General features: G+C 38.8%; 1 protein-coding gene across 1 annotated transcript in view; it reads right to left on the bottom strand.

The window, feature by feature from the left end:
* Positions 1-70,826: 70,826 nt before the first annotated feature.
* The window catches only part of PARVA (parvin alpha), a 152,600-nt gene continuing 151,337 nt past the window's right edge, over positions 70,827-72,089 (bottom strand). Inside the window, exon 13 of the mRNA XM_011374158.1 lies at positions 70,827-72,089. This exon is cut by the window's right edge and continues 714 nt beyond it. The gene's annotated coding sequence lies outside the window, so the exon portion shown is untranslated.

Below are 72,089 nucleotides of genomic sequence, written 5' to 3'. Positions count from 1 at the left end.
TTCCCTTTTATTATTGTTGAATTGTCTATTTCTTTTAAATCTGTCACTTTTTAGCTCATATATTTTGGGGATCTGTTAATTATGTTTATAATTGTTTTATATTCTTGATGGAGTGACTTTTTTCTCATTATAAAATGTCCTTCTTTATCTTTAGTAACAGTTTTTGCCTTAAAGTGAATTTTATCTGCTGGTATAGCTACTCCAGCTGACTTTTGTTTACTGTTTGATATATGTCTTTCCCATCCTTATACTTTAAACCTATTTGTGATTTTTAATTCTAAAGTGTGTCTGTTGTGTACTGCATATATTTGGATCATGCTTTTTAAACTATAATTCTAATTTCTAATTGGAGTGTTTAATCCATTTATATCTAATGTAATTACTGATAAGGTAAGATTTGCACTGGCATTTTGTTACTTATTTTCTACATGCCCTATATCTTTTTTGTTACTTTATTCCTCCACTACTGCCTTCTTTTGTGTTAAATAGATATTATCTAGTATACCATTTTAATTCCCTTATTGTTTCTTTTACTCTATTTCAGTGGTTGCCCCTGGTATTATAATTAACATCTTAACTTATAACTTATTGCAATTAATTAATGCAAATTAATCTAGTTTGCATTAATATCACCTTAATTACAACAGCATACAAAAACTTTACTCTTATGTGGTTTCATTACTTACTCTCTTATTTGTGCTTTTATTTTCATATAAATTACATCTTTATATATTGCATGGTCATTAACACAAATTCATAATTATAGCTATCTCTTAGAAAGGAGGAAAGGAGTTCCAAACAAAACACACACACACACACACCACACACACACACACACACATTTATACTGTCTTTGATACTTAACTGTGTAATTATCTTTATCAGAAATCTGTATTTCATCATGTAGATTCAAGTTACTCTTTAGTATCCTTTCACTTCAGCTTGAAGGCCTCTCATTCTTTTTTTGTACAGCAGGTCTGATAATAACAAATTCTCTCAGTCTTGTTTATATTCGAATATCTTAATTTTGCCTTCATTTTAAAAGCATAGTTTTGCTACATATAGAATCCTTGGATGCGAGTCTTTTTTTTTTCAGCACTTTGAATATGCCATACCACTGCTGGCTGGCTTCCATGGTTTCTGATGAGAAATAAGCTGTTAATCTTATTGAAGGGGTCTTATAAGTGATACATTATTTCTGTCTTTCTGTTTTCAAGATTCTCTGTTTTCGTCTTTTAATAGTTTGTGATGTAACTAGGTATGAATCTCTGACTTTATTGGAATTTGTCGAACTTCTTAGAGGTATAGATAATATTTTTTCATAAAATTTGAGAAGTTTTTGGCCATATTTCAAATATTCTTTCTACCCCTTTCTCTCTTGTCCTTCTGGGACTCCCATTATTAACATATTGGCACCCTTGATGCTGTCTCATAGGCTCTGAGGCTCTTTTCATTTTTCTTCATTTTTTTTTTTCTCCATCCCTAAACAGTGTGAGACAGACTAGAAGAGGATGCATATTATGGAAAATCCTGCTCAGTAAAGGTGTTTACATGCTGACAGGGCCTTCACCTTGTCTGCTTGAACATGATGGGTCCAAAGCAAATAGATACAGAAAGAGTTTCCATTTTCCCTTCACTCTCCTTGAAAAATATCCTTAAATTCCATGGCTCCCTACAACCTCTGAGATTCAAATTCTCTATTTTTAGCTCAGTCCTTTCTTTTGAAGCCTGGGCTTTTTTGTCCAATATTCGAGGTTCAGGTTCAGATCAGTCTGACTCCAAATTCTATGGAGTTAATTTGATTCCAAAGTCTCTTTTCAACTGTTTTTTTCAAATCCTCAACAGAACCTCTTTCACAGTGACTTAGCTCCTTGATGAAGAAGGTTGTGATGGGATAAGATGAAAAATGAGGCAGGTGAGGAGAGCTGCCTGGCTGGGACTGGATAAGAAGCCAACTCAACTGAATTTATAATTTCGTCCAAGTCTGTCCTGGCTGTGCCTGTTCACGCCTTTTGGAAGGTCCCCTTTGCTTTATGTGCTCCTGATTACCAAACCAAGCTTGGCACAGTGGTCTGGAATACTGACTCTGATGAAGGTATAGGTTGAAGCAATTTCACAGAATAACATGAGGAGGGAGTGCTCTCCTTCCCTGCTGCCCACTCAGGTGGCTCTGTGGATAGGCAATGTGGGAAAATGGAAGAGTCATCTAAAAATCCTAGGATACACCCAGTTTAATAGTCTGAGAGCTTAGAGTCATCTTCAACCCCTCTTTTCCTCTTTTCTTCCTTTTTTTTCTTTCTTCCTCTTTCAATACTTTTATTTTTCCTTCTCTCGCTCCTTCTCCATATCTTCTAAATCCAATAGGCATTAATATCTTTCTTTTCTGTTCTCTCCTTTCCAAGCCTCTGCCTTAGTCAAAATCTCATTGTCTGTCCCGCCTGGAGAAAACCTCAACTGGTTCTTAACTGGTCTTTACCTCCAAACTCTAACTCTCTATCCTCTGCACCAAATGTGAGAGGTAATTCTAAAACTCGAATACATCCAAATATCAGATATTTTAATATATACATTTTTCAAATTTTTTTAGGTCAAACTCATTTTGATTGATCACAAATGGTCCTTCCTAATGTATATGGTTGTTCTCATTAAATTAGTAATGTACCTTCTGACATCTGGTATATTAAAAACAACTTTATTTTGGGCTACAATGGGCCTATACATTAGATATAACTGACACCCATGGATTTATGCTGGTTATCAGATCTCAAAGTACCAAAGAAGATGCCATCATAATGTAGAGTAGGTAAACTGAGTACACAGCCAATCCCATGCAGTCAATAATACATTTCCAGCCTAGCTGAAACAGAAAAACTCATCTTGTAGCAACTGCTTAAAAGGATATCAGCACACAACCTCTTCCTGTTTGCAGACTATCTTTGGAACTGCATCTCACGCTTCATTTGATCTTCATGGATTCTCTTGGCTAAGAACCACAAAACTCGTTCTCCCATTTCTTCTCCTAGGAGTTAACGACATCTTCCTTGTCTGTGACTGTTTCCAGTCTGATTTTGTTTCTGTTCAAGCGCCGCATGTCAAAATATCTCAAAGAACTCACCTTCTAGTTATCTTTTGCCCTACAAATATCCTCATTCAAGAGACTTTTCAGGGGAATTCAAGCCTAAAATGTCGGTGGAGGGCCCAGACGGTTTATTGAGTGTTGACTAAGAGAGAAGTAAGGTGTGTGCTGGATCATACTGTGGGGTCTTCATGGACCAGACACAGAATTGACTTGAACCTTGAAGTATATGAAAGACTTGCCATGCAGAGAAGAAATGGGTCATTCCAGCTTCAGGAAACAAAGTAAGAGCTTCTCAGCCATAAGTTGAGATTTTGCTGCATTTGTGTAGCAATGAAGAGGTAACCTGATTGGAACCGTGTGTGGGAAATTTGGTAAAGTAGACAAACATGCAGAGTAGTTTTAGGACTAGTGTTAGGATTCTAGTTCACCATTCCCCAAACTACATTTTTTAGTACACTTGTATCCCTGTAAGTATTTTTTATTGAGATATGATTGACATATAACATTATATTAGTTTCCGGTGTACAACATAATGATTTGGTATTTGTACATACTGTGAAATGATCACGACAATATGTTTAGTTAACATGTATCACCACATATAGTTATAAAATATTTTTGTCTTTTGGTGAAACCTTTTAAGATTTACTCTCTTAGCAATGTTCAAATATACAACAGTATTATTAACTATAGTCACCCTCCAAATATTAATAAATGTCTCCCAATTTTAAAAAACTTAAGAGGTTTTGTGGCCAAATCCATCTGGTGAATAATGTTAAAGTCATTATGGAATGATGTCTGAAAACCTTCAAGTGAATACAATTATGAATCTACAAAAGGGGTTGCAGTGTCTAAAATTTTCCTGTGTTATTTGGTCATGAAGTGTTGTTTTCAGGAAGATTCAAGAAATATAGCTGAGATAGGATGTTCCAAGAAATACAAGTTATAAAATGTTGATCTAATCCAAATGTTTGATCTTTCAAATGTGGCCTTGAGAGAAGAAGTGCTTCCTTAAGGTCATACATTAAGTCAGAGACTGTACTGGAACTAAAATCTAGGTCTCTTGACCCCGACTAAGATAAATTGTGGTGAGTCTTGGTTGTCATATATGTCAGTTGGGAAAAATACTAGATGCTGTAACAAACAAGGCCAAAATTTCAGTCTTGGCTCAACAGAAGTTTATTTTTTATTCATGTGGTAGTCAAATGTGGGAGTCTGTGGCCAGTGGGTGACTTGCTTCCGTGTTGCTAATCAGAAACCCAGGATACTATAATTGTGTGGCTTTGCCATCCCCTGGGGCCACAGAGTAGATAGAGAAGCCCCATTTGCTTTTTAAAGGCCCTAGCACAAGAGGAAGCATATGGCAGTGTTTAAGAGTATGGGCTCCGGAATTAGACTTCTTGGGTTAGAATCCCATCTTTGTGTCTTATTAGCTGTGTTCCTCTATATTGCTCAACTACTCTGACCCTCAGTTTTTTCATTTGTAAAATGGGGACAGTAATAGAACTTACCTTACAGGATTGTTATTTTCAGTAAATGAGTCAATGTATGTCAAATACTTATCTATACCTGTTACATAGGTGCTTTGTAAGTGTTTTCTATATAATAATAACATAAAAAATAACTTCTGCTCATATTTTATTAGCTATACTTGGCTGCCGGGAGAGCTAAGCAGCTATTTCCCAGTGACAACTTCACACTCTGGAAAGGGAAAGGGGAATTTTTGAATTTTTGGTAGGGAGCTAGCCATCTTTGCCAAACTAAATATTAAAATTTGGATCTGAACAGATAGGGAATGGAAAAGATTTCGAGCAGAAAGCTGATATAATAATAATAAACCACTCCAGATATTTTTTTCTATCTCAAATATCTTTTCTATAAAATTTGAGTCATTAAAGATAAAACTATATATAGTATTCTAGACTGAATATGTGAATTTATCTCATTGAGAATATGTGAATTTTCAATTGTTATGAGTAGTTAAAAATAAAACAAAACAGGATCCTGGCTAGAATGAAATAATAGAAAAATGCCTTTTCATATACATTATATTTATATAAATTGTATGTGTATATATATTTCATATGCACTATATATACAAAGCAAAATTAACATATAGCTAACACTGAAACTACTGAGGAAAAAAATTTAAATTTTCCAGAGAGAAAACCATGATGATAGGAAATGGATTGTATAGAATCTTTAATTATAGTTTAACATGTATAAAAACTAATGCTATTTGGTGTGCTGAAATAATTGCATTTTTATTAAAAGTTTAAAAATATTTACAAGATATTTCAATAGTCCTCGCTCTGCTTCCCATGAGGTCGTACATTTCTCTCATTTAAATCCTGCTATTACAGAAGTAGAAGTTAGTTGGGGCGTCCACGGTATTCTATTTCTCTCTGCAGGCACATGGTAGGATAGCATTTCCCTGCCCACTTTTGAAGTCAGGCATAGCCATGTGATTTGCCTTGGCCAAAGAAACATGAGTGGCCATCATGGATGCCACTTTCAGGCAGAAGATTTAAGTGTGTGATTTGTGATGTTCCCTTCCTTCAGCTGTGGGGATCATGACCAATTATAACCTTTCTCCACCTGCCTCCAAAGAACACAATCCCGCTGTCAATCAGTACTTAACATACAGCATATGTAAGAAATAAACTTTTGTTATGTTAAGCACCTAAGACCTGGAGATGTTTATTGCCTCACCATAACCCTAACCGAGCCAAACTGATGCAAGATCTATCAAATTGGAAAGGCTGACTCTTTAGTTTCTTTTCTTCTCTTTAAGATGATTTGATTGTGATGTGCAGCATATGGGTTGAGGCACTGGCTGGAGATAGGAACATATTGCCATAGACGGAATATGTTTCTCCCAAAATTCATATGTTGAAATGCAATGCCTAATGTGTTGGTATCGAGAGGTGGGGGCTTTGGGAGGTGCCCTCATGAATGGGATTAATGCTTTTATAAAAGAGACCTCACAGAGCTCCAGAGTCCCCTCTCTTATGTGAGGACACGGTGAGAAGATGGTTGTTTATGAACCAGGAAGTGGACCCTCACCAGACAAAGAAACTGACCATGCAAGCACTCTGATCTCAAACATCCAACCTCCAGAACTGTGCGAAGTAAATTGTTGTTTATAAGCCACCCAGCCTGTGGTATTTGGTTATAGCGGCTTGAATGGACCAAGACACATGTGTTAGGTGACAAGGGCCTGAACTAGGCTTACTATAGTGGGAAAAAAATGACCGTAAAATGTAAAAGCATTACCCATACCATGTTCTTAAATGCTCTCCATTAGGCTTTAGCCAGCTTTAGATACAGAAGTGACTTATGGATGCACTTGACAATCATAACATCTTCTCAGGGAATGACTTGACTTTGCTTCTGAATACATTTTTAAAATCTAAGGCTAATTATGTTTAATTCACTGATATAGTTTGGTTATCGGTTTATTGGATATTATCTAATTGACGGGATTTCTTCCTATCTTGCAGACTGAAATCTCTTTAACACAATAATTATTACTGAACAATACAATATTCAATTTATTCTGAAAGTAATCATGCTATAATATCAGGCTTTGCTTTTTGTAATCAATGCAGATAATTTTTTCATTATAACAGAAAGAAATACTAATTTCAGGAGCCACAAAAGAAAGATAAGGTCCAATGGAGCCATTATTGGTATAAGCAGCTGATTTCAGATTACTAGCTAGTACTGTTTGCTGAATCACAATAGAGTCAGGTTCCAGGGACATTTGTGTAGATAAAAGTACTGATGTAAAATACACACCTACCCTGAGGGAATTACCGAATGAGCTATGTGCTTCTTAGATATCAGCTGAAGTACAGAATTGGTTCCACTGTCATCTTGGTCTATAGATCATTAGATTGGGGAAAAGCCTTCATAGAAAACTGACTCATCCAATATTCAATATCTAACATCCAAGTTTAGTATATGATCACTTATCATTTCCCCAAATCACCATTGAACATGTTTGGGGAGGTATTAGTCCTTTTGTTGCTGTGATATTTAAAAAATTGCCAAGAGAACCGGATTATGAAAGTCAATTCAGCAAATATTTTCTGAGTACATACTTTTTCCATTTATTATAAACAGAAGCCCTCACTGTGATAAATGTGCTTACTCTGGAAAATGAGGGATAGTAAGTGGGAAAGATATAATCTAAGTGATATGCCTATCTGGTCTCCCTGTACACATTAAAGTTTTAAAATGCTGCTTTAGAATTCAATTGCCATGTCACTTTATTTATAGTTTTAACTTTTTATTGATATCTAGTTGTTTAATTCCTCCAACTTTGCTCTTTTTTCAAGTTTGTCTTGGCTCTTCTCAGCTTTTACATTTTCATATAATTTTTTTAAGTGTGTCAATTTCCCCCAATAAAACATTGCTGACATTTTGATCAAGATCGAATGCAATTTATAGATTGATTTGGAGAGTATTGATGTCTTTAACGTATTAAGTCCTCCATTCGTGAAAATGGTATATCCTTCTGTTTACTTATATTTATTTTCATATCTTTCAATAATGTTTTGTGGTTTTCAGTGTAGAGGTCTTGCACATCTTTCATTATATTTATTACTAGATACTCGATGTTTTTTGATACTAAAAAGTGGCCCCCCAATGATGTTGGGTCCTAATTCCTGAAACCTGTAAATGTGTCCCTTTTTGGAAAAGAGTCTTTGCAAATGTGATTAGATTAAGGGTCTGTGGGTTAGGAGATTGTCCTAGATTATCTGGATGGTCCCGAAATGCCATCACAGGTATCCTTATAAGAGAGGCAGAGGGAGATTTGACATAGGCACACAGGGGGAAAAGTCATATGAAGATGGAGCAGAAAGAGATTTGAAGATGCTGGCCTTGAAGATTGGAGTGATGTTAACATTAGCCCGAGAATGCCAACAGCTTCTAGAATATGAAAAAGGCAAGAACAGATTCTCTCCTAGAGCATTCAAAAGAGATGTGGCACTGCTGACATTTTGATTTTTGTCCTAGTGAAATTGATTTTGGACTTATGGCCTCTAGAACTGTAAGAGAATAAACTTTTCATTGTTTTAAGATACTTCTTCTGGAGTTGGCTAGTGTTCCTAGGTTAAAGTGTTTCTAGGTTGATACCTTCATATTTCTATCTTCTCCTGCATCTTGGTCTAGCAAGTCTTCACTGTCTTTTGAGTTCTCCAGTGACTCTAAACAGGTTTAAATATTTTTTTTTGAATATAGCTTTTATAGATGTTCTCAGCAGAAGAGTGGTTTTATTATCTAGTCCCACATTGGTCAATAATCTCACCTGTCTTTTTCTCATCTGTATTATAATTTTTAAAAGTTTATTCATTTCCCGAATTATTCTAATATCTCTCTCTCTCTCCCGCCCCCACCCCCAACTGGAGATTGGTGTGTGTGTGAAGTGGGGAGGTTGTTTGTAGAGTTCACAGATTAGGGGTAGCCTGGCCATTTCCTTGAGGGTAAATCAAAATGCCCATATATGTAGGTCCTTTCTCTTGAGCATTGGTACACTCCTGGCTTCCAATGTCCCGAGAAATCTCACCTTTTACTTTGATGATGATTCACATTCCTTTAGTATTCAGGCCATTGCTTCCCCCACTTCCTTGAGATATTCCTCGAGTTGATATTATCTCAGCCAGGGGGGTCAGTCTGACCAGCTCAACTTCTGGCCCAATGTGACTGGGGGACCTGGTCACATAGTTTATAGAGTTACCACTTTTGCACTGAGGCTAAAGTATTTTTACAAGAATATATTGAATGACAGGACATTCTAAACATATTCTTCATAAGGTACCTATTTTAGCATCCTGATTTACATTCCTTGAAGTAATTTTGAAAGTGTATTTCCAGAGAAACCACTCCTCTTGACTTGGGTGGGTAGGTAAAACATCATGCTACCTTGGATAATCAGCTTCTTCTTGTCACACTTAAAAGGTTTCATAAGGCCAACCAAAGACACATTCCAGGCGACGGAATATCTGTCTGCTCATGATGGTTAGTACCTGGGCTCTCTCAAAGCAACATCATCTGTGGGAGATGCAGGGGCAATAAGATTAGAGCAGAGACTTCCTTCAGTCTTTAGGTGAATTCCGTCAGTTTCTAATTTACCTGGGGAGACTTAGGGATCAGCAGAGTCCTGCTATCTGTGCATAATTCCCGGTATCAATTTGGTATAGTCGAATAAGAGAGAATAAAATTTAGTCAGAGAGACTTTAATTTGAATCAGAGCCCCTTACTAGTTGTGTGACCTAGGGCATGTTATTCAAACTTGGAGGTTCAATTTTCCCCTATCCTTAAAATGGGAGAATAAAGAAACCTTGTTCTGCTCAATTCTGTGAAACAGTAACCATGTTAAACACACAGTAGTTTTTTCTTACACTCTTATGGCTTACGTAATTTCAGTGACTTGAAGGCACCTTGTAAAGTTTTCACCCTAGAAGTACAGCTAGGACATTCCTGGATCCAGCTATAGTGTCCATGGAACCTGGGTCATTGACAGGTTGGAGCATCCTACATACAAAAGCTGAAATGGATGGTCTGAGGGAATGACTAGAGAGGAAGCATCTTGTAGAAAAGGTAAATTAAAAGCTGGACAGTCAATTTGTCGATTCAAAGGAGCTGGGTCAAAAGTGAGAAGCTCAGTTGTGTACAATTGGTCTAAAACTTGAAAATCAATCATGGATATAACTTTGAAGTGGGCTTGGAAGGCAGAGTCTGGAGTAATTCCCAGAATCACTAGATATGGCTCCTCTGCTCCAGGCAGGTCATGGCCTGATGGCTTAAAGGCCAGGCCCTGAAATAAGATAGTGTTATAATTTGTATTTTTCTTTCTTCTTAGTGAAAGTAAAAGCCCTCCTCTCTCTTCTCAAATGCAATGCAAACATAATATATGCATTTACATAGATACAAAATACTTTTTTTACATAAATGAGATAAAAATATTTTATATAATAATATATTGGAGATTCATTCACTCAATGAATAGTGATCGTGCACTGTTTTAGGTGATAGAGATATAGTAGTAAATAAAACAGACAGAAATTCTTCTCTCCAAAGATCTTTTCATGTTGATAAATGTCATTTATTTTTAACTATGGCAAGATTATTTTATAGTTTATGAGACTTCTATTGTTTACTCTGTCTGAGTCTTGCCTTTGCATTTGAAATGGTGTTTTTCAAGCAATAGTTTTTAACTCTGTTTAAGTCCAATTTATGATTTTTTCCCTTTTATGATTAGTGTTTTTTAGTATTTTATTGGAGAAAAACTTTGCCTATTCCAAGGCTGTAAAGATTTTATCATATTTTCCTTTAGAAATTTAATGATCTAGGCTTTGTATTATATCTGTCCCTTGATTAAGACTTGGCCTGGTCTGAATCACAGGGATTTGTTCAAAACTAGGCAGCCATAACTCCAACTAATGTCTGAGAGGCTCTTTACCTTTTTGGGGTGGTGAATTCTGTTAGATAAAAGTCTGAGCTACTACTGTTGGCTATCTTTGCTGCCTGAGAATGAAGCCTATGCAGAAGAAACCAGAGACAAGAAACAGAAAGAAGCAGGTTCCTGACATTGTTTGAATACCTGGACCCCATTGGACCTAAAGCCATATATCCTTGAGCCTTTCAGTTTCATGAGCTAATAAACCCTTATTGGGCCTCAGGCAGTTTGAGTTATACTTATTTCAACTACAATTGAATTTTATGTGACTAATTAACAAAGTAAGGATGTAGCATAACTTATTTAATTAGTCCTCTATGGGTAGACATTAAAGTTACTCCAAGTTTTAGCTATTATAAGCCCCTTGAAGAGGGCTGAGGAGAGGAGAAGAATGGAAGAAGATTTGGGATAAATGGAAGGGCTAGGTTTTGAGGAAGATGCAGTGGATTTTAGTGTAACTGAGCCAGAGAGAGGGGGCTATTTCATCAGGCTCTCTTAGAGGACTGGAGACCTCTGCCCAAGGGCAAAGGAGTGGCCAGGGACAGATATGTTGTTCCACAAGCCTCAGTGCCAAATGAGGGGAGAAGGCAGGGGGAAAAGCCACTGCCATTGTGTGTGTATTCCTGAGCCGGGCTCTGATCAGGCCCTTGCCATGCTCATAATCACTGTCGTGGTTCTAGCCCTCTCCACAGATCTCTTCCATCATACATAGCCCTCTGTGGAATTAACTCTTAGACCCTGAAACAAAAGGTCTTTCTGTGACCTTGAATATAAGAATCTTGACAATAAATCTTGAATGTAAGTAATCATTAGATTAACTTTAAAGTTTGTGATTCAAAATATGTGCCAATGGCATTATTATTATTATTATTATTATTATTATTATTAATTACTACTATTAAGGCTCATTTGAAAAGTGAGAGAGTTTTCTGGAAATAGAAGGGTGCTTCTGCATAAACTTGAGTCAGAAAGATCTCAATGACTCTACTGGGCTAAAACCTTGGACAAGTTACTTCTTATGCCTTACTTTCCTAATTTATAAAATTGGGATAACAAACACTTCCTTCATATAATTGTTGTGAGGATTAAATGAGATAATTTTTGGTAACATGACACATGGAACAGAGCCAATGAATGGCAATAGACATTATTAGTAAACAAAGTCTCAGAAAAGTAAAGACATGTCGAAGTTTTCATAAGTAGGTTGAGCCCAGAACAGTCTTGAATCCATGACTTTTGACCCTTGTTCTTTCCACTGAACTACATAGCTTCCGAAATGACTTTTAAAAGACCCATCTGGAAGGCACAGACTAGCTTCTCGGCCAGTGAAGGAAGAGTGTGGAGCTAATAGGAGGTTTTTTAATTCTTTTACATCCAGCGCTTGACAATTTTCCTTTCTCAAACATTCTCTGAACACTTGTCTGTTTAGAATGAGATCCTCACAGTCACTGCCCTGAGGCCAACGCAAGACTTCCTACTGCAACGCAGACCTCAACAGTTGTCCAACTTCTCAGAGCTCCGGCCCAGGCTCCCCCTAGCGGCCGCCGCGGGACGTGCCCAGTGCCAACTGGGCCAGAAAGCCCTGGTGCCCACGGAGGAGAGGGGTCATTTACTAAGCCCAGGCAGGACAAACACTTCACAGAACGTATCCAGCTGTGATGCAATGCTTCCCCGGGCACGGGGGAAGGGGTGCAGGGGATGAGGAGGACATTCAGTCTGCTTTGGGATTCCGGGGCTAAAAGAATAAACAGTAGTTGGGGGACCGAGCTGAGACCCTCCAGGAAGAACGTGGCTGAGGTCGGGGGTGCCGGAAGACAAAGCCTTTCATGACCCAGTGAAGTCCTCAGCAGCTCCCTCATGTCCCTCAGGGCCGCGATGCCTTGCCAACTGACTGACGGAACGTTCTCGTCCAATCTGGACCTGCCCTTGAGGGACCGGCTACGAGTTCTGTGCCGCCTGTGCCTGTTCTTGATCATACATTCACACAAACTCCTGTGTGTGACAGCCACGTCTCTAATAGATTTTGGTTGAAGCCTGTGCCGTTTAATCCCCAAGACACTCTATGAGCTTGATTCTATTATCCTAGCCTTAGAGATGAGGATCACACACCCATGGAATGGAAAAATTGGCATTTAAGCCCAAGGCTGAGAACTTCAAAGGCTGTTCTCTTTCCACCAGGCTACCCTGCACTGAACACTGTAATTACTTGTTACCTAAAGACACCATCGATCATAGAACTGAAGAAAAAATCTTGGAATCGCAGCAGAAAGGAAAAGCCTTATTACTCACAGTTCTACTTGTATCTTCTTTCCCTGCTTCTTACCCATCTTCCTCCCTCCCTCTCTTTGGTCTATGGTTTGTTCTACATGTCTTCCTTTCATCTAAGAACCACTGCCAAGCCACAATTTCCTGTGTTTTGTCTTATTATTTAGGGAAGAAAGTAGTGTCTGCTGGCCTGATCTGTGACTCGGAGCCATAATTACTTCTGGACTGTTTGGGTCCAAAGGGCTGGCTAAAGAGCTCACAGAAATGCCACAGCCTTCCTGTTCTTTCATCTCCTTGGTAGAAGTTAAATAGAAGGGGAATAACATTACTGGAGCACTATTAAGTATCATATTTTGAAAAACTATATATGTATCAATTTATATACATATATATATATATATATATATATATAAATTTATTCCTCACCACCACTGTTTGATGTAGGTATCAGTACTCTCACTATATACATGAAGAAACTGAGGATCTGAGAGGTAAAGTGACTGTCCAAGGCCACATATCTGGGATACAAGAGCTGAGATTTGAACGCAGTCACTCTGACTACTGGTCTATGATCTATCTCTTACATTATATTTCCTTCTTGTTAAAAACATTTTTCTTTATAAATCAACTCTAATTAGATATAATTAACTTATATTTTTAAATGTTCTCATTTTAAGTGTACAGTTTGATGAGTTTTAACAAATGTATATTCCCTTCTAACTGCCACCACAATGAAAATATAAAATATTTACATTATCTTAAAAATCCCTTTAAGCCCCTTTGTGGTCAATTCCAGCCCCAGCCCAGGTAACCACTAACCTGATTTCTGTTACTATAGATTAGTTTTGCCTTTCCTAGAACTTCATATAAACAAATCATAAAATATATTCACTTTTTGGTCTGGATTCTTTTGCTCAGCATAGTGCTTTTGAGATTTATCTATGTTATTGCATATGTCAGTAGTGTTTTTTTAAATTCCTGAGTAGTATTCCATTGTGTCAATATACAACACTTTGCTGCTTTATTCACCATTCCTTTTGATGGACATTTGTGTGGCTTCCGGTTTTGAACTGTTTTGAAAAATGCTGCTATGAACATTCGTGTACTTCTTTTTTTGACATGTTTTTTTTGTCTAGGGTAAATACTTGTGAATAGAATTTCTGAGCTACATGGAAAGTATTTAACTTTTTAAGAAACTGGCAAACTGTTTTTCAAAGTGTACCATTTTACACTCCCACCAGCATTGTTGGCATTTCAGTTAGTCTCATCCTTGTCAACACTTAGTGTTGTCAGTTTTTTACATTTTAGCCATTCTAGTTCATGCATAATTGCTTCTCATGATTTTTATTAGTCATGTTGAACATACTTTTCATGTGTTTGTTGGATATATATATATATATATATATATATATATATATATATATAATCTCTTTTGTAAAGTGACTGTTCAAATCTTTTGTCCATTTTATAAAAATTGGGTTATCGGTCTTTTTCTGAATGAGTTATAGGAGGAGTTTTTAAAATATATTCTGGATACAAATTCTTGTCAGGTGTGTATGTGTGTGTCTGTATATATAGTCTCACACATATACATATATAGGAATAATGAAACTTGACTTTTAATTTTAAAAAATGGTGTCTGTCAAAGAGGAGTTTTAGTTTTAAGTCCATTTTATTAATTTTGTTCTTTTGTGCTTAGTCCTTCTTTGTGCCTTTTTTATCAAAGAAATCTTTTATATAAATGTTGAATAACTATGATATTCATTGTTCACTTGAAATTAATATAAAATTGTATGTTAGCTGTCTTTTAATAAAAATATATTTAAAAGGAAAAAGAAGAAATCTTTGATGACTTCAAGTTTGCAAAGATTTTCTTATATGTTTAAAAGTTTCACAGTTTTAACTTTCTTGTTATATCCATGATAATTTTTTAGTTAATTTTTATGTATGTTTGAGGTAAGGGTCAAGGTCATGTTTTTCCAAAAGGATATTCATTTGTTCCAACACCATTTGTTAAAAAGATTCTTCATTCTCCATAGAATTGTCTTGGCAACTTTGTTAAAAACAAACAAACAAACAAACAAAACGATCATGTATATGTGGACTTAGTTCTGTACTATCAATTCTGTTTCTTTGATTTATAGATTTGTACTTATAAAATCACATTGTCTTGACTATTGTAGCTTTATAGTAAATCTTGAAATCAGGTAGTGTTAAGTCCTCTAACGTAGTTCTTTTTCAAAATTGTTTTGGCTATTCTATATCCCTTATAAATTTTGGAATAAGTTTATCAATATCAAAAATAGTCTGCTCAGATTTTGATAGGGATTGAGTTAAAGCTATAAATTAATTTAAGGAGAATTGATATATTAACAATATTGAGTTTTCCAGTCCATGAATATGATATATCTCTCCATTTAGATTTTCTTTACTTTTCTCAGCAATAGTTTAGTTTCCATTTTACAGGTCTTTCACAATTTTATTAGATTTAACCCTTAGTAGTTCATCTTTTCAAATGTTGTTATAAACGCTGTTTTAGTTCTTTTTCCAATTTTTCGTTGCTAACATATAGAGATGCAGTTGATTTTTGTATATTAATTTTGTGTCCTGCAACCATGTTCAACTCATTTATTAGTTCTAGTAGGAAGACTTTCAGATTTTCTAGGTCTATAATCATGTCATTTGGGATAAACATAGTTTTACTTCTTTCATTCCAAACTGTATGCCCTTACTCCTCCTCCTTTTTTTGCATTGTTTAGGACTTCTAGTATAATGTTTTCTTGTTCTGAATTTTACAGGGGAAAATATTCAGTCTTTCTCCATTAAATATGTTGTTTGATACTATATGGGTTTGTTCTTTTTTGGTAGATACTGTTAATCAGGTTGAAGAAGTTCTCTTGCTATTCCTAGTCTGCTGAGAGTTTTTTTATATATTGAATGGAGATTGAATTTTGTCAAATACTTTCCCTACATCTATCAAATGCACTATATTCTGTTAATATGATAAAGTACATCAATGTATTTACAAATATAAAGCCAAGCTTGAATTCCAGGAATAAATTCCATTTGATTGTGATTTGCTATCCTTTAAAAATATTCCAGGACATAATTTGCTAATTGTTTTATCGAATTTAGTGTCCATATTCATAAAGGATAGCAGTCTGTAGTTTTCTTGTAATATCTTTGTCAGGTTTCGGTAATGGAATGCTGGCTCATTTTCTATTTTCTGAAGAATTTGTGTAGAATTTGTATTATTCTTTCTTGAAATGTTTGAAAATTGAATGTAGAATTCACAAAAGAGTCATTTGGCCAGAGATTTCTTTGGGTGAAGGTGTTTATTTTAGACTATTTGGGCTGCTATAGTAAAAATACTATGAATAGGTAGCTTAAACAACAAATATTTATTTCTCACAGTTCTGGAGAAGGGAAGTCCACGATCAATGTGCTGACAGATTCAGTGTCTGGTGAGGGCCTGCTTCCCGGTTCACAGATAACCATCTATTTACTTTGTTCTTACATGGCAGAAAGGGAGAACTCTGGTTTCTTCAGCCCCACATAAGGGCACTAATCCTTTTCGTGAGGGCTTCGCCCACATTAACCAGTCACCTTTCAAAGGCCTCAATTTCAAGTACCATCACATTAAGATTAAGCTTCAATATATGAATTTGGGGGGACAGAAACATTCAGTCCGTAGCAGTGTTTAATTACAAATTTAATTTATTTGATAGGATATAGGTCTATTCAGATTTTCTATTTCTTCTTGAGTCAGTTTTGGTAAATTATATTCTTTTAGCAAATTTATCTATTTCACCTAAGTTGTCATATTTGTTGACATGATGTTGTTCATATTTTCTTATCATCCTTTTGGTATCTGCACTACTATGGTTATGCACCATCTGTAGTGATGTTTCCTCTTTCATTCCTGAACTGGTAACTTGTGACTACTCTCTTTTATTCTTGAAAAGTCTAGCTAGAGGTTTTCAATTCTATCGATCATTTCAGAGAGCCAGTTTTTACTTTCATATTTTTTTGTCTATTGTTTACCTGTTTTTTATTTTATTGCTTTCTGCTCTTGGTTTTACTATTTCTTTACTTCTACATATCTTGGGTTTAATATGTTCTTCTTTTTCTAGCTTCTCATAGTGGAAGCTTATATCATTGACCCCATTTTTTGCCTATTGATTCCGAGTTTACATTTTGTCTGCTTTATCTTTCATAGTCAGTGCTTTATAAATACTTTCTCTTTTATTGTTCATTATTTTATTATTTTGGAATGTGTCTTGTTTTCTCTACTCTAATTAATCTGTTTTGATAGATTTGATAGATAGAACCATACCTTTTTTCTCTTTGCATCCTACATAAATATTAACATCATGTTCTGCATGTAGTAGGCACTTAATAAATAATTATTAAAAGAGCAAATAATATTTTTGTGTATTTCCAAGCATCAGAAATATATGGAGAGTGGAGAACAGTGGCTTAATATTCCTGTTTGATCATCAGAAGTCAGCTCAGACATCATCTCTACTTGGAAGGAGTCTCCACTGGTGAGAGCCCTGCTCTCTCATTCAGTTTTATTTATCTTGCATGTACTCCTATTGTTGTATTTATGGTGTATAATAATATTTAAAATTTAATTTACAAGTTTGTCTCTCCTACTCTAATCTTAGGGTTTTTGTTTTTTTTTTTGACAACAGGGACCCTGTCTTGTTCTTCAGTGCCCGGCACAATGCCTGACATAGAAATCATTCAATAAATGTTTGTTGGGTGAATGAGAGAACAAAAAGCCTTTCTCTGCCTCTGAAGTCTGGTGAAACATTCAGAACATATGTAACAATCTGTGCGTTCTGTTGTGCTATATTTCAGAGAATAAACATGCAGGCCTATTGTATTGTTAAAATACATTTTAAATGGAAAAATGTTCAGCATGTGTTGTAAGTTACTGCTCTCACTCCGAGTAGGGTCCGGAATCAATCAATGTCTAGAACCCAACAGCAAATGGACAACACTGCCACTCCTCCCCCACCATTTCCTTTGTCTTCAAAGAAAATAACTGGTTTAAACCAAACTAACCTCCCCTGTCTTTGTTCTCAGAGATGAGGACTGTTTCACAAAGAAAGGAGGGTCTGCATCTTCACCATTTCAGAAATACTGAGTTCAGAGTAATTACATGACAGGAAATGTCCCTAAACTCCAGCCAGATCAATTTGTTCCCCCTCCCCAGGGCTATTATCACAGTGCCCTTGCCAAAGCTCTCAACAAGTCTTCATAATCTCTTGCATGCTTAGTTCTCTGTGGAGTTTTCCAAGCACTTTCCCACCCATTATCTTTTCTAATCGTCACAACAGCTGCTGTTATGTTCCAGAGGGCACCAAATAAAGGGAAAAGATCCAGCTCTGGAGCCAGCAGCAATGATTCCATTTCTGTTCTGCCACTTACCGGTGTGTGTGTGTGTGTGTCAGTTAGCAAATATCGTCATCTCACCTAACCTTTGTTTTCTCATTTGTAAAATGGGGATAATAATACTTACCTCACAAGCTTCTTAGGATTGTTAGTGCTAATATGTATAAACCACGTGGCATGATATTAAGCACATGATAGGTGCTTGCTATTATTATTGGTAGTTATCATTATTTTCATGTTCTGTAAATGTTGTAATTATTTTGGATTCTTGTAGCAATTCAGAGTGAGATTAAACCAGGTGCTAATGGACATCATATATACCACCAATTTACTGCCTCTCAGCACAGCACAAGACTGAAAGGAACTTAAGCAAATACCACTCTCCCGCTCCCACACACACACACTAAAATGGAACAAAAGGAGGCCCCATAGCTTAAGCAATACTGGGGTGAAATTAAATCTATTCTGGAATCTGCGTAGACCTTATCCTTAAAGTGGTTGCTTTGGAGAATTTGGTACTACTTAATCTGTTTCTATGAGTATAATTTAATAAAAATTGAACTGGCACTTACCCTGTGCTAGATGCTAAGTTTAGAGAGATAAACAAATGGATATATAAGTAACTGAACAGATCTTTGCTCTCCAATAGAAAGCTGTACAAAGTGCATAGAAGATGGAATCACTAACTTTGTCCAGAGAAAGGCTCCACAGAAGAAGCTTAAAGAATTGGTTGTGTTTTCCTCAGATGGTGCCATCACTGAGTCTTACAGGTGTGATGAGATTTTGCGAAGGTCAGCTGTGGTGAGCAGTGGAGTTACAGGGCTTAGCTTGGCATCATGGTCAAGTGTTTGCTTTAGAGCAAACAGAACTAAGTGAGAATCCAAACTCTGTTGTCAATAAGCTGGGAAACCTTAGATAACTTGGCTCAGCACTTTTGTTTACTCAGCTTAAACTGGAGATACCAATAATATCTACTGTGGGGATTTTTAAGGGCTCAGCAAACAATTTCCCATCTCTTCCATATAAGTTTAAATTAATCAAAAGGGCAGAAATTAGATGGATACCAAAATCTCATTCTATTCTAATAAAACTGTATTCAAAAACTTGGTTGCTTAGAAATGATGGGCTTCCTATTCTTGTACCCCAACTTTAAACATACACACTAGACACAGGCAGAAATAGAAACTGCAGGCCTCTGTCCTGGGGCAGATCTGCTCCACTAAACTTACTGTGAGACACAGCAGGCAGACCAAAATGCATTCTTTCTCTAGATAGGCAGATCAAAGAGTGGTCCTAGGTGTGGCTAAGCATGTCTAATTCATTTTTCCCAACCAACCAATGAAATGAGTGACCCTCCCCAGAGAGAATGAGGGGGTGAGCAAGAGGCCAAGAGTTTTAATCTAATAGATATCCTTCCACATGAAAACGCAAAACCAGAGGGAGGTTGCCTCTAACACTTACAGTAAAGTATGGTTATGAGGATGAAATATGATGTAATATATACAAAATACTAAGCACAGTGCCCGACACAAATACTCAACAAATGTCAGCCTTTATTGTTGTTGTTATGGTAGTAGATTGGCAGGCCTCAATATATTGTCTGATATCCTCCCATTAAAATATTCATGAAAATATGCAAAAAGATAAAAACTGGAAGTGAAAGAGAAAACCATATGCCAAAGTCTAAAAAGTAATTTCTTGCAGCTGTACTGTTGATAAAGATACACATCCTGCACTATACTCTCCTTTAGAAGGCATGGAACCCCCTTTTGGGCAAGAGTCTCAACTGATCCCAGAAATCAACAAACCCTGTGCAGCTACATCCCTTCTACATTTGAGAATTCTCTACTGAGCTTGACAGAAGTAGTCCTATCTTCTCATTTCCATAAATTCCTCTCCACACATACCCAGAAGCTGTAAGTCTCAGGATATGTGCTATATTACATCTTGAAATGAATAAATAGCCAAGGGAAAACATTCTAATAGAAATGGTAGAGTTCTGGGAATAGTGCGGTGGGAAGAGATGGGGTATTGGTGACGAAAGAAGCAGGGAAAAGGAGGTGGTCTTTTGTGCTCTATCTGACAAAACAACTAATAAATCGCATCTGACCCAAAAGCAGAGGTAGGGGAGATCTCACCTCAGTCTTGCTCAGTAAGTTGAGATGATTGCCTGTCTGATCCAGGAATAGGGGCCATGTATATCCACCCCTATTCTAAGTCTACATCTTAAAGAATACTCCAGCACCCAAGTGCACTGGAAGAGAAACCAAGGAGTTACCATGGCCTCTACCTGTTAGGAAAGATTGGGCCTTGTTTAAGGATAAGTCAACAGTGAAAAAGAGCCCTATAAGAATTATAATAGCATAAAAGAAATGGAAAACTATTCTCTAGGCTCAGAGGAAAATTATAGCTCTAAAAATTACTACAGGAGTCAGAAGAGTTTTTGGAAGACATTTGCTTGTTATTTTCGATAAGATGGAAGAAGTCATGATCTCTCTGAAAAGGAATAAGTGAGCTTTATCAGCAATAGTCTGAGATAAAAAGGGAGCTTGCAAGTCAACTCCAAAAGCAAGCCTAATAATAATATCAGGGTAGGCATGCTTTTACAAAATTAAATTTTTCTTGAAGAAAAGATTAGAACAAATAAAACAAACATAAAAAGATCTAAGTCTTAATAAAAGAAATGATTCTCTAGCGGAAGAAAAGGGCAGTGTTTGGCAATCGATATGGTTTGGTTTGTTCCAGTTAACATTATATATATTTCTGATTACTTTTTTGAATTTTAAGGAAAACAAAAAGTTCTATAAGAATCCATGCAAACAAATAACCCCCACCACACACACACAAAACTCCAGATTATCTACAAAAGGGCAAAAATTAGACATCTCTTTGGCAACATTAAATAACTTAAGAAAATAGAGCAATATCTGCATAATTTTGAAGGAAAACATGTGAACCAAATATTGGTCACAGAAACAAGTGAGAGATGAATCTGAAAGAATTCAAGAATGTAAAATTGTAGTACAATAGGATAGGTGATAAGCGTTAAAAAACGGTGAACATTTGAATATAAAAACAACTTTAGTGCCATTTAAGGTTCTGTGAGGAAACAGAAACCATATAGGGATTTCAAATAGAAGGAATTTAATACAGGCTATTTATTATTTAAGGAATAGTCTTTCTGAAGACACAAATAGGGCATTACTTCTCGAACTTTAATATGTATTCAAATCACCTAGGATTTTTGGAAAAATGCAGATTCAAATTCAGTAGGTTTGGGTTGGAGTCTAAAGTTCTGCATTTTTAAGACGTTTCCAAGTAAAGCCAATGCGACTGGTCCATGAACTAGTTTTTGAATAGCATGGAAATAGGGAAAGTCGAGGCAACCAGAAATTAGCAATATCAGGAAGCCACAATTTTCCTTAGAGTTGAAGGAGCACTGAAAGGAGAAGTTGTTATGAAAGCCATAAAGCTGTAGCTGGAAACATGGCCAGGCCTTCCTGATGGGAGCTGCAACCAAGAGGGGGCTGGCTATCTGGCAAGATCTAAAATTCCAGTGGAGATGTAACTGCTGCTGGAGACCTACCTAAAGGCAGAGATAGAAAGTAAGTACCTTGGTTTCTCCCTTCCTTCTAATCTCTGATCTTCTGCAAACTTTTCCTACTAGCTGAAACTACCTTCCCCAGCACCATACATGGCCTCTCTGATTCTCAGCTTCTCCCTCTGAGTCATTCTTAAACTTCTCATTCATTTAATATCAACCAATTAAGCTTGATCTCAACTTGGTTCCAATTTCTACCTCTAAACTAGTACAGTCAAACATATCACAAAGAGCTTTCTAGGTGTAAGATCTACCATTTTAGAAAGCACTGGAGAGGTGTCATAGGGGGTAAGGAGGAAATAGCAAATATAGTTTATATTAATAATAACCATAGTTTTTCTTGTATGTTTATTACACTTTGTAACTCCCACCATTCAGAGTCTTGAACACACCAAGCTCTCTTCTATGTCAAGGCTTCAGCAAAGGCTAATCTCTTACCATCAAATGCTTTTCCCCATAATCTGTGGTTGATTAACTCCTGCTCATCATTTAGATCTTAGTTTAAATGTCTCTTACTAACAAATAGCTCCTCTAACACTCCAGACTAGATAAGATCTGCCTGAAATAATTTCTCATAATAACTTTTCCTTGCTCTTCAATTTCAATGTGAAATTATACATTTGTGTGATTATAGTCTTTGTTCTCTACTATGCCATAAATTCCACGAGGTCAAAAATTGTGTCAGCTTTGTTAAAAGTTATATTTTTCATGCCTGGAAAACTAGTCTAATAGATGGGTGTATCGCTCTATCACATTAGTAAGAAAAAGCAGGTTAGATATTTTGATGGCTGAAGAACATATTTCTGATTTTAATATTTGAGTGCTACTATTGAAATAATCTGATTTTTGGAAGGCATTTTGCTTTGGTAATGAGCTAGTTAATCAGGAGTTTATACTATTTTAAACTTTCATAAGTTTCATCATATGTGTATCCAGATAAAGCTGGCCTTTAAAAATAGATAATAACAATAGTTACCATTTGTTGAACATCAACTCAACGCCAGATACTGTGCTGTTTTGTAGACATTCTTGCATTTAATATTCACAACCACCCATGAGGTTGCTATTATTCCCATTTTTCCCCCCTCTTTAATTCTCACCCTTCTACTTTCACCCCTGACTTATGGATGTTGCCGTATCCCTTTAAGAACTGGATCTCTGAAGGCGGGGCATCTCTTCCCACTCACTCTAGGTGTGCACCCAGAGCCTGGCAACCCTGGGGCATGGCGACCTCCCCCACGCCCGGGGACATGGTGGGTGGCTCCACCTGAGGCACAACCTGGGATCTTCTGCATGTAAAGCAGATGTGCTAACTACTACACTATGGAGCCACCCTCTTATTCTCATTTTTTTTTTTTCTGTTGAGGATATTGAAACTCAGAGAGGTTGAATGATATCCTACGGCTCATAAGTAGCAGAATGAGGATTAACATTCATGTCCTCCTGTCTTTATCAACCAATGTAACTAACTGTTATAACTTCTAAATAACTAGTTTTAAGTTTAATTTAGTAGGCACTCCTTCCACCCTTTTCTATCTGACTTGAAGGAAAAGTAGGGAAATGACCTAAGCTGTGAATAGCATAGTCGTCAGGGAATGTTCTTACCTGTTGGTGCAGAGGTGTGGCAGCTGCCAAGGAATCCACTGTGAGTATACACACATCTTCCAGCTGCAAAGAGCCAATAAAGGTCTTTGTGGGAAGTTAAGTTCAAATTGGAACCATGAGAAAGTTTAGCAAGTCAAATCCAGCGATGTGCCAACTCGCAAAAGCTGATTGTTAAGCTTTCGATAATTTTGCAAGCTGGTTATTAGATGCCGCCGTGCTTAAAAATTAAATTTTATAAACTTACAATTAAAAATCTTATTAAAACAAAGATAATACAAACTCAAAACTCATCACTTACTAATTATTTTACTACATTTTACTATGTGCTCTTGAGTTGTTTGTATCTATTGCAACAGAATGGTGGAGATACTGCCTAGTGGTGTGCTGCTGTGCTGCTTTTCCTAATTCCGTGTGCAGAGATACACGCAGGCGGCCTGAAATGGTCCATTGTGTAGTATTTACACCATGGAAATCAGCAAATGCTACAAATCAGCCTCCACCCTCCTGAAAGCTGGTTGCTAATCATTTATCAGCACGCCCTTGGTTTAATGCCTGGGTAAAGGGCAAGGTTCAGAGCCAACGTCGAAAGTGTGAGCATCGTCATGATTAAAACTGCCTGCGATTGGGCCCCTCTGTTATTTGGGAGAGCCAGCAGTCAGGGAGTTGAGGATGGGGTTTTGGTAATTACAAATAGAAATGTTTGGTATAGGTATTCTTCACTTAAAAAAGAAAAGAAAAAGAAAATGCTGACAAGAATGTAGTTATGGAGTAGAAATCAGGCGCATAAACTCGATTGGTAAAAACTTTAGGGTATAGAAATCTCATTGTATTAAATAGCTATAGACAGGATAATGGGATTTGTTTTTATTTTAGAGCTGATTAAACTTGACGGTGATGTGCGAGGTTTAATCTATGTTTGCAACTTTTACATTTGCCACATCCTGCTGCTGTCATGCCCTGCCTCATTTTCCATGACTCTGGCAAGCTGTAAGATGTTCATGTAAATTTTGGAATGTCTTTGGTTCTTGATATATTTACAAAAGGCCCTAGGATGTGTCTAAAGAAGCTGAGAATTCTTTATAACAGACGTAGTTAACTGTGATATAATGTGATGGTGGGACTGCAGTTCGGGCTCTTGTCAGCACCAGAATTTTGGCTGTGCTTGTATAATAGGTTTTTTATAAGGGCTACAATTTACCTTTGGAATCTGATTCTTAGCAACTGGGCAATATGGTAAAGAATTTGAAAGCTTATGAAAATGTTCAATTTGAATTATTTGAGTGAAAGTTGGCTAGCTTCAATGCCTGGTACAGTTTTCCTGAAATGATGTTCTTGATTGTTTAAAAATCTTACTTATAATCAATTACTAAGTAATATGTGCTTATCATAAAAATTCAGATAACATAGACTATGAATATCTTACAAACTCACAACTCAAAACCCCACAGGTCATATCCCATTAATTAAGAAGTTTATGTAATGTTCCAGAATTTTCTATTCATTAGCACTTACCATATGTATAAGTATGAAAATTAAATGCAAACATTTTGCTTTGCAATCTGATTTTTTGTTCTTTTCTTTTTAAGAAGTTGTGATATGTTGTCATACTTCCAGATGATTATGTAAATGGATGTGTACATCTCAATGAATGATAATTAAATGTATACCAGTGCAACCGCTACTCAAGTTAAGAAATAGAAAATTGCCTACACCTTAAAAGCTCTCTGTGCCCCTTCATGACCACAAACACTTCTCAGTCTTCCATAGGAAACCATGACCTTGATTTCTATGACAATTGTCCTGTTTTTCTTCACATTTGCACCCTACACATATATATTGCTAAATTAATTTAGTTTTGACTATTTGAATGTTATATAAAAGGAATTACGTTGAATGCATTTTTCTGTAACTTTCTTTCATTCAGTATTGTTAATGAGATTCATTCATATTGCTACATATAGCTGTAGTTTATTTTCAGTAATGTATAATATTCCATTGCATGGATATAAATCAGTTTGTTTAGTCATTGGACTGTTGATAGATATTTGTGTTGTTCCTAGTGTTTTGATATTATAAATATTGCTACTATAAGTATTTTATATACATCTCCTGGTGTAAATGTATAAAAGTTTTTCTATGACATGTACCTAGGAGAGGGCTTGTTGAATCATACGGTTTGTATATATTTATCTTTATTAGGTAATCCAAATTATATTCCAAAGTGGTTTTACCAATTTACTCTTTGACCAGCAGTGGATGAAAGGTTCTATTTCTTCACATCTGTGTCAACACTTGGTATTGTCAGATTTGAAACTTTTTGCCTATCTGTAGAATCTTATTGTGGTATTAGTTACATTTACCTAATTCCTAATGAGGTTGTTTCTTTTCACATGATTATTGACTATTTTGGTTTTCTCTTTATAAAGTGTCTATTCAAGTCATTTGTCCATTTTTCTCTTGAGTTGTTTGTATTTTATTTAATGATTCTTAAGTATTACTTACATTTTTCATCAAATCTAAGATGGCATTGACTAGAAAATGTGCTACTATTTTATATTACATTAAGAAAAAGAACACTGTCAGTTAAATTATAACTTGCCATTGATGACGATATGCACTCAATTTTCATGATGGTAAATGTGGAAAAATGTGTGCCTTAGAAACAAAAAATATACTAAGTACTATAACTTTGCCAGTTATACATGTTGCAAATACTTTCTCCTGATCCATGGCTTGATATTTCCCTTTGTATATAGTTCCTACAATTAACTGAATTTCTAAGTTTTGATGAAGTCAAACTTTATCTTTTCCTCTACGTATTTTTCCTATAATTTTTTCTTCTTTTTTTTCTTTTTTTTATCTTTCTCATCCCATCTTTAATTTACCTAGAATTAATTTTAGGTATGATCTGAAGTAAGGATCCAATAATGTATTTAGCATCATGGCCTATTTGCTTATGAATGAGTTTGATTCTGTGTTCTATTCTCTTCCATTATTTGTCATCCTTTGTGTCAGTATGGTATTGAATTTCCTGTAGCTTCACATCTGTTAGAGCAAGTCCTTCTCCATTTGTTCTTCTTCAAGGTCATTTTGGTTATTCTTGACCCTTTACACACATTTATCACACACACAAAAAATACCTACCAAACAAAAAATTGCTAAAACTTTTAGACTGTGTTAAATTTATAGATAAATTTGAGAAGAAATGACATCATCATAATATTTAGTTTTATGTCATTGGTATGAGATGTATCTCCAATTTGTAGTAGTCCTTATTAATTTCTTTTGATAATGTTTTATGGTTTTCTGAGTATCTTGCACATTGTCTATATGATTTATTCCTGGGTATTATTTATTCCTGGGTATTAAATATGGCTGTTAAAGCCATATTTATGTTGTTGTGGGTTGTTGCTATATATAAAAATATATAAATATATGACATTATATACATTTACATATAATTTATATATACTTATATATAAAAATATAATTCAGGTTTGTATATTATCTCTGTATTTAGTAATATTTTATTAATTCAAGTCCTGCTGTAGATTCCCTAACAAGCAGAGACTGGAGCAAAGATTAAGTGCTAATGCTTTATATGAGAGGTGTTAGACCAGGGTAGCAAGAATGAGTGAAGGGGAAAGTGAGGCAGGGAAGTAAGGGAAGCAATGCAAGGTAACGTCTTACTACCCCAGCCATTGTCTCAGCTACAAAGACAAAACCAGTTGCTCAGTGGGTGAGCCTCTCTGCCAGGCAAGATGCCTCCAGGCTGAATGACAACCTGGGTCTCAAAGCGATCAGTGGGGAGGAGGGAGAGAGGGATTTTATCTTCCAGCTTCCTGTCTTTTCTTGGGTGTCAATATTTGCCCCACCGGAAGTTAACTTTCCTTCACTTCTGGGTTGTATATTTAGGCATTTTGGCAGCTGTGGGCAACCAGATCCCATACCCTGTGGAGTGGTACTTCATCTGACTTGACAGGTTGTGGGAGGAGCCATTAGACTCTAGGTAAGTGGCTACCCAGCCTCAGGCAGCAGAACCACAGAGGTCCTGCATGAAGTCCTTTGGCTGAGGTGGTGAGTGAAGCAGAGCAAATGGCTGAGTCAAGGAAGGGCTGAGAGACTCTGAGGATGGACGTGCATAAAATAGGTCAGTTTATGGGGCTGCTACTTTGTTGTGTGGGTTAAATACGTTACTAGTTGTAAAATGCTTAGAAAACTACCTGGTACCGAGTGAACTCTCAAATACTATTAGCTAAAATGCAATCCAATTTATCATCTTTTCCTCTATAGACACCGATCTTTGTGAAATGCTTAGAAAAGTCTTCTGTACTCAGCTATTATAAAAATAGCATCCATCTGGATTTTATTTTGGCATTTGAAGTGAGGTCAGAATCACGCTTTATGTTTTTCCAAATGACTTGACACCAGTCCAAATACCATGAATTGACTATTCCATATTTTTTCCTTTGCTTTGAAATTTGATTTATAATATATTAAATTTGCATATTTATTTGCTTATTTGCTAATTTACTAATTTTTATTCTATTCCATTGATATATCTATCTATAAATTCTTTTGTACTGTTTTAAGAATTGTAGTTTTGATAATAATATATTATATGACATATTCCATCTCTTGCTCTTTTTTTAAAAAAAGAGTTTTGCTGGCTATTTTCACATGTTTATAATTTTAAATGAGGTCAAGAATAATTTTTTCAGTTCCTTCTAAAAAAATTATGCTGAGATTTTGATGTGAACACATTGAATCTATTGTTTACATTAGGAAAAAAATGTGATGTTGAAATTCACTTTTAAAAAAACAAGATACATCTCTCTATTCAAGATTTAATGTTCATAGTAAAATTTTATAGTTTCTGACACTTCTCAAACATTTCTTGTTACTTATTCCTGAGTAATTTATAATTTTCTATGGTTGTGAATGGAATGTTTTTTTTCTATATTTTACTTGATTAATGTTTGTATATCTATTAGCTTTATTTTCCATTTTTTAAGCAGATTTATTGAGGTAAATTTTACGGTATCATTGAATTCACCCATTCAAGTGTGCATTTCAATAATTTTTATTAACATTACTAAGTAGTGCAACTATCACCATAAATTAATTTTAGATTATTTTCTTTCCTCCAATAAGATCTCTCACTCTATTTACAGTTAACCCCAGTTCCCTTTCCCAGCCCCAGGTGAATACTAATTCACTTTCTGTCTATGCATTTTCTGGATAATTCATATAAATGAATCATACATTATGTAGTCTCTTGTGTCCGGGTTTTTTTTTTTTTCATTAAGCATAATGTTTTTCAAGTTTCATCTATGACATAGTATGTGTTAGTAACTTGTCGTTAATGCTGAATATTTCACTGTATGTTTATACTACATTTTCTCTATCCATTCACGATGGACACTTAGGTTGTTTTCAGTTTTGGACTGTTACAAATAATGCTACCATGAACATTCACATAAAGTCTTTGTGTGGACATATGGTTTTATTTCTCTTGGGTAGATATGTAGGAGTGGAATTGTTGGGTTTATGTTTAGCTTTCTGAGAAACTGCCAAACTTTGTTTTCCAAAGAGGCTACACTATTTTGCATCCCCACCAGCAATGTAAGACAGTTCTCTATTGATTTTAAAGTATTTACTTTGTATATGATTATCTTTTTATTGAATAATTTTTTATTTTTTAATAGTTTTTCTGTTGATGCTTAGATTAGTATATAAGTATTGTAACGATGTGCTAGCATTCCAACTCAAAATATCTGAAGGAAAAAGAGAAATGTATTTGTTTATATAATTAAGGACAAATGAAGTGCCGATTATATAAAACTAGAATTCAGGGCCTTAAAAGGTAATCAGGAGGTCCCTCTCTCAGCTATGCTTCTGAATATTTATTAGTTTTGAACATCTTGACAGATGATGATAGAAGACGAATGATGATAATTTTTCTCCTTTGATTTCATTATGTAATGGATTATGTCGATCAATCTTTTGCTATCATACCATCTTTGAATCTCTAAAATAAATCCCAATCGATCACATTATATTATAATTGTGTATATTGCTGCATTTTATTTGCTAATATTTTGTTTAGAATTTTTCTTTCTAAATAAATGGGTGAGCTTGATCTTCTTTCTTTTGTACTATATTTAACCAATTTGGTTCTTGAAATGTTTGCTAGTAAAATGAGTCAGAGAGTTTTCTATATTTCCATATGACTTGGAATAATTTAAATAGATTTATAATAATTTGTCCTATAGCTTAGATGAAACTCAGTTCTAAACCTATTTGGACTTAGTACTACTTTTAATGGTAGATTTCTTGTCATTTTCAACTGCTTTTAAATTGGTCTATTCAACCTTTCTACTTCTTCAGTTAATGCTGGCAATTTTTATTTTGTTAGGAAATTGACTATTTCCTGTAGATTTTCAAATTTGTGGCTATAGAGTTTCCCTATGATATTCTCTCTTAATTCTTTTAATTTCTATTATGTCTTTAGTTAGAAATCGGTTTTACCAATTTACAATTCCATCTAAAATATAAAGGATTCCTCTTTCCTTATATCTTCCTCCACTCTTGATGTTATCAGATGATTTAAAAATTGCTAAATTACTGTGTATAAATTTTATCATTTTAACTTCCATTTCCCTGATTATAAATGAATGTCAACATTTTTTCAACGAATTTATCAGTTTATGGTTCTCTCCTACTGCCTGATATGTTTATATCCTTTGCCTGCCTTAAAAACTTATTTGTGACTTTCGGTGCTGGTCAAGATGAAGTAAATCCACTATGGCTTATATTTCTCACAGATTACAACCAATAACTCTGAATGGAATTTTAAAAAGAACTTACTTGAAGGCTGTGAAAAATGAACAATGATATTCAAACTGGAGAGGAAAGTCAGATCAAGATTGTTCCTGAAGAACAATCAATGTGGGAATGAGTTTCCTGGTTTGGTTTCCTCCTTTGTCTCCCTTTAACCCAAGGGTGGCCCCAGTGATAAAACTGTAACAGGTATGAACAACTAAAACTCAGAGAAAACCTTTTCCTTCTCAAAGGGAACAAGGGGATCTGTGCTTTTTTATTTGAAACGAGTTTCTTCTAGGCAGCATGTAATTGAGCTTCACATTTTTAAATCCAATCTGACAATTTTTGCCTTTTATTTAGGGCAGTTAGACCATTTATATATGATTATTGATATGGCTAGGTTTAAATCTACCATCTTCCTTTTTTTTTCCTATTTGTCCTATCTAGTCCATTCTCCTATCCATTCTCTCTGTAACTTCTTTTGGATTAATTGAATATATTTTGTGACTTCATTTTATGTCCTATTTTAGACTATTAGCTATAACTTTTTATTAGTTTAGAAGTTGCTTTAGGGTTTATAATACACATTTTTATCTTATTACATTCTACCTTCAACTGATATTATATTACTTTATATAGTATAAGAACTTTTCAATAGTATGCTTCCATTACTTTCTTCCTCAACTTTGTGCTATTGTCATGTGTTTTACATCTGTTATAAAACCCACATTAACAAGTTATTGCTTTTGTTTAAAGAGTCAGTTACCTTTACAGGCATTTATATAACAAGATAAAAATCTTATATATTTACCTATGTAGTTACTATTTGCAGTGCTCTTTCTTCCTTTGTGTAGATCCATATTTTTATCCAATATCTTTTTGCTTTTGCCTGAAGGACGTCTTTTAATATTTCTTGTAGTGTGGGTCGACTGGTGGTGGATTCTTTCATGTTTTGAATATATGATAAGAGGCGTATTTCACCTTCATTTTTAAATGACATTTTTGCTGCCTATAGAAGAATTCTAGGCTGACGATTTATTTTTTTTAAGTATTTAATAAATGTTGTCTGCTATCTTCTCATTTGGATTGTTTCTTGCAAATTATCTTTGTTCCCCCACATGCTACATCTTAGTCTTTTCTCAGTTTAATTGAAGAATAATTGATAAATAAAATTGTAGGATTTTATTTATTGTAATATATTATAAATCAAAATCGTAGTGATTTGATATATGTATCTACATGGTGAAGGGATTCCCGCCATGTAGTTAATTAACACATCCATCACCTCACATTTTGTGTGTGTATGTGTGAGAGAACATTTAAATTCTACTCTCTTAGCAAATTTCAATTATATAATACAGTGTGACTAATTGTAGTCATCATATTTTACATTAGATCCTCAGACTTTATTCATTTTATAGCTGAATGTTTGTACTCTTTCAACAACCTATATTCCCAGCCCCAGCCCCTGGCAACCACTTTTCTACTCTATGAGCTTCTATGAGCTTCACTTTTTTTTGTTTGTTTGTTTGAGATACACTTATAAGTGATACCATGAAGTATTTGTCTTTTTCTGCTTGTTTCACTTAGCATGATTTCCTTTAGGTCTATTTGTGTTGTTGCAAATGGTAGGATTTCCTTCTTTCTCGTGGCTGAATAATGTTCCATTGTGTATATACTTACCACATCTTCTTTATTCATTCATCCATTGATGGATACTTAAGTTGTTTCCATATCTAGGCTATTGTGAATAATGCGGTGATAAACATGGGAGTGGAAATATTTCTTTGAAATCCTGTTTTTATTTATTTTTATTTTTTGGATATATACCCAGAAGTGAGATTGCTAAATCATATCTTAGTTCTATTTTTAACTTTTTGTGGCACCTCCATACTCTTTTCCATAGTGACTACATCAATTTACATTCCCACCAACAGTGTGCAAGGGCTCCATTTTCTCCATATCTTTGCCAGCTCTTGTCACCTCTTGTTTTTTTATGACAACTCTTCTAACAGGTGTGAGGTTATATCTCATTGTGGTTTTGAATTGCATTTTCCTTTCCTGATGGTTAGTGATGTTGAGTACCTTTTCATGTGCCTGTTGGCTCTTTTTGTATGTCTTCTTAGGAAAAATGTTCAGTTCCTCTGCCCATTTTTGAATTGAATTGTTTCTTTTTTTCTATTGTGTTTTATAGGTTCTCTAAATATTTTAGATATTAACTCCTTATCAGATATGTGATTTGCAAATATTTTTCCCATTCTTCAGGTTCTATTTTCATTTTGTTGATGTGCAGAAGCTTTTTTAGTTTAATACAGCCCCCATTTGTTTATTGCTGCTTTTGTTGTTTTTGTTTTTGGTGTCAAATCCAAAAAATCATTGTCAGGACCTATATCAAGAAGATTTCTTCTAGGATTCTTATGGTTCCAGGTCTTACCTTTAATCTTTTAATCCATTTTTAGTTGATTTTTGTATATGGTGTAACATAGTGGACCAGTTTCATTCTTTTGCATATGGTTGTTCAGTTTTCCCACACCACTGATTAAAGAGACTGCCCTTTCATAATTGTATATTATTGGCTCCTTTGGCATAAATTAATTGATTGCATAGGCGTGGTTTTATTTCTGTGCTCTCTATTCTGTTCCATTAATCTATGTGTCTATTTTCATGCCAATACCATGCTTTGTTGATGACTATAGCAATATAACTTGAACTCAGAAAGTGTGATGTAACATAACGTGTTGTTTCAGTTTATTTTTAATATGGCTGTTTTTAAGTTGTTTTTTTTTTTAATTTTATTTTATTATTAGTTTCAAGTATACAGTACATTGGTTAGACATTTATATAGTTTATGAAGCAATCCCCCTGACTGCTCTTTCTTTCCTCTGGCTCTCCACCTAGCCATTACATTAATGCTGACTGCATTCCCTATCCTGTGCTTTCCGTCCCTATGACCGTCTATCAACTACTAATTTGTACTTCTTTAACCCTTCACCCCTTTCTCCCAACCCCCTAAACCCTCTCTCCTCTGGCCATCACCATATTGTCCTCTATATTTGTGTGTCCCTTAGATTCTGCATATAAGTGAAATCATATGGTATTTATCTTTCTCTGTCTGACTTATTTCACTCAGCATAATAACCTTTGGATCCATTGAAGTCATTGCAAATGGTAAGATTTCATTTTTTAATGGCCGAGTAATAGTCCATTGTATATATGAACCATAACTTCTTTATCCAATTGTCTGTTGATGGGCATTTAGGTTACTTCCATATCTTGGCTATTGTAAATTGTGCTGCCATGAACAAAGGGGTGCGTAGATATTTATACATTATTGTCTTGGTTTTCTTTGTATAAGTACCCAGAAGTGCAATTGCTGGGTCAAAAGGCATATCCATTTTTAAGTTTTTGAGAAACCTCCAGACTGTTTTCCATAGCGGCTGTACCAATTTGCAATCCCACCAACAGTATATGAGGGTTCCCTTTTCTCCACATCTTCGCCAGTACTAGCCATTCTGACAGATGTGAGATGATATCTCATTGTGGCTTTAATTTGTATTTCTCTGATGATTAGTGACCTCGAGCATCTTTTCATATGTCTATTGGCCATCTGTATTTTCTCTTTGGAGAAATATCTATTCAGGTCTTCTGCCCATTTTTAAAAATTTGTTTGTTTTTTGTTGTTGACTCATATGAGTTCTTTATATATTTTAGATATTAATTTCTTATCAGATGTATCATAGGCAAATATCTTCTATTCATTCTGTTGTCTTTTCATTTTGTTGATGGTTTTCTTTGCTGTGCAAAAACTTTTTAGTTGATGTAGTCCCATTTGTTTATTTTTCTTTTGTTTCTCTTGCCCGAGGAGGTACATCTGAAAATAAATTACTAATGGCAATATTAGAGAGATTACTGCCTATGTCTTCTTCTAGAAGTTATATGATTTCAGGTCTCACATTTAAGTCTTTAATCCACTTTGAGTCTATTCTTGTGTACAGTGTAAGAAGGTAGTCCAGTTTCTCTTTTCTTTTTTTGCTTATATCTGTCCAATTTTCTCAACACTATTTATTGAAGAGACTGTTTTAACTCCATTGTATATTCTTGCCTCCTTTGTCATATATTAAGTGAGCATATAGGCATGGGCTTATTTCTGGGCTCTCTATTCTGTTCCATTGATCAATGTATATTTTTATGCCAGTACCATGCTGATTTGATTACTGTAGCCTTATAGTATAGTTTGATATCAGGTAGTGTGATACTTCCTTCGTTCTTCTTTCTTGAGATTGCTGTGGCTATTCGGGGTCTTTTATAGTTCCATATAAATTTTAGGATTATTTGTTCTAGCTCTCTGAAAAATGCCATGGGTATTTTGGGATTGCATTGAATCTGTAGATTACTTTGGGTAGTATGGTCATTTTAACGATGTTGATTCTTCTTACCTATAACCACGGTATATGCTTCCATTTATTTGTATCTTCTTCAATTTCTGTTTTCAATGACATAATTTTTTGAGAACAGGTTCTTTACCTCCTTGGTTAATTTGATTCCCAGGTATTTTATTGTTTTTGATGTAATTGTAAATGGGCTTGTTTTCTTAATTTCTCTTTCTAAAAGTTCATCATTGGTGTATAAAAATGCCACTGACTTCCGAATATTAATTTTGTATCCTGCTACTTTACTGAATTCATTGATCAGTTCTAACGGTTTTGGGTGGAATCTTTAGGGTTCTCTATATAGAATTATGTCATTTGCAAATAACAAGAATCTTACTTCTTCCATTCCAAATCTAGATGCCTTTTATTTCTCTCTCTTGTCTTATTGCTGTGGCTAAGATTTCCAATACAATGTTGAAGAGGAGTGGTGAAAGTGGGCATCCTTGTCTTGTTCCTGATCTTAAGGAAAATGCTTTCAGCCTTTCCCCATTGAGTATGACGTTAGCTGTAGGTTTGTCATATACGGCCTTTATTAAATTGAGGTATGTTTTCTCTGTCTCCACTTTGCCGAGAGTTTTTATCATAAATAGATGCTAGATTTTGTCGAACGCTTTTTCTGCATTGGTCTATTGACATGATCATATGATTTTAATCTTTTGATTTGTTAATATGGTATATCACATGAAATGAATGCACATATTGTACCAGCCTTGCGTCCCAGGAATGTTGTTCTTTTTCTTTTTTTAAATATGACTGCTTTTTAGTTTTTTGTTTTTTTTTTAATCACTTGTTCTGAACAATTTTATTATGATGAGTCTTGGTAGAGTTTTCTTAATATTTCTTCTGCTTGGATTTGCTGAGATTCTTGGATCCTTGGGCTCATAGTTTTCATCAAATTTTGAAAAATTATGGTCATTACTTCTTGAAATATTTTTTCTGCTCTCATATTTCCTCTTTTTCAAGGACTCCAATTACAAATATATTAGGCCACTTGAAGTTTTCCCATAGCTCACTGATACCATGCTCATTAAAAAAATTCCCTTTTCTTTCTGAGTTTCTTCTTTTAGATGTTTTCTATTGTTTCATATTCAGATTTATTAACCTTTTTCTCTATAAAATCTAATTTTCCATTAATCCTATCCAGCACATTTTTTCATATTACACATTGTAGTGTTCTTCTGTAGAAGTTTCATTTTGTTCCTTTTTTATATCTTCCATATCTCCACTTAACTTTTTTTTTTAACATGTAGAATATAGTTATACTAACTGTTTTAACGACTATGTTTGCTAATTCTAATATTTGTGTCAGTTCTGGTTTGGTATCAATTTTCTCATTATGGGTCATATTTGTCTCCCCTTTCGTATCTGGGAATTTTTTTTTATTGGATCCCAGTCAGTGTGAATTTTTCCTTGATGGGTGCTGGATATTTTTGTTTTTTGCCCTTTGTCCTGAGACAGTTAAGTTGCTTGAAACAGTTTGATGCATTCAAGTTTTGCTTTTAAGGTTTATTAGGCAAAGCTGGAGCAGTGCTCAGCAGAGAACTAATTATTCCCCACTACTGATACAAGAGTCTTCTGTGTATTCTCCCTCACACTCTGAGAATCATAAGGTTTCCCTGGCTGGTAGAAGCAGGCACCATTCCTAGCTATGTGTGAGCACTGGGCACTGTTACTTCCAAATTTTTTGGATGGTTCTTTCCCCAGCCTTGGTGAATTTCCTCACACACATATGCTTATCACACTCAGCTGAATACTGAATACTCAAGGGAACCCTCTGCAGCTCCCTGGAGTTCTCTTTCTGTGTCTGTATCTTGCAAATACTAGCCTCCTTGGTTTCCCCAGGCTCTCAGCTACATCTCTTCAAGTCAAATATTATTTATTTTTGATGAATTGACCCCTTCATTATTATTAAATGTCCCTCTTTATCAATCACAACACTTTTTTCTTCTTAATCCTGTTATTAATGAGGTAACATCCTTCTAAGTGTTCTACTCAATGCCCTTGAATTATGGGGTTTTCATGCTGGCTAGTGGGCCATGAACTATTTCTGTCCTTGTGTGAGCTTTGGGAATTGTCCCCTCTACTCTTTTGGGTTGATTCTTTCCCCATTCTTGGGTAATTTTCTCAAAAGCGTGTTCTGGTCTGTATTCAGCTGAAGACTCAAGAGTCTCTGATGAACACTGGAACTCTCTCTTGTGTCGTTTCACCTCTCTGGTTCTCTGTCTTGTGAGCTCCAGCCATGTCAGCCTCTCTGTCTTCCAGCTCTCTCTTCTTGACTCATGGTGACTTCAAGCCTCTGCCGCCATTCTCCCTTCCCGTGTTGCGGCCTGGAAATTCCCTCCAAGCAGTAAGCTGAGGCAGTCGTTGGGCTCACTTTCCATAATTCCTTTTTCTCAAGTGTCACTGTCCAGAACTGCCAGATGTCCAATATCTGAGAACCGTTGTTTAATATATTTTGTCCTCCTTTTTGGTTGTTTCAAAAGGAAGGGCAAATCCAATCTCTGTTACTTCATATTGGCCCCAAGTGGAAGTTCTCATCTTTAATAACTTTAAAAGTATCTATTTTATGCATGCAGACTATATCTAAGATTCTCGGTGATTGTATGTGTTTTTGTGGTCCATACTGTTGTTTACTCATGGTGAATTATGTTTTAAAATGTTTAACATTGTTATTTTTTATTATGAGCTTCTCTTCAGGTTTTGTTTTTTATTTTTTTATTTTTTTCTGTCAGAATCCTTTACAGCCTTTGCTGAAGGCATATCTGTCCAGAGTACTTTTGTGTGTCCTCCTACCAGATTATGTTAATTCAGCTGCACAGTATTCTCGCAAATAAAAAACACTGAAGATGAGCTTACAAAAATATATTAAATCATTGGACATTGTATATAATTATATATACAAAATATATAAAATAAAAAGACATTGGACATCTTTGGTATCCTTAGATCACATAGAGAGTGTAAATTCAAAGTCCAAACCCATGTATGGTAGGGGACTACATTTCTATCTCAACTAAGTAAAAAGTGAGCTGAGCTTAGCAACATCTTTTGCATTCTTGGGCATTGTCTATTATGTGATATACAAAATATATAAAATAAAAAGACATTGGACATCTTTGGTATCCTTAGATCACATAGAGAGTGTAAATTCAAAGTCCAAACCCATGTATGGTAGGGGACTACATTTTTGAATTGTCAAGACAAAAACTTCTTTTTTTTTTTTAATCCAGAGCCTAAGAAGAGATTGACAAATTTCTTATGATCCTTACATACTGATGGATAGTTTTTTTCCCACACTATAAGGTGTCGATCTTTATATAGATATCTCATTTCCAACTCCTAGCATTACATGGGGCTTTTCTGTCTTCACATGGGTATTGAAACCCAAATCCCTAGATTACTAAAACTAGTATCTCTTCCTTTCTGCTAGGACCTTCACAGAGTCAGTCCCCATATTTATTGTTCATATTTTCAGTTTCCTCTTCAGTTCTTGGGTGTGGGGATTTCTCTTTATTTATTGTGATGTTAACTATTAAAAGTACATGTATATTCTGAATGACTACATGTTTTCTTTTTGATTACTAGTTAGTGGCAACTTAGTGAGGCTTCCAGCCTTCAGTAATTTGAAGTTAAAAAGTAAGTACCTAAATACATATAAGAGAAAGGATATCAATAAAGATATTATCAGTTCCCAGAGTAGGTAACCACCGTTAGTTTCTTAAAGGAAATGGTGGTTGATTAATGTGACCAGGTAATGAAAAAAGCAAGAAAAGAAGAGTGGGATCCAGGCAGATGAGGGTAGGTATAGTAAAACTAATAATCACCATTTGTTGGGTGCTGACGATGTGCAGGGCACTGTACATGTGGTCTCATTGATCCTCCCTTTAAGGAAGGAAATAGGATTTCCAGGGTCCAGAGAAGGGTAGTGGTGTCCAGGGAATCAGAATGTGAGAGAACTGAATTTAACTGGATCAATCTGCTCTTTCCATTAAAACAGGCTGCCTCCCTTAGGTATATAGAACACATTGGAGTCTTGTGAAAAAAAGAATAGGGAAAGATTATTATTATTCTCTTTGAATGAACAACTTGTTCCTCAATTACTGTTGTTTTAAAGACTGTGCTACTACACATACACATACACATACATATATGTATGTATATACATACATATACACATATATATTTATATATAATATTGATAATGTTGTCTATATCTATATCCCCAAAGCAGTCATTTTAGTGGTGATTCAGCCTACATATGCTATCATATTTGTCTGATTTTGTCAGTGGAAATCAGCTGGATGCCAGGCCCAGATACTCTTGAGCAGAGTACTGTAATTTTTTTTTCTTTTTTCCTTTTTTTGTAAAGGGCTAAATAGAAAATATTTTTGGCTTTGTGGCCCATACATTCTCTTGTTGCAACTACTCAGCTGTGCTCTTGTAGCATAAAAGCAGCTGTAAACAATACGTAAATGACTGGGTGTGACCATGTTCCAATTAAATTTTATTCACAAAAACAGGCTGTGGGCCATATTTGGTCCATGGGCTATAGTTTGCTGACCCCTGCTCTCGAGCCTATTCCATGTTTAAATGCCATAATCACATAATTGTATCCATAAACTAAGGCTTCCTCTGTACTTTTGGAATTCTCAGAGGCTGTTTGATTCAGGTAGAGAGAATTTGGATGGCAACTCTTGGAACTCCAGGAAGAGTTGAGAGAAAATAACACGGACTTCTCTGTCACACACCTCTTTTCTTTATTGCAGTCTGACTGTAAAAAGAAACTAAACAATGTTGGTATTGGCCAAAGAGCTTTTCGTAAAGGTAATTATGCAATTTCATCGACTTTTTGAATCATTCTTGTCTTCCCAGAGGCTGGTCAGGCTGGTAGAATAACCAGGCTAAGTTGGGTTTTTAGATTATTATATGTTATATAGAGAAGTGTACAAGTTTTACAGGAAGTTTTTTTTTTTCTTTTTAATAGTTGGGTTTAGATTTCATTTTAATAGTTTTGTAAGTTTACAAAAAAACAAGGTGGCTGGACCAAATAGTGATTTTTTCCAGTCATGATTACCTCTCTTTTGGATGCCATTGATCTTCATTTTGTCAAGGCGTAACAGGCTGGGCTGAATTTAAAATGGAACCTAATGACCTGAATTGACTGCTCAAGAATCTGGGACCCAGAGAATAGATGAGTCCTGAATAATACTGTCCTAAGCATTGAGAGTAAAGGGATTCACTTTGCATATGGAATACCATTTACAGAAATCATGATGAATTTTAGTTTGCTTTCAGTTTGGACAAGGACTTTCATGTTTAGCTTGTTTGTTCACTTGTTTGTTTGTTTTCTTCCTGGAGTTCTAATTGCCTTTCTGTTTTTGCGTTGATAAAAGGATAATGTGCCTTCATCTTATAAACGAATCTATCCAGCTTCCATTTTTAAATAAAATTTTCTATTTAATTTTTTGGACATGGCATGTATTCCCAAAGGTGAAATATCAGGAATTCTAAAACAGCCTCCTTCCCACTTTATTCCTCTATTTTCTCAGTTCCCAGAGTAGGTAACCACTGTTAGTTTCTTAATAATCTTTCCATTGAATTTTTATGCATATGCAAGCTAGTGCACATAATTTTTTCTTCCCCTTTTACACAAAGGATAACATAAATTCCTGCGTCTTGCTTTTCACTTAACAATATATTTTGGGGATCTTTTTGTCTTAATCCATAAAGAGCTTTTTCACGTACTTTTATAGCTGCAGTTTTCCATTGTATAGCCATAGTATATTCAATCCTTATGTCATTTTAATCTTTGGTTAATGCCAACAACATTGCAATGAATAACCCCTGTCCATTGATCATTTTGCATGTGCTTAGTATAGGACAAATTCCTAAGAGTGAATTTCTAGGTCAAAGGTTATATCCATTCAAATTCTGATAATTATTGGGAATTTGTCCTCTATGCAGGCTGTACCAATTAAAACTCCTAATAGAAAGGTATGAAAATACATGTTTCCGCAAATCAGCATCATCATATCATTACAAAATCTTTTGGATTTTTGCTAGTCTGATGGATGAGAAATAATATCTAAGTATAGCTTTAGTTTACATTCTTTTACTATTAATAAATTTGAGCATCTTTTCTTATGTTTTATGAGCTGTTTATATATTTTTTCTGTGAATTTTTCATATCCTTTTTCAATTTTTTTATTAGAGTTTAGTTTTTTCTTGTCTATGTCTAGGACATTTTGTAATCTGGAGAGATTAGCCTTCTGCTCTCCTACAAATTACAAATATTTTCCTGATTTGTCACTTATCTTTTGCTATTTTGGTTATTTAGTAAGTTAAATTTGACTGTGGTTATAGTAGTTCTTTTTTTGTCTTGAAGTAGTTTGTTTTTGTTTGTTTATTTACTTCAGTCAAATTTAGCCATCTTTATTTGAGGCTTTTCGATTTTGTTTCTTAATTAGAAAGGTTTTCCCCATTCCAAAGTCATAAAGAAAATTCTCCACTATCTTTTCTACCTCTTTATGATTATTTTATTTTACATTTCAAGATTTGATTCTTTGAGATGTATCCTAGTGTACCATATAAGAGATGGCTCTAATACAGTCTATCCTCATTATTCACAGATTTTGTAATTACAAATTTATCTGCTTGCTAAAATTTAATTGTAATTCCCAAATTAATACTCTCAGTGCTTTTGTTGTCATTTGTGGACATGCAAGGAGCGATGAAAATTTGAGTTGCCAGCTGAGGCAACTCAAATTTTCATTGGCGGGCGATGCTCTGCTTTCTTTTTTCAACTCTTGTACTGTAAACGAGTTTCCATTTTGTGGTTTACGTAATACCACATTTTTCGCATTTCCGTGCTGTTTGTTTGGTGATTTTGCTGTTGAAAATGGGCCCAACATATACTGCTAAAGTACTATCTAGTATTGTCAAGCACGAAAAGGCTATAATGTGCCTTCTAGAGAAAATATGCATGTCAGATAAGCTTTGTTCGGGTGTGAGTTATAGTGCTATTGGCCATAAGTTCAATGTTAATGAGGAAACAAAGTATACTAATAAGGCGTCGTTACACAGAAGCACACTTGTAGTGGTTAGTTGATGAAAATGTGACCAGACACTTGCAGAAACCTAATCCTGTATTTCTTCTAGCAAAAGTGGTTCAGCATTCGCTAATTTCATGTTGCAGAATCTTTATAGAATATAACTATTGCTGATAAGAATCATCTATATATGGTTTTCGAGATGGCTGCTAACTGCTCCAATAGTTCACCTTTTCTTACTGATTTATCGCCTTTATCATACATGAAAGGCTCATTTCTTATTCTAATCTATTGGTCAGTCTGTGAATTTGTGTATCAAGACCACATGAAGCTTTATAAAAGAGTTTTTCAATCTGCTAAGCATAGTTCCCTCCTCATTTCTCTTTTTTTTAAGAGTTTTCCAGGATATGTTTGTTTTTATCTTTCACATAAACTTTATAATCACCTTATCTAGAAAAATTTATTGGTATTTTTATTGAGTTAATTGACATTCTTATGATAGGGAGTTTTCCTTCCCACTTAGGCAAATCTTTTGTTTCTTTCAGGAAAGTTTAAAAGTTTTCTTCATATATGCAAATTTCTTTCTTTCTTTCTTTCTTTTTCTTTCTTTCTCTTTCTTTCTTTCTTTCTTTCTTTCTTTCTTTCTTTCTTCGTAGTAGTAGTAGTAGTAGTAATAGTAGTAGTATTTTTACTACTATTATATCTATGAGATAATCAATCTCAGAAATCTGCAGGGCATCTATGGAGGATGGGAAAAAAACACGTATTCTGAGCCTTGTTGACATAAAGAATATTTTCACATGAATATGGAATGAGAGAGAAACATAAATAACAAACCAGATTTTATGTGGAGTAAAAGGAATGACATGGGAAGATTAATGGAAATGTAGGAAAGTCTTTATGGATCATTTTACTTATTTTAGTAAACATTTCCAGGGTTTAATTATGTGCCAGGCACTGTTCTAAGTACTTTACAATTATTAATTTAGTCTCACAACAACCCTGTAAGTGAGTATATTATCATCATCACCCCCATTTTACAAATGAGTAAACTGCGGTAGGCAGAGAGTTAAGGTTGCACAGCTTGTTGAGAGGGCAGCGGGGTCCAAACATAGCTGACTGGCTTCCATGGCCATGCTCTTAACCAGATGCTGTACTGAGTTATATGGAGAAACAGTTGGAACGGGGACTAGATTATTACAGCCACAAATGTTAAAACACCAATGTGTAGAAAATAGGTAACTTGCAAAATAAATTTAAGGTTATTTTTCGCTATTTGAGAAGGATCTTATCGTGTCATTGTCACTGTGGAGACTAAACTGGACTGCAATATGGTGACAGAAGAATCACACTTTATTGGAGACAGACTTCTCAGAAGGGGCAGGGATGAAATGTGGGTCACTTAAGTGAGAATCAATGAGCCTGGGGGTGGCGAAGACACCTGTGGGGGTCTACGGCAGGCCACATGGCCACGGGGAGTCATCAAATGATGCCATCTGTCCCAACCAACAGAAAGGACACAAATGGCACATATAGCCCTGACGGGGAGTCATCCCTCTGTATCCTTTCTCAAAACCTCAGATTCAGCTAACAGTAGAATAATTGACAAGGAGATTTGTGAATGATTTTCTCTCCAAGAACCCTAATAAGCAACCTGAAGAAATTCAATTGTTTCTTATTCTGATCAACGAAGAGTGATTGGCTGATTTAGTAGGAAGTTATATTATGTATAGCTATATTGCTATAAAAATGATTTGATCAAGTGAGCACATCATCTCGCTTCATTAGATATGATGGTAGTCAGATGTGTACTCTAAAATTCAGGGTGGAAGATTCTAAATAGATTAAAAAATAATAGGCATAAATCTGTAGAATTGAAACTGGGTGAAGGAAAAGAATCTAGGAAGATTAAAAAGAGATGGAGAAGATAATTGACATTAATCATGTGCCGACTATGCCTTCATACTTTACACACATATTGTGGGTCAGGAATAGACCATTAAGACAATGAAACATGATAGAGAGCCCAGAAACAGACTCTTGTATTTGTAGAAATTTAATATATGATAAACATAGCACATCAAAGAATAACGTTAGGAACACTGGGTCTCCACTTAAAAAGTTAGAGCCCAAGTTATATCCCAAAATAGGTTCCACATGGAATATAAGGTTAAACATAAAAATAAAATGTTAGAAGAAAAAAATGGAATATCTTGTCATTGTGAGTGGGAAAGCCATATGTAAAAAGAAACTACTAAATTCGATTATATCAAATTTTAAAAACTTTTGAGTGAAAAATATATAAATGGCCTAGGTGAAACTTTTTGCCAGATCTGCAATAATATTCAGTGTTCCTAAAAATCAATAACTAAAAGACAAAGAACCCAATAGAAATAAATAGGCAAAGAAAATGAGCAGGCAAGTCATAGGAAAAATATAAATAGCCAACAATCACTGGAAGAAGCTCAGTGTCCCAGTAAGGCAAGTAATACAAATTAAATGAACAACAAAATATTATTTTTTACTTATATTTTTAAATGACTTGAAAACCAATAACATCCATTATTGGCAAAGGTAAACTTGGAAGCAGCTACTCTCAAACAATGATAGAGTGACTTCATTTGATGCAGCATTTTTAGAGTGAAATGTTCTTTCACTCAGACATAACAATTCATCTTCAAGATAACCATCCAAACAGAGGAACACAGCAATATGAACTCGGCCTTTGGAGCAAGGTTGCTTGGGCTCTGAATCCTTGCCTATGAACTTATTCCCTGCTGACTTTTTGGGCAAGTCACTTAACTTGTTTTTGTCTGAAAACTGAAAAATAGGAATGATAGTAATGGCACCAACCTCAAATGTCTGCTATGAATATTACATAAATTAATGCATGTAAAGTACTTAGCATCCATAACTTAGTGAGGACTCGATGATAACTATTTCTGATATAAAAACACAATGGAGCCAGTATATTCACTGCAGTATTTTTGGTAAAGGTAAAAAAGCAGAAAGTAACCAAAATCATTACTTTAGTGCGGAAAGGTTGAATTAGTACTATTGAAGACCATGTAGGCATTAAAAGAACAAAGGAGACCTGTCATTCATGAGTTGAGCCTTTCCCTATTGAGTTCCTACTATGTGCTATGTACTGTACTAGCACTAGAGATGTAGTTGTGGATAGAACAAAATCTTTTACTGAAAAGGAAAAATCTCCATGAAATTTTGTTCAGAAAACATTTACAGAACAATGTGCTTAGAATGAGTCTATTAATGATAAAAACTAACAACCATACAAAAATCTACAGATATGTGGAATGTAGAGGAGAAAAGTATTTTGAAAGATACTCAACATACTACAATCGATGGCATTTCAGATGGCATGAAATATGGCACAAGAAAGGATTATCTTGGAGGTAGGATCTATGGTTGGGTAGGTATGATGAAAGACTTCTGTATTTATTCTATATGCTTCTATATTATTTGAAACTTTACTAAGAGAATATAAATATGACTTACTTGTGTCAGAAAGCAACAATAATAAACCCTTCAGAGTTTGTGGAGGAGGGCAGTCCAGACCAGGTAAGGACAGTTGCAGTCCCATCCTTAAGCTCAGGTAGACAACTTTACCTTATAAATCTTACCTGAACACCCTCTGTTGCTGCCTTGGCCTGTGGACCTTCCTGTGCTTCTGCCTTAGCCATTGTTCTTTCGGTTATAAGTAACAGAAACTCACTCATATTGGCTTAATTAAAGAAAGGGGTGGGGGAGAGATTATTATAAGAATAGATGGGTTTTATAGAATCCAAGATGTGACCAGGCCTGAGCAAAGATTCCCTTAGGCGCCAGAGTTAGGATCTTTCAGGAACTGTCTGGCCTCATGTGGTCTCTCTGTTTCCATTCACCTGGTCAGTTCATTCCCTTCCTTCTCTCTCTACAGAGAGGGTTTCAGACTTCTCTATCTACAGGACAAAAGGTGGTTACCCCACTGCTTTCAAATTACATCTCTTCAATTCTAGTGACCAACCAGTGCAAGGAACAACAGTCTCTCTGGATCTCAAATCTAAACTCCTGGGAGAATTGATTTTTTCAGTTTGGGTCAGTTAGCCTGGGGGCAAGGACCAGGATATATGTTCAGATAATGCTGTAGCCAAGGGCTAATTTTATGGCCAAAGGAATGCAGCCTCTCTGGAAGACAGATTATGGGCTGGACAGATGACTTCATCACTATAGCTCATTAATGTCATCTCCATCATATTCCATTTATTCTTTTTGTTCTGATCCTGAAGTCTTCTAAGGTTTTCATGACCTGTGGTACCCACAAAGCCAGGATGCTATTTCTCCCCCAAAATGGTCCCTTCTTAGCCTGGCTTGCTGCTGGCCTGAAGGTAAAACTTCAGGAACATTAATTAGATAGGACCTCACAATAAAGCCAGTGACCTACTTGCTTTCTCTCTTAGCCTTTGGGGATGGACTGGAAAGGTGTCTTTATGTAAACATTGGGGATAAGATAAAACAAAGAGAAAAATCAACTCTATTATCTCTCATTGTCTCCATTCCCTCAATACCATGGCCCTGGGATAAAACGAAGTCTTAACCACTTGAGTTACTACTGTGGATTTAAAAAAAAAAAACAACTGTAATAAGTCATAAATTCCTAACTGGGCAGGTCATGGTGGGGAGTTACATCTCAGGCATATAATTTTTCGTAAAAGGGTTATCTTTGCCTTAAGCAAGCCCTGCCCATTGTTTCTGTGCATCCAGGTTAACACCCCTTTATAATGCCTCTTTTCAGACCCCTTCTTCTAACATGTAACCACCCTCAAGAAAGTATATAATCTTAGCTATCCTGTAATCCAATCCCGCCTTGCTTTCTCCCACTTTCGTGTAATCTTCCTTACACCCCTTCCTTAATTCTGAGTGCATAAAAGAAACTGCAAACTGTTATTCTATGGAACAGTTAAGATCTTGCTCCCTGGCATATATCATCAGTTTGGCTTAAACAAACTCATAAAAATTCTCTCCAGGTTTGGATGTTTCTTATGTCGATACTACAGAGAACTCTTCTCAAGTGCTTACCATTCCCTGGTACCAATGGCACCGAGTAGGACAGGAAAGCAGAATGTGAGTCTCCCTCCTCATGTTGGGAGCATTTCTCGGTATGACTGGCACAAGAGATGTTTGGGGTACACACAGAAGTCTCTGCGTGGACGACTCTAGGCTCAAGCTTCTTTTTTAGTGCGATGACAAGAGTTTTTTAAGTATCTGCTCTTTAGGGAAAAGCGTGAATATCACATTTCTAATTTTAAACGGAAAACCCTGTTTCTACTACCATCATCGATCAGATGTGACCTTTTCTAAAAACTGGAAGGAATTATAATACAGGATTCTAGTGAGTTCACCAGGTCTCTAGAGTATGTTTTAAACGATATAAGAAAGTACGATGGAAGAAAATAAAACTGCATTAGGTTTGAGTTCTCTTTCATGCGGAAGGACAGAGAAAGCTGCAGTGGTAGGAAAGATGAGAGAAGAGGAGATTGGGCAAATCCCTCTGAAGTCATTTTCTTGAGCATGAGAGAAGATGAAATAAGTATAAAGATCAGCTGAAGAAGTAGGACTCCTTGATCAGATTCTTGTAATGAACTCACATTCGTAGCACTGCTATAAGTGGCCCATCCGGCTCAAGACCTGGGCAGCTGTAGGAAAGAATTAGACAGTGCTGATTCCAGTCTCTTGGAGCAAGGGCGGAGACTTTTCTGGTCCTCTGCAAAGCCTTCTTGGGCCAACAGTGCTCCATGCATTTTTCTGAGACTTTGGATCATTTGCAATTTGCCCCACAACTCCCACACACTTGCCTCTTAGTGTCCCAAAGCTCTCAGTGCTGCAACGTTCCCATAGGAATGTGGATGCCTGCCAAACGACCTCATGAACATTCCATTCATCTCCTTGGCTGGTTGTTTAACTGTTTGGATCCCAAATTCATCCTGAAATGAATGGCCAAGCTTGTTGGACTTTTCCAACAATCATGAAGAAAAACAGAAGATAAAACAAAAGAGAAATATTTATTATTCATATGATCCCATCTGAAAAGCAGCTATTTTTAAAGGTAGCCTAATGAAAACCACATTCTCCGGTTCTCCTTGTTGTGAAATCATCTTCCACCAGAAAGGCATTTTGAAGTAATGAGGCTTTGTGAGGTGTGACTAAAAACAATGTGACTAATTTTTTTTTTTAAAAGCAAACAGCAGAATACAGCCATCCAAATGAAGGTTGTTGTCTTCCAAGTAATCTCAGTGGGATGTTATCCTGCAGTTCCAAGATGCTCAAACATGTGTAAAATTCATTTTAGGGAATGACTGGCCAAGTCTTGCTCGCACTGTTTTGCTTTCTGTTTATCATTCATTCAGCATGTATTAGATACCTTCTGTGTGCCAAGCACTCTACAGGCCCTGGGGACAGAGTGACGAGGGAGATGCGATCTCATTGAATGTTTGATGGAGGAGGCCCTCAGGGGTCCAGTGGAAAAAGTTAGACTGACCTGAGTTTGAATCCCAGTTCAGCCTGTGCAGGTTGTGTAACCTTAGGCAACTTTCCTAAACTCTTTGAGTCACAGTGTCCTCATTTCTAAAATGAAGATGGTAAACTATACTTCATAGGATTGCTTTGAGGAGAAAATCAGATGACGTGTGTAGTAACCAGCCTAACAGAGGCTGATACAGAGTAATTGCTCAGCAAATGAGAGTTCTTGTGATTACAATTTTTTAAATTATATAGCTAGTTCAACCATCTTTTTTTGGACTAGACTCTGAATGCACTTTTGAAAAAATTAATCATTTTATTATTGTGTGTGTAGGTAATACAAGGTACAAAATTCAAAGTGTACCAAAATTAGGCGATGGAAATGGAAACTTCTTCCTTCCCTTGCCCCTCTGCCACTAATTCCCCTCCCCCAGAGATAACCAATATGACCAGGATCTTGGATGCTTCCAGATTTAACTATATCATTGGAGATGGGTCCATAACAACACTTGGTTCACATTGCATCATTTTTTAAAATGATTATATGGCATTCCATCGACTGGATATATCATAATAGATTTAGCCAGTCCCTTATCGGTTAACATTTGTTTCTAATCTTTGGCCATGACAACAATGCAGCCAACACCCTCCCTCCCTCCCTGTGCTTAGTTTAGACTGAAAATGATAAAGCCCGAAGACATACGATAGGCTCCCAAGGCAGCTCTGGGCAATATCATTGGAATAAGGCAACTGGTTGGAAGCAGATAATGCCGATCTGATTGGATACATTCTGGATTGTTTTCTCAAAAAATATCTCAAAGATTCCTGGAATATTCATATAACTCCTCAAATGCTACCTGCTTGAAAAGTACAGAGTCTACATAATAATATTACAAAAATGGTGGCATTTTAGTTCAGACATGTCTGTCTTAAAACCCTGCCAAGATACATAATAAATAGACAAGGTTTTCTCTGGTTGGCATTAAAGAATCAAGGATGCAGAGATTCCAGACCGACACTCTAGAAGCAGCTGCTAAGAAGATTCACACTCCAATTTGCTGCCTCAGCTTGAAACAGTGAAATGTATTAAAATGTGCCACATCAGTTAACACGGGTTCTATTAAATGAAGTCTGCCAGTTTGGAAGGAGGACAAGTGTTCCTTGGTGGCCATCTTTGCGGATGTCCAGGCCTGCACAGACTGTGTGTGGAGCTGAATCGAAGAGAACCTATATGTGAGGTGCTGGCACAGTCAAAGCACAAATAAAACCTGGGGTTTAGTCTTTCTGGGTGAATACTTATTTCTGAATCATGAGAAAAGCACACATGGACAGAAGGCAAGAGGATGGAAGTCTTTCTAAGAAGTCTCCTCTGTCAGAGGCGCACGCGGATCCTCAAATGAGCCCCATGTAAATGAAGGCCGGTCCCAGTGACATCTTGAGCCAAAGAAAATTCTTAGTCGGAGTTGAAAAAATGTCAGATAAATAGTTTCTCCTTGCTTCTCAGCAGGCCCCAGCTATCACTGCAATCCAGATCTGGCCTCTGAGCAGTTCTGGCAGGTTTATCTTGGACCAGCTGCTGTGATGAAATCTCAGTAATTCCAGGTTTCCCTCGAATCTAGACTGAGCCAAAGGCAATCTGGGCTCTAGCATCCGGCTTACTTCATTGCCTCTCTTCAGTCCCTTCTCAGCTTTCAAGCTTCTGATTTTTTGTTTGTTTGTTTGTTTAACAGAGATATGGGGTGGTGGAGAAAACCCTTCTAGTGCAGCCCAGAAATCTGGAAAATGTTTATTTCAGGTTAATTCAGGAAACCTGTATGGAGCTCTAGTGAATCCATTCAGGTGGGCTACATGGTGTGACACTGACTAACATGGAGTATATATCTGACAATATTCCAGGCTATGTACCAGGCTTCCTAACAAAATATCTCATTTAATTTACCAACAGCACTATGAGGCACTTATTATTACTCCTATTTTCCAAAAGAGAAAATCGAGTCTTAGAAAGGTTGAGTCTCTTACTTTAGGACTCAGAGCGTGTAAGTAGGGCTATCTGGATTTGAATCTGGATGTAGCCTGAATCTCAGGCCTCTGCTTATTCTTGCTATGCTACAGCACTGTCCATAAGCAGCATGGCCTTATTTAGAGTCTAGGACAAAAGAGTGGGATAAGAAAAAACAAGGTGAACGGTAGGTAAAAAAACTGAGACCCAGATGAAAGAATAGAGAGGTAGGGCGGTAGAGTATGCTCACCTCACCCTCAGCCAAGCCTCTGAATACCTTGTGGAATCTGGGAGCCCAGTGGGAGGTTGTGTTGTGGATGAAAAGGGGGTTCTATGGAAAGTAACCTCACAGGATGATGTGATCATAAGTTCCTAACTGGGCAGGTCACTGTGGGTAGTCTCACCCCAGACATGTAACTTCTTCAGTAAAAGACTTATCTTTGCCTTAAGCAAGACCTGTCCATTGCTTCTGTGCATCTAGGTTTACATGCCTTTGAAATGTCTCTTTTCAGATGGCTCCTTCTAAAGTGTGATCACCCTCAAGAGAACACATAATCTTGTTAACTATCCTGTAATCCACTCCCCCCGCACCCCCCCCCACCCCCGCCCACCCACCTTGCTTTCTCTCACCTTCATGTGATCTTTCTTGAGTCCCCTCTTTAATTCCAAATGCATAAAAGAGACTGCAAACTGTTACTGTCTGGAGCATTTTAGATCTTACTTCCCAGTAACTGTTCTCAATTTTGGCTCAAATAAACCCATAAAAATTGTCTACAGGTTTGGACATTTCTTACATTCCCAAGATTATTGACCAAATTTCACCAAAAGTACTTATTTAAGGAGAAGAACTTCCAGCAACTAGCACAGAGATTGAGGTGCCCCCAAGGGAGAGCAGAAAACTTCCTAAATGTCTTCAGTTTAGAAGTAGTATGTGATCTAAGGGGTTTAGTTCCAGACGCGATGGCCCAAGGCGCTGAGAGACCTGCAGTGTGACTCACTGGAGTTTAGGGAGGGATGTTTATTCAATTTCTTGTAATTCCTTTAACACAGGCTTCGTGGGCTAGATGGGTGGCTCGCTGCCTCCCCACCCCCCCTCCCTGGATTCTGGGCTCCCAGGAGGATGGGGCCAAGTCTGTTTTAGGGCACAAAGCATCCTCAACCCAGAGAAGATGATGAATTCTGAGCAGAGCACACCTCAGCAACATCCAGCAGTTTGTGTTGGTGGAAGAGGAGCAGGGATTCTTAGTGGAGCCAGTGGGATCCTGAACTACAGCACGTATCAAGATGGATGTTTCTGAGCAAAGCTGGCCAACAAATGTCTTTCATTTTTGCCTGTGGCATCTTAGAGCATGTTCTTTGGATCATGCCGAGGCAGCGTCAGAAGGCCCAGAGATACCAGAAGGCTGGTGGTAACAAAAGTCTGACATTCAAAATGGAGGAACTGCTGGATTCTGAGAATGACTCATCGGTGATTCTGACCTGAGGACAATTCGTGATCTAAAAATTAAAGAAGCATTCCACTTCCCTGACTGTCAGTTCTCTCTGGCTTAAGTCTCCAGCTGAGAGAGGGGAGACACTTTAATCTTTGAATTATTTTGTTGGAAACTTAATGTGAGGCATTAAGAATCAGAAGAAAATAATGACACGGCTGAACTTTGCATCTCTTGTTAGGGGAAGGGCAATCCCCACTGAGCAGAGCACAAAGGACAAGGAGAGACGAACAAAAATTGGTCTTATGACAATAACTGTTGAGACCTACATATCCCTATACTGGCTTAACGTCGTGTTTTCTTTTTGTTGTTTGTTTGTTTGTTTGTTTTAATTGGTAAGATAGAACATTCAGTAGTGTGAGAGGCACAGAGGACAAGATTGACAGAGAGCATGGGCTCAGTTTGTTCTTGGGTCTGACACCAATGAGCTATGAGAATTTGGGCAAGCCATTCTTGTCCTTCAGTGTCACCTTCTTGTCTGCCAAATGGGATACAAAAAAATCATCCTGAATCTTGACCATGAACATTATCTATCTTCCCCAAATGCTTAGCACATTATGTATGCTGTGAATCTTAGTTAATAAATAACAACAATAATATATAATAATAATGACCAAAAGATATCAGATTGTAAGCTCAAAGGTTGAGACTGCCTTGCTCATTTTTGTATGCCTAGCACCTTACAAACTGCTTGGCACATAGTAGGCAATCCTAAATGTTTGTTCCTGGTTTGGTTAGCACCAGCTACATGTAATGTATTGTTCTAGATACTTTTGGGATTATATAAGTGAATGAGATGCTGGGTAAAGTCCAACAGACAAGGATTCAAATCATCTAGTTCTCAATCTCAGTTCTTTTCACCCATATGTCAGAGAAAATAGTATCCAGCAAGATCAGAGATAGTAGGTCAGCTCTCCCCAAACTATTCTCCCCCTTTTTTCTTGCTGACAGAACTCTAGTTGTATTTAGGGCTCTGTGCAGCCTCTTTGTGACTCAGGGAGGCATAATAAATCTTCACTGTTTCAGGCCAGTCATTCTGGTGATCTCATTCCCTTTGCCTGTGATTGGCTTAAGTATGTCCATGAGGCTCAGTCCTAGCAAAGGAGACATGAAGGAATGTCACTAAAGGATGCCAAGAAAGATTTCTTTGCTTAAGAAAGAGGAAGAAGACACACAGGAAAAAAAAAAAAAAACGAAAACCTGTTTCTTTTCCAATGGCTATTGTTGAGGCTCCATGTGAAGCCTGGAGCAGAGGCAGCCATCTCAAGCCCATGTGGAGAACTGCCAACCCCCCTGAGGATGGCAGAGCTGAAGACTGGAAAGAACCTGGGTCCTTGATGACATCATGGGGCCACTGAATTAACCAGCACTGGACTTCTTGTTATTAGATGAATTTTTCTTACAGTTTAGGCCAGTCAAGTCAGAACTTACGCTTTTGGTAAGTGAAGGCAACCTAGATGATACACTTCATGGGCTTGTTGACGCTGCTTCCCCTCACTTCCCTTTATGTCGGTCATGTGGGAGGGCTCCCTGCCTTGCATGGGAAATGCAGTAGTTTCTTGCGAAGTCTGGAATTCTCTGCTCCCATGCTCTTCAGAAGGGAACTCTGAGAAGCCATCGAGGGAGTTCCTTACAGAAGCAAGAGGCAGCATGGGGCACTAGAAAGCAAGACTGCGGACTTGGAGGTAGAAACCCTGAGTTTGCTCCTGGCCAGTCCACGGTGCCCTGCAGCTCTGACTGAATCACATAAGCTTCTATAACCTTGGTTTTATTACCTGCAAAATGAGGATAAAAGTAGCCCCTACCTCAGGTTAAGGATTAGATGAGAAAATGTCAAAGTGCTTTACTATGTGAACTCCTATTTATAGACAATTGCACTAAAGAACAACCCAAAACAAAGAGCAGAAAAGGAAGGCTTGGATTTACCTTATGGGACACAGAAATGAAATATTTGTTGGGAAACGAACAATACGGGGAAAATGGTGGTCTTCTCCGGAAACGATTTCATGCCCTCTCCTTGCCAGCTTTCCCAAACAACATAGTTCTTTCTTAGTCGTTCTGAAGAGCAGCGCAGCTGAGAACAGAGGGAAAAAGAGGAGCCCTTGGACAGTGGCCTGTAGCCCTGCAGCCATGAACTATTAATAGCCTGTAAACCCTTGGAGTGGAGCCCCAGCCCCTCCCACTCTGGGGACAGCAGAGGGGTCAGAGTGCTGCCTGACATGGTCTCAGAATACTGGTGACCCTGGAGTTCACCCAGTTAGGGAATTTTTTCCTGCTAGGCTGGGCCTGGCTGGACTTTCTTCCCTCAGAGACCCCAGCCTGAACTGCTAGTCAGGTTCACATTCTGCAAGCATTAATTGACCTCCTTCTGGGTCCTCCTCAGGCCACACACTAGCTGCCTTGACACACATGATCTCATTGCAGCCTCACAGCAATGAACAAACTATTTTACAGAAACAATCCAGCTCAGAGAGGGGTCGTGACCTATTCAGGTCATTCAGAAAGAAATTTGGTCCCAGAATCCCACCCACCTGTCTCTAAGGCAGTGTTCTAATATTTGTGTTACACTGTGAAGGCCAGGAGACTTCTGGGCCTTCAACAAGACCATCCATCTCCCTTGTCACGTTAGCAAGAAGAGTAAGGAGCCTGGGGTAAAGTGTGAAAGAGAGCAAGGACAAAGCCAGCCTGGAACTTGGACTCTGGGTCAGAGGAGCTGACATGCCTATCACCACTGCTCTGGTGGGTAGGGAGCTAAGGACTCAGGGAGCAGGCGGGGTCCCCCTTGCCTTCTCTTTGCGAGGTCACACCTGATCTTATCACTTCCAAGCTTAGAGAATTTTAAGAGACCCTCTCTGGTTTCTGAATATAGGACAAAGGTAGTCCCGTAGCTTGACATTCAAGGTCCTTCGCAACCCAGCTCCTTCAAAATTTCCCTAGTTTGTGTCTTCTGTCCCTATCCAGACCTATTTACAGGTTCCAGGATAGTCATTTTGAGGGCAAAGATTGTGTCTTAGGCCTTTTAAGACCCCCCGGCATTTAAGAGCAGCTGAGAGGCTCAGGAACTTCAGAAAGAGCTGTCACTCTTGTCAACTGGGTCCAGACAGCTGGAATAGGAGTGGGACATGGGCTGAGGAGTCTACAGACAGAAGAAGACCCAGACTGCCCATCCGACTAAAGGCCTGAGTTCTGGAGATCCTGGGCCTGGGACGCTTGTCCTTCTCTCATTTAAAATGTGCTGGGGCCTGGGGCCTTGGTACTATCTTGGGCATTGGATCCAGACTACTTCCAGGAGTCCTCTGATGATTTGGGCCCAAATAGTAAACCCTGAGTGTCAGTCTTCCTGGCTTCGGTTGGCAGTGCATCTCATGAAGAAATGAAAGCATAAATATTTACTGAGAATCAGCATAGGGCCAGGATGTATGCTGGGAGCCGGTGTCCCAGAAATCACATCCAGAGAAGAATTAGTCTGCCTAAGATGTCACTTTTTTCTGACAACAAATAGGAAACTTTGTTGGTTAACTGTCTTGAGAACTAGTCCCATGAAGCTTATAGATTGATTCTACCTATGTTGGCTCTTCTCATTGCCAATACCTGGAGCTCTTGTAAGGGCAACAGAGGATTTTCTGGGAATGATCTCACACTAGACAGTGAGAATCGTGGGTGGGGGGAGGTCTGAGAGTTGTTGGGGGAGTTATCTCTGCAGGACTCAGGCAGAATTCCTCTCCTTCCAGCTTCCATCATTCTCAGCCTTGGATGTCCCTGCAGAGGTTCACTGGGATGCCCTTCCGTGGACTCGTAGGGAAGTCTCAGCATCTGCCGTGATTCAGTCTGCTATGAGCACAGTCTTAGTGAATTAGTTAGCTGGAGGTCACTTCTGTCTAATCAGTCTGCCCTGCAAGTACCACTCCAAATCCAAAAATGACTTCAGTCCCGATGACCTTGGCAGACAGAGTTTTGGGGCCTGGAGGTCTGTGTTCTCAATCCCATTCAGCTATACTCCCTCTGGCTGCAGGGCTGGGAAGAGGTAGCCCTTCCTCTGCCTTTGATGGGAAGAGTCATTTCTCTACAGTCTTCTCTGCGTGCAGCAGTCTCTTGGGGAGAGCCGTAGGCATGTGGCACTGCTGTTTGATCACACCACACCCTTGGGTGCATATGGTTTTCCACATTCGGAGTCCTCATGGAAACTCCTTGAAGGGGAGATTATCTTCACTCCTATTCTGCAGATGAGAGAAGGAGACTCAAGGAGAAGCTGCAATTAGTGGCAGAGCTGGAAATGAATCCAGAACGACTGGCTCTGCATCCAGAGTTTTGTCCTCAGTACACAGTTCACGTCCCTTGTTCAGCTGAGGAGCTGGCCCCTCACCTAGAGGAGAGCACGTGCTCAAGGGACTCCTCCATGCCCAACATGCCTGTTACAACCACCAGTCACCTGGAAGCCACTGGATGCCCTTTGAAGGAGTATGTGCTCCTTAAGATTCGATGAGCCAGGCCCGGGGTACCTGGGGCTTTGGCTGGTACGTGCTTTGGACCACGAACAGTCCTCTTCTGCCTTGAGGCTGAGTCACTCTATGGTCTCATGTTACTTGTCTTACAGCATTTATGGGGTTCTTGGGGACTTTCTCCTGCCTTCCTTCAGGGTGACTGGTCTCGCAGGCAACCCGTCTCCTGAAACACGCTGAGCTCACTTGCTTTTTCACTTTTATTTTCACTTCTCACTAAGTCCATGCCTTTTTCTTCCATGTCCTGTGTTTCCAAGAAAGAAAGAGCCCTATTTAATGAGAACACTTTGCATGCCAGGCACTGGGACACATCATCTCCTCGAATTTAATTCTTATAACAAGCCCGTGAGAGGGTATTCCCATTTTCATAGTTCAAGATGGTAAGACAAAGGGATTTAGTATCTTTCCTTAGCTAGTAAGTGGCAAAGTCAGAATTTGAACCTGGGTCTTTTAACCAAACCTTTCCCAAATACCCACAGTCCCCTAAGGAAGTTGGTTCCAACTGTGGTGGCGCCTTAAACTAAAACTTAAGCTTGAACTCTGCTATGTCTCCTGACTGGCTCTATCAAACTTCTCCAGAATTTTCTGTCCCAGGCACCCTGGTCAGTTCTTTCTAGTGATTGTAGTTGCTGAGAATCCTAGGCTTTGAGAGCTGAAAGGGACTTCAGAAGTCACCTTCATCCTTCTCTTTTGGAGCTTGAATCTCTTGCCCAACCTCACGGCCTCTGTGGAGGTAAGCAGGACGGAGACTGGTTTCTTCTTTTTGTGGAGCTGAGGTAATGTGTTCAGAGAGGGAGTGCTGGATATTCTCTGATTACTTCCCAGACCTGCTTTCAGACTTTCTCCACCAGTCTGTGTGCCCCCTGAGACTGCAACAGCTGGACCACCTTGGCCTCTGTCTTCCCACTGGGAGGCCTTGGCAGGACAGTCAAGGAAGGGCCTGAGGAGAAAAAGGGAGCATTTATCCCCCGGTTCCCTCCCTGGCCTCGGTTTGGCAGTAATAAGTAGATTCCTCCACTGAAAGCCTTGATTCCTGTTTGGTGGCCCTTTCTTATAACGATAGATCTTACTGGGTCACCATCAGAGCCCTCTGCTTCTGCCCCTGGAGTGGTACCAGTTGTCCAGTGCTACTCGTCTCCAGTGCTTCATCATCCCTTGTTGCTTTCCTCAACCCCGTCCTCAACTTTGAAAATAGTCCCTTTGTTAAATTCTCATTAACAGTCCCATTGTTAATCTTTCTAACTTTTTTTTTGAGTGTTCCATCCATTTCCTGCAGGACCCACCTAAGACAGAGGTGAAGTGGCTTGCCCAAGGTCTCTCAGCAAAATCACAGGGGGAGCTGATTCTTGAATGTGGGTCTTAGGGCTCCTCGTCTGATGATGCACCTCACAGCGCTACTGGGCTGTCCTGCTGGTACGTGCTTTGGACCAGCTCAAATGCTTCTAAGACTGACCACCTTTACGGCTTGTCTCTTGCATGCATTCCTGGGTAGACCATTGCCTACCTTGGGTCACTTTTGGGGGACTTTTTCTTGGCTCTTCTCAGGCCAGCGTTACTGAATACATGAATACCCCTGGGTCTAGACCCTGCATTATTTGCCCTGGCTTCACCTTCTTCAGAACTGCTGGCCCACATGCAATTCAGTCCTTTAGTCTAGGGTCAGAGCCCAGCCCTTGAAGCCTTTATGTCCTGGGGCTCAGCCCTGAATTCCAGAACCACTCCCCGCTGCCTGACATTGGATAAGTGGACACCATACCTGCCTAGGGGATTGCCTCTTCCCAGATACACCCCATCTAAACCTCGTCTGAGTTTCAGAAGCCATTTAATGCCACCTCCCCCTGGCCACCCTCCATGGTTGGGCTCCTCTGCCATCATCAACAGTGGCTGAGTTCTGGGAACTCTATCACTTTGAGGAAAACATCATCCAGAGGGCAGATTTTGGCATCCCCTACCCCGGGCCCCTGGAGAAGGAAGCCAAAGCTGGGCACGATGTCAGAACCTCAGTCAAGCAGACTGGACTCAAAGGTCAGCAATAATTCCTTTGGGAAATACGAGTCACAGGCAAGGAAACTGAGAAATTCAGGTATAGTAGGGGAATGGTGAGAGGCCACTGCTCAGATCCGTAGCCTCTTAGGACTCAGCCACTGGGCTTGAGTAAAATAATGTCATTAGGGCACTGAGGGTCCCCCTGTGGGCTCAGAGCCTTAAGGAACCTGAACTTACAGGTAGAAGCCTCATTGCCTGAGGTACACAGGGCCCAGGGGTGTGTGTGCTCACGTGGAAGCATTGCAGATGGGCCCTCAGGGGCCGGTAAGGCCTGCCCTCCTGGTTTTCCAACATTTCCCTTTCTCCCCTCTGCAGAGGTGGCCCCCTCCTTCTCCATCCTAACTGGTATATCTTGAGGCTTTTATATGCATACCTCACCCAATGTATATCATCCTGGAAGGTTTCTACTGCCTCCTCAATGAGCTATGTCTTGCTTGAGTCACAACAGTTTTGACTCAGTCTAGTGTATAGAATATGTGACACATTGCTGTCACCTTTGGGGACATCCCTGGGGAGTGGCAGGGCATTTGGCTTAAATCCTCCCTCGACAACCTCTGGCATTCTTAGACTGCCCTGAGGAATGAGTGGGATCTTGTTCTGCAAAAGGAGCGACTTTCCACGGGGACTGCATTTGGGCCAGGGCCTGCTGAAGCCTGGGAGCATTTGCCTCTTCCGCAGAGGCCCTGCCTGAGGATCCTTCCCCGAGATAGTAGGGGGACAGGACCTCGCGCAGGTCTCGTATGTGTCACAATCTGAAGACCCCGTTTTCTCCAAAGCACTAGAGGCGCTGTGGCTGGTGCAAGAAACACAGGCATGGGAATCACGCAGGCCTGAGCTGGAATTTGTACCCACCCCTGCCAAGCTGTGCAACCTGGGCAACTCATCTCTCGCATCCGTAAAATGTGAAAGGGATTACGCCTCCCTCAGAGGGTTGTTGTGAAGATTAGGGGAAATGTTTATATACAAAGTAGATGTTCGAACATTTCAACAGTTTTAATATCATCCCACAAAAGTGGAGGGCAATGGGGTCCAAGGCCCCCGGGGCCCGCTTTACCACCAGTCAGCACTGCAACCTTGGGCAGCTTGTTTCCACCTGTGAGCTGGTGAGGCTGGATGAGATTATTCTCAATGCTCTGAGCATCTAGACCCATGAGTCTGCCTTCTTTTTCCAAGCGGCTACAGGTGGGGCTCCTGGGAAGCAGGCTCTGAGATGGAGCTTTATTTGCCCTCACGAGGCGTACAGGGCACGATCGCAGGAACACCTGTGAGAGAACAAGATACACCTGTTGGGAGCATAGATTCCAGAACCAACAGCTGTGAGGGATAATGCTTACGAGGGAGTGGGAGCAGGCGGGGGAGAAGCTGAACTGTGAGGCGGCTGCAAGAGCGGCCTCAACATTCTCATCTGGAGCTCTGAGGATGGGACGTCCCTTCTGAGACATCCTGGACGGAAGCAAGGTACTTGCCTTTGTACCCACATAGACCAGTCATTGGTCCCCTGGGGAGAATGTTTAAACTAGGACCCAGCAGTTTTCTTGGCAGAGGCTGATGGCAGAGTGTGAGGCAGCTGTGGGGAGGGAAGGGAGGAAAAGGGCAGGGAAGAGGGCCTGGGTCCTGAGGGGTTCTGGCTGAGCACCGTAGCATCCACTGCAGAAGTCCTTCCCACCTCCTGGACCTTTCTAGAGGAGGGACTTGGTCTGTTGGCGTCTCCGTCTCTAGGTGCTGACCTGGCGTTCCCCAGTGGAGGAGAGTCAGTGTCTGTCCATGAATACTCGCCCTCTGCCCAGGGCTGCCAGAACTTCTGAAGGCAAAAAGCTGAGGAATCTGAAGCATTTATGACTTAGCAGGATTGTTCCCAAACTGCAGGCTTCTCTAAAGAGCCTTCTGGATTTCACTGTGTTTGCTTCTCTGCTCTTAGAACCTATCCAAGGGCTGCCTGGGTCTCACTTTTCAGAGCCACCGTCTGGCTGCAGGGTCTGTGGGCCTCTGAGGTTGGCCGGGTAATGTGTGGGGGGTTTGGAAATCTTGCCACTGGCCCAGAGGTGAAAAGCACAGAAGCTGGAGTTGGAGAGGTCCAGCCCTTTCCAGAGGGTCATGTTGCCAGCACTGGGTGTGTTTGCTCTTCTCCCACGTGGCTTGGTACTACTCTCAGCACCTAGGGGAGTGCTTTTCTAAAGAGAACAGAAGTTCTACCTGAGCAGAACAACATTCTTCTAGTAGGTGTTTCCTTCACTTGAGTTTGGTAGCTACTACCTTCCGATAGATTCTGCATCCTGCCTCTACTCCCAGTTGCAGCCAGTTGTCCCAGGAGTGGGCCTCTGACCTAAGCGGGGCACACAGTTAGCATTATTAGGCACTTATCTGGAGACTCGTATTGGTATCTTAAGCTATAAATTCTCTGCAGCACCACAGTGACAAATAACTTTCCTTTCTCTATTTCTGCCTCCCTCCCAGCTCCGCTGCAGACGTCACTAATCAGTCTAAGAGGGAAGGGGGCTGGATTGATTAGTAATTTCTGCCATAGGTATGTGAGGAGCAGAGTAAGCATGCTCACTTTGGTCTTATGCTTGTAGGAACAACAATAACTCACATCTGCCGTGGAGCTTTTGGTTTCACTGAATGTCCACAGTGACACACTCATTCAGTCCTCTTGACAAGCACTGGTTATAGATTGGTCCCACTTGGTCTGGGATGGTTGTTATCATGGTTAGAGCCGTTTCAGAAGGGAGGCCTGAAGAAGGTGAGGTGAGGAGGAGACACCTTCTAAGTCAGGCAAGCAGAACCAAGCTCAGTACTCAACATGTGGCAAGCCCCTCTTAATCTCACTACAAAGAGGCTCAGAGAGGTGAAGCGACTTGCCCAATAACACACAGCCAGGAAGTGCCAGGGCTGGAACCCAGGTCCTTTGTTCTAAATAGAAGTTTTCAGGGGTTCCTCCTACACCTGGAAACTGTGCTTGTGCTCTCTGCTGGGTCCGTATAACTCGACTCTGACACACTGAGAAACTCTAAGAGAAGAAAATGGTGGTTGTGTGTAGCTTGCTTTCCTTTTCCCCTGGAAATCCCTTTTGAAATATGATCTCGTTGAGTTATTGTAAATGTACCTCCATGCAGTGCCTTTAACTTTTCAAACAGCATTTGAGCGGAGGCCAGTGTGAGTAATCCTGGGCTGTGAATGAAGGAGGCAGTGGCGTCTGTTCGCGCGTGGGCACAGGCTACGCCAATGGTGTGCTCTTAGCTGGGCCTGCGCTGAGCCGGGGCTGCTGTCATCGCATTTCTTTGGTTTCTCATCGCTGGGTCCACTGATATTCCCAGCCTCAAAGTCCCTTACTGTGAGGTGGGGGGTGGAAGGGGAGGAAGAGGGGGTGGGGTTCATGGGCAGGCAACAGTTAAGGAGCCCTGGAAAGTTTTGATTGTTAAAGACCCAGAGTCTAGTTGGACATGTGGCAAGCCCCTCTTACATCTCACTATGGATGCTCACTTGGAGCACCTGGGCACTTGGATGACAGCGCCCTCTTCTCTGGCTCTCTTATCCAGCTCACAGGCCTCCTGCCTCCACCCCTGCCCTGCACCTGCCATTCCCCAGTGGGGCTCAAAAGGCTGCTCTGGCCAGTCCCCTTTCTGAGCCTGTCAGACCAGTCAGCCTGCTGTGAACAGTGCCACCTCTTCCTGATCTCAAGCCTTGCTTGCTGCCTGGGCTTAGCTCTACCTAGAGTGCTCTTGTCCCCCACTCCCTCCCCTGTGAGGTCTCAGCAGTTCTGGCTGCTTTACTCGAGCTCAGTATTGGTCAGCTGTCGCAGCCCCCAGCCCATCTAGGCTTTTTCCCTCCTTCCAGCCACATGCCTTGTGCTCTGCCAATCTCCTGTTTTGCTGAAGAGGAAGTGAGGCTCCCTCAGACATTTACATCTGTGCTTCTTCTCAGAGCACCCCGAATAACAAAGTGTTTGTTAAGAAAAGACATAGAACATATATCCTCAAAAGGACACCTGTGGAGTTCTGATAAACTTTTCTTCATTCAATTTCAATTTCCTGCAGTCAGGTAAGGAAAGCCCCACCATTCCCCTCTGCCAAACTATATAAATACATGAAGCAAAGTCAAGAAGATGTACAGTATTTGAGATATTAAAAGGAACACTGGTCTACAGTTGCAGTCAAACCTCACTGGCATTGCTCTTGACCCTCATCTTTAGCCTGTATGGCCTGAGGTGGCCTGGATTATAGGAATACGGAGGCAGCAGGGACCTGTGGAGAGAATCGAGACTTCTGAGTCCCAGCTGGAACCTCTTTGAGTCCATAAAACGGGGATAATAAAAAGCACTTACTTGAGACGTTGCTGAGAGGTCTGTAGGAGCCAACACTATGCCTGGCGCATGGTTGGAGTCCAACAATAGTTTGTCTAAAGCCTTTCCTTTACTGCTAGGGCTCATCACTGAATCACAGCCTCTTGAGCAGAAAGGGGCTTGGAGCTGAGTATTCTGGAGAGGGAGTATCTGTCATTTTGCCAAGCACCAGTTACGTAGGACACAACCAAAGGGGGTCTGATCCCAGAGATGAGATTAGTGGAATTCTAGCAGGGATTCTGTTAGAAGGAGTCAAGACTGAGCAGAAGCAGCTCAGTTCCACGTGGAGTCTGAACTGGGGGTCAGAGGAAGTTAGCAGGGCTTGAACATGACTAGAGCATGCACACATGTGAAAGATGTGTTAAACACACGTTTGTTTTGTTCTCTGCAGTATCCTTCTGTACCTAACACAGTGTCTGGAACCATAGGCAATGTTTAAATATTTATCGAACAAATGAACAAATGAATGAATGACAACCTTATCAATCAGAGCCTTGTTGTTTTAGGAATTCCATTTAAAAACAAGGCAAAGAAGAACAGCTGCTGGCAGGAAGCAAAGGTTCCAGTCTGACAAACAGATGAATCTGCCTAGATGCAAAGAGTTAGTGATTGGTCAGGCAGAAGAGAACTGGATGTTAGAGGCCTCGAGCAGACAAAGGTATTCTGGTCTGTGGACAGTGGAAGCCACTAAAGGTTGTGAGAAAGATGTACCGAGTTCAAGAGGTTAGAACCTGAACCCTGGAGTCAGGCTGCCCAGGCTCGAAGCCCAGCTCTGACACTTATGAGTCATGTGACCTGTATCAAGTCACTAAATCTCTGTGCTTTCAATTTTTCATATGTAAAATGAAGATGAAATAGTACCTACTTTCATAGTGTCGAGAGGATTAAATGGGATTATTTGTATAAAGAGCAGTGTAAGTGTTCAGTTAGCACCACTGTTCGTTATTTGAGAGGAGTATGAGATTATCTGAGCTATGTTTCAAAAAATTTAAGCAGGGAACATGTGCAGGATGGATTAATCCAAAGAGAAATTAGTCAAGAGGCCATTGTAATATCCAGGCATGAGAAGATGAAACCTAAATTAGGGGAATAATTGAGATTCTGAAGGGCTGGGGATCAATGCAGAATAAGTGGTTTGTGAAAAAGCAATCAATAGAACTGATCGACTGTGTTGGAGGAGGCAGGAAGGGAGCAGAAAATTCCAAACTCCCTCGTGTGTGTGAGAGCGAGGGTGCCTGGGAGATGGCGCCTCTGGACGAGACAAAGGCTGTCCAAAGAAGGAGCAGGTATGGGGAGGAGAAAAATTCAGTTTGAGGTGTTGGACTTGGGTTGCCCATTCAAGAGATGTTGTGACACTGGCCATGCCCAGCTGGATGGGTGGGGCATTGGGGCCGGAGGGAGAGCAGGCAGTAGTGGAAGCCAGGGAAAGATGTAAGGAGAGAAGTATGGAGGATGCCCCCAGGAAGCACTCACATTTGGGGGTTGGAGGGAGGGAAAGAGCCCATCTTGGAGCAAACAGCAGCAGCCAGAGGGTGAGAAAGAAGTAGAAGAATGCAGTGTCTCTGAAACTTGGCAGTCAAGTTCCTCGAAGGAGGCGATGGACAGCAAGGTCAGATGCAGCAAACAGGGGAAAAGGGGCCACGGCCAGTCCAACAGATAGAGAGCTAACCTCTCAGAGCAATGTCAGATTCTGGAGAACAAGAGGCAGGTTTTAGGGGGCCCATGATGGAAAGGAGAAAGGGAGAAAATAGAATCAGTGTGAATCCGTATTTTTCCAAGACAGTATCTTAAGGAAAGAGTGAACTAGGGCAGAATATGGAATTGCAGGGAGAACTGGCTCAAGTGCAAGGTTATTTTCATCCTAGAAACTTGTATGGTTTTGAATGGGAAGTTAAGTGGCTGGAAGAGAAGAGAAACTTGAGTTTGCAGGAGGATGAGGAAGCTGGTCCTAGAGGAGGCAAGTGGAGGAAGAGGAAGCCTGGGAATTGATGTGGAAAGAAGGTGAGGGGCAGTGAGAAGAGATGCTGAGATGCTGTAGAAAGAACATTAAACAAACAGCTTTGATTTCTTGGTGAAGGAAGAGGTGAAGACATAAGGGTAGAGAAAGTGGGAGGAGGGGCATGGTGAAAAGATAGGGAATAGGTGTTTGTGGAGATGAAGTCCATGAGAGACGAGAGAAGACCCCCAGAAGCCAGAAGCACCCAATGGCAATTAAAGGATGACTGAGTGGTTAGCTGGTGTGTGTCTATTATATGATTTTCTGCAGCAATTCCGTCTGGGGATCAAGAGTGGTGATATCTACCAGTGGGGCTGACCAAAACGTGATTGAGAGAAGCAAAGTAACTTTGAGTGTGAGCACAGAGTCAAAATAGCTGGCAGTGGAACCCAGACTGGACTTTGGGGTCCTCGATGACTATTTGGAATCTGTGGAATAAAGACAGTGATTTTCTGGCAATAAGTAAGGCTTTAGAAAAATGACCGTAAGTCACCATTTGGCTTTAGGGTGAGTCGTATGGTTTTTGAAGCACCAAATCTGTATGGAACATGAAGTTTATGATCCTAGAGGCAAATGCCCCTAAAGTTTACAGACAGCTGGGGCTGGGGTATTTTTTGGGAGAATCTAACACGGACCTTCAAAGGCATCTGGTGCTATCTCATGTCACTGAATTATTTCAAGTGAGCTGCATCTGTCACCCCCATTAAAATGGAAGAATCTATTTGGGAAGGGACCCTGAACTGTCTGATCCCATTTTGTGCATAGAATGGGGCTGAACCCGGAGCAGGCATTCCATAAACATTCCCTGACTTGACTGCATTCTGATCATGAACAGTTTGGGGGCCTGCCCAGGGAGTTGACAGGGATTCTTTCTGTCCTTCGATGTTCGGTGTCCCAGTCATTAATGCTAGGGCAGGCCCATGCCACCATGGGTGAGGACATTTCATGTGGGGATTGGAATCATCCTGAAAAAGAACAAGAGAGAAATCTCTCTTATTGACAGATTGCACTGAAGGTGTGCAGGTCAGAAAGTCATTTAACCTATAAGCAAAGATGCATGGGTGGGTGAGTTTTATAAACTAATCTGGCAGGTCTCCTGTTTAGAGTGGTTGATGGTGAGCTTGGTCTCTCACAGGCAATGACAGACTTGGTCATGGGACTGGGCAACACACATTTCCAATGCGGGCTAGTAGGACATTATGAGAATTAGCTGAGAGAACCAACGATGCAGGAAATACAGCTTCAGGTGCTGCGCAGAGAATGTATCCCCTCTCCCCTTTGAGTGCACTGCATCAACCAGAGACTCCAAACATGAAAGAGATGAGCGGTCTAGGGCCTCAGTGACCCAGCTTATGCATGCTCACTGGTCACGACCTTATTGTCCATTATTTTAAGGCAAATGTCCCCAGTTTCACGAGAGTTTATATTCTCCAATATCATGACAAATAAGGAAAAATGGGGTAACTTCTGAAGCTCAAGTGGAAGAAGGCTTCCTCCTAGGAGCTGCTTTTCAGAAAAATGGGCAAATGTTTGCCAAGGGCAGGCACTGTGTCTACGGGCAGGTGGTAAGGCCATTGTCAGTTTCCAGGAAGTCACGTAAGAGCCTGAGAGTCATGTAGTGCCAACCCTGCCTCCGATACTGAGAAAATGTGTAGCAAATTACATATCTATTGTCCTGTCCACCTCAATAAAACATGGCACTCTTTAAAGCAGTTACCTTAATGACGTTTGTGTGTCTTGGAATGCCGCCCTGGGCTAACAAATCACATCTGAAGATGTGAAAACATAAAAATCGATAAGAAGAGATGAAAAGTCTGTTTCACTGATAAAACATCATTTATCTCAATCATTGGGACTTCTTAAAATTTCCTAAGTGCCCTTTTAAATGCCAGCCTCAAAGCTAGTGCCCATGTGTGCACAGAAGGCCTAGGGAGTCAAGGCAGGAATATGGACTGCTCAGGCCACAGAGCCTGCTAAGGAGAAGCATCTTTCTGGAGCAGGCGCCCACTGGACTGGTTTCCAACCAAGGAGTGTCCAAGTGGGGCTTTCCAGGGATATTTCTGGTATTTCAAAACTCCCAGTGAAAATAATATACCTTCCTATAAAAGATATTTCTCAAGACACTAACTGAAGCATAAGTGACCCACTTTTAGTAGGCTTTATATAACGTGGTAGGCATTATAACAATAATAATTCATGCTAATTAATGTGAATTGAGAAAATGAAATTATTCCAAGAAGCCTATACTTGCCCTGCCCCTCCACCCAATCAAATCTTCATAGGGATTAAACAGCAGAAGTCCTTGATGGTGAGAAGGTTGGAAGCACTGGTCCCCCAGAATTGGCTTTCGTGCTACTAGTTTTCTCTTTTTCTTTGCAGCCTCATTCAGTTTTGAGGTTCTTTTAACTATTCCTAGGGGACCAAAATGTGGAGAGGTTGGAGGTGGTCTGGGAGTTCCTGCCCTCCCACCAGCCCCAGGGAGGCGGAGTGTTAGGGCTGCCCAGCAGGCATCATCTTTGAAAGCACATCTATGCTTCCAGGCTTGAGAGAAGGTCGGGGGTGAGCAGAGGCTTAGTCTTTCCTGGTCTCCTTTGCTCTCCAGCCACGACCATGGAATAGATGGGAAGGGCAGTCTCAGACTTCCATATTGCTGACATAGCTTTCTCCAGTTTTCCTACACATTGGCCAGAAGGCTTTTAACATTATTGATTCCCATTTTTCTTATAATAAATTCTGCAACCTCTGATACCTCTGATCTGATGTTTCTTCTACCCCCACTCTTTGTACTCTAGCCATCCTGACTTTCTGCCACCTCCTCCAGGGAGCCAAGTCTTTGCCTGGCTTGGTGTCCTCACCTGGGCTGTTCTCTTGAAAGGCAAGCTCTTCACTTGAGTAACTCAATGATTCACATGTCATTTTAATATAGCACTTTGCCAGAGACCTCTCTTGACCTCAAAATTTAAATGAGAACTCTTTCATAGTTTTGCGTACTTCTCCACAGTAATCATCGCAAATTATAAGTATAGCAGGTCCTTAAATAACATCGTTTCATTCAACTTTGTTTTGATCATATTGATAAAAAATCGTTTCCTGCCCAGGGCCACTGACTATGTGGAGTTGGCACGTTCTCCCCAAGTCTGCATAGGTTTTCTCTGGGTACTCCAGTTTCCACCCACATCCCAAATATGTGCACCTCAGGTGAACTGATGTGTCTAAATTGTCCCAGTCTGAGTGAGTGTGGGTGTGTGACCTTACGGTGGAAGGGCACCCTTCCATCCACCAGCATGGGTGGGTGCCCGCCTTGTGCCCTGAACTGCTGAGATGGGCTCCGGCCACCTGCAACCCTGAACTGGAATAAGCGGGTTGGAAAATAATTCTTTTATTTGTTTTTTATTAATCTTTCTTAAATGTATGTATAGCTCACCTTTATTTCGATGCTTAGTATTAGAAGTGTTTGAGGTCTTTATTTAGAAGTTTGGTGATGTTTTTGTGACCAGAACTATGATGTAAGAACTTAACTCTCATTTATATCAGTTAGCCTAGGGTAAAATTGGTTTTGTTATGTCATTTTGCCTCAAGTTGCAGTTTCCAAGAACCTATGGACATTAAATGAGGACTTACTGTATTATTGATTTGTGATTATTTTCCATGCATCTTTCCCATTAGACTACGAGCCGTACGTGTGAGCTCCTAGTCTCATGGATACAGTCCACCTAACAACACATGGTAGACACTCGGCACATACTTTATATGGCTAAATAAATGGATGAGTTCCACGGGGTACCATCCGGCAAATTTCTCAAGAGGCAAACAGGTCCTGAAAACTTAAACTGCATATCATTCACCATAACCCAAAGGAGGCCAAACACGTTTGGGATGTGCCCTATTCTGTCTCTCCTTAGAGAGTCATAATATACATTAGTGTAGGGGATTCTGAGATGGGCTCCGATTAGAAAACAGAGCAAAAGATAAAACCAAAACCATAGAGAGGTTTTCTTTATTCTGTTTCCCAAACTTAACTGAATGTGGCATTTTTTTTCACTGAACATCTATTAACATTCTGCAGAATGGACTTTAAGAGATGCTTCATGGTGGCTTCTTGCCTGAGAAGCCTGAAACTCTCAAGATTGTCAGGTTTGGTGTGGGGGGTTGTTCATCTTGCATTGAGCTACCCTCACGGTTGCCTTGCTGTCATCATGAACACATAGTCACATGTGCAGTCACCACCATAGTAAAGCAGGAGCATGAGCAAAAGTTGGAGCTAGCTTGTGTTTATATTTTTCAGGCAAAAGAGAGGGGGAAGAAAAATTGAAACTTGGCGTTGGCAGACTTAATCTTTGTATTATGACAGTGAGCAACTCATGCATAGTAACTTGTCTTTTGCTGAGGCCTAAATCTGCAAATATTGAGAAGCTGGTGTGAAGATGTAGATCCTTTGGCTGGTGCGTCCACTTACCACCCAACATTTACATCTCAAAGCAGTTCTCTTGTTCTCAGTATCCACAGCAATTCTCTTGAATTTTCTAGTAGACTTAGATGAATTTTATGAGGGGAGAGCGCATGTAATACTAACATTAGTGAAGATTTTAGGACCTCTCTCTTGCATATCTAGGATGTTTTATATAGGTAGGCTTCTTGAGGTGGGGTTTGTATTATAAGCAGTGGATCTCATTACTTTTGGTCAGCCCCTACTTAGGCAGGGCAGAAGTGCTTGACTTACCGACTCCATCTAGTCTCATTTTCCAGTGGAAAAATAAATTAGTGATAATTTGGGGGGAGTAGATTATGTATACATTTGCTCTAGCACTGGAGTATGGATAATTCTTATTTGAACCACAATGTATACATGTCTTAGAGTCTAGTTATTGGAAAATTACAGCCCCAGGATACCACCGATGCAAATAAGTTTCAGTATACTCCGTAGGGTTAACCAAGCAACCACAACAAAATGAATTGATAATGATAAAGCTAAGCTAACAGTAATTCATAATTAAAAAGTACCGTAAGAGTAGCAATTACAAATCACAACCAAATCGGGTGACCCTGATGATGTGCCGATAAAGAGTCCTTCTCCCAGATTCTGGAAATGCCTCCATGTGTGGAATCAGAGCCTTCTGATCAAGGAGATGGACTCTGCATAGTGGCTGGGCTTGCAACAGAATACTGTAGGGCACTTAGTCACCCTGAGTGCTCTCTTAGTTACAAGTTAGTAGCCCTAGCAATATGTACAAATGAAAACTTAAACTGCACACCATTCACCATAGTAATCCAAAGAAGGACTTAAAAACTTTTTTCAGTTCAGGGCACATGAGAATACCTCTGGTAACACACCCCCTCCCCACCGCCCCAATAAGTCTCAGTCTGACTTCTGAAATCGCTATCTAGGCATTACCTCTCTTTAATGAAAGGTAGCGCTTTCATTTCCTGGCTCAGGCAGACCAGAGATGGTCCTTTGGATTTACAGAGTGCTCAGACTCTCATTTTTAAAATGTGAAAGGTTTTAATACCCAGTGTAAAATAATCTCCAAGATATAACAAGTGAAAAAGCAATGTGCCTGACAGTATGTATAATATGCTATTTATGTAAAACAAACAAACAAACAAACAAAAAAACCCAACAATTTTATATGTATGTTGATGCTTCTTATGGCTGGAGTATCTCTGGAAATGAATATAAGAAATGGACCAAAATAGTTGCTTCTGGGGAGTATTTGCTGCTGGGGGAGGGGAGGGAGGGAGGTTTGTTTTTCACTAAATACCAATTCATGCTTTTTTGATTTTGTACCATTTATGTATCAGCTATTAAAATATCAATGAATTTAAATTTAGAAAAGAAAAAACAGCCTATAAAGGCAGGATTTTTTTTTTTTTTTTTTAAGAAATGTGGGTTAAGTTTGGTTTATTTATTGTTCTGATGTCTTTTCCCCCTTCAAAACCATGGTCGAGTATTGAGCATGGGAATCTAAAGGAAAACCTCTAAACGAGATGACAGTGTTTTAAAACCAGGCCCAGTCCCTGGGATTCTGGACTGAGGCTAAGATTTCAGAATTGAAACACTGTTTTCTGATAAACTAGACCTGTCATTAAAAAATCTTCCAAGTGTCCCAATGTGTTTTCATACTATGTATATAAAGCACAAAAAGGAGTGATCTTAAGAGTACTTGTTAGACTGTACATTTGCAGCTTGAATATAAGAAAAAAGACAAAACGAGAAAATTCGTACAGCAAAGCATGTTTAAATGAATGCATTCTTATTTCATCCTGCTTTAGTATTGCTCAGGGAGATAAAGCAATGACTTGTCTTGATTTGCCATCAAGAACATAAAAGAGATCAAACTAATATTACACTAGTGTTTCCTAATGAGAAACATATTTCATTAATTACATAAAAAATAACCATATCCTTTTACATAAATTGACATCAGAGAATACATTGGCTCTATATCGTAAATGCTCATCACACTGGGTAACAATTCTTTCTTAGAGCAAAATATCCAAAGAAATACTTAGTATCTAAATCTCCTGGGTTCCAAGATAGACCATAGAGTAAGAAATGTTTAGGAGATAGAAAGAAATGTTTTGGACAATATGGGAGGCCTAACAGGGATCGATATGAATTCGTCAGACTAGAGAGGGGCTTTGTGCAATGGCCCTAAATCAGTGACAAACTAACAAAATATGCCAGGCTGTGTCTATCTGGCATATTTGAGACGATTCTATAAGGATCTATCAGTAAACGTTATTAATTATCCCAAGGCCTTGGTTAATTTACAGACTGTAAACCCCATAAGCCCCATCACTCTGAGGGTGTTCCATTATATGTTAAGTGTGTAAATATTTTCCCCATGCTTCTTGTCCCCCTAGGAGCCCCCACTTTAGCCCCTTTCCTATTCCTACAGGACCTGGAAGCCTGGGACAATAGAGCCTTGTATTTCAAAGTTGGGTTCACAGAGAGGGGATTCAAGTCACCCCAAGCCCGCAAGTAGCCCACGCAAGGAAACCGCTGCTTGGCTTGGGTCTGAACAATTTAAGTTTTTCCTCGCCTGAATTAGTCGGTAACTGCGTGTGGGCAGACCTAGCCAGAAACAATCTAAATGATCAATTACAAGGTAAAAAGGAGTTCCTTTCTTTAAAATTCAAGGGTCCCTGCTGAAGAGCCCTACTTCCTAAGCTATGCTCACGTGGGCCTACGCCCACCTCTCTATGGTGCTGTAGTGTGTTGTACATTTGCCTAATGATAATGAATTGAGTACTTATTTTGCAGGAAAATATAGGGCACTTCCATTACATGCAATCAAGCAAAAAGGCTGTAAAATGTGCCACTCCATTAATTTTAAACAGAATCCTTCCCAAGTGTCACCCTGAAACCAGAGTATAGGGTTATTACAAATCTGAAGGAATTAAGAGTAATTTTCATTTGTACAAAGGAGCTGAGGGACATGACTCCTGTCACATATACGCTATTAATTGGGTTAAATT

This window comes from Pteropus vampyrus, unplaced genomic scaffold (assembly GCF_000151845.1).
Source record: "Pteropus vampyrus isolate Shadow unplaced genomic scaffold, Pvam_2.0 Scaffold240, whole genome shotgun sequence".
NCBI lineage: Eukaryota > Metazoa > Chordata > Mammalia > Chiroptera > Pteropodidae > Pteropus > Pteropus vampyrus.
This window is presented reverse-complemented; position numbering and strand designations above follow the sequence as displayed.